The 61,880-nt window shown below is 41.6% G+C and overlaps 1 protein-coding gene across 1 annotated transcript; it reads right to left on the reverse strand.

The window, feature by feature from the left end:
- Nucleotides 1–31,277: 31,277 nt before the first annotated feature.
- On the reverse strand, nucleotides 31,278–60,668 carry KDR (kinase insert domain receptor). The gene is made up of 29 exons (XM_026846810.1): nucleotides 60,578–60,668; nucleotides 59,878–60,074; nucleotides 58,582–58,706; nucleotides 58,088–58,256; nucleotides 56,728–56,867; nucleotides 56,364–56,532; nucleotides 54,903–55,014; nucleotides 54,646–54,809; nucleotides 53,655–53,811; nucleotides 52,444–52,564; nucleotides 51,731–51,839; nucleotides 50,676–51,020; nucleotides 49,621–49,767; nucleotides 49,334–49,465; nucleotides 47,581–47,687; nucleotides 47,038–47,173; nucleotides 46,661–46,765; nucleotides 45,308–45,421; nucleotides 44,040–44,128; nucleotides 42,170–42,326; nucleotides 41,137–41,237; nucleotides 39,681–39,803; nucleotides 39,429–39,540; nucleotides 38,941–39,040; nucleotides 38,722–38,827; nucleotides 36,746–36,897; nucleotides 33,163–33,259; nucleotides 32,964–33,052; nucleotides 31,278–32,064 (listed from the first exon to the last, which is right to left on the reverse strand). Exons 4-29 carry the CDS (start codon nucleotides 58,155–58,157, stop codon nucleotides 31,845–31,847), a joined length of 3,474 nt encoding a protein of 1,157 aa, XP_026702611.1. The 5' UTR covers nucleotides 58,158–58,256; nucleotides 58,582–58,706; nucleotides 59,878–60,074; nucleotides 60,578–60,668; the 3' UTR covers nucleotides 31,278–31,844.
- Nucleotides 60,669–61,880: the final 1,212 nt, after the last annotated feature.

Consider the following 61,880-nt stretch of genomic DNA (forward strand, 5'->3'; position numbering starts at 1 on the left):
AACCCAGTAACTTCCTTTGACAAGACAGCTGATTTTCCCAACAGAATTGCTCTGGTTTGATTCCAGTGAAGCATCTGACATGGTGCCATCGAAGAAATAACAATTAAGAGAGGAGCTATACCAGAACTGTGAGCTGCCTAAGAAGCTTGCTAAAGGGGAGATGAAACACAGGCTGCTGAGAGGAGGGAAGAACAAAACCACAAGGCTAGCCACTAGAAGGGTTCATCAGTGATTAGTCTTTAACTAGTGGCTGCACATTCCAGCAGTGTGAGAAGGCCACTGCCAGTGCCATCGAGAGCACAGCACTGAGCTTTGATAAGATGGCAGGTAGTGGTTTGGGTCTGACCAGCAATGGATCCACCAAGGCACCTGCTCTTCCACCAGTTCCTGCACCACCCATGCTGGGAAAGTGTACAGTGAACATAATGCACGCTGTCAGACCATTGCAGACATTTCATATGCTGATTCATATACTTCTACTTTGGATACCACAAAATCTTCCAGCTTCACTGGCATGGGGGGACACCAGCAAGCCAAGAGCTGATGGTGCTGATGGTTGAGGAGGTCTACCAGCCACTGGCTTGCTCAGCAGGTGTGTCTAGGAAGACAGAGCAGGACCTGCTGTCATCTTTTTTGAAGGTTGAGAGAGCTCAGATGACACATCTGACATTACATGGTCCATTATAAATGCAGAGAACTCACCTATAAAGAAAGTCCAAAAGATTTACATGTGTGTATGCTATATACAATGTGCAGAAATGTAGATTTTTACATTGATAAATTACAATTCCCCTCAGATATGTCACAGCAGGAAGAATAAGGGGAGAAACACATTGGGTCTGCTTATATTCTTGTAATAATCTGTATACTTGTTCAGGAATTGCAAGTGACTGCTCACTAGGGTTTTAATTATAATAACCTTGTGGTTTAACATTTTCTAATCTTAAACTTTGCTTTCTGATCTATTTTCAGCCACAAGTTAAGCTTAGGTGTGTAGTCTGGAGGAGGCTGAGGGGAGACCTCATCACCCTCTACAGCTGCCTGAAAGGAGGGTGCAGAGAGCTGGGGATGAGTCTCTTTAACCAAGTAACAAGCAATAGAACAAGAGGTAATGGCCTCAAGTTGCACCAGGAAAAGTTTAGCCTAGATAGGAGGCATTTTTTTACAGAAGGGGTTGTTAGGGGTTGGAATGGGCTGCCCAGGGCAGTGGTGGAGTCCCCATTCCTGGAGGTGTTTATGAGTCGGGTCAACATAGCGCTGAGGGATATGGTGTAGTTGGGAACTGTCAGTGTTAGGTTAATGGTGGGACTGGATGATCTTCGGGGTCTTTTGCAACATAGATGATCCTGTGATTCTGTGAAAAAGTATGGGAGGATATAGCAATACCTTCTCTACCTCACTCTAGCCAGAAATCCGGAATCCACCAAAAAAAAGCTGTAAGGAAGGCAGAGACTTCTTATGTCCTAATAACCCAGTGAAGCTGCAGCCTCTAAAGGAAGGCCTGGAGCAAATGAATACTTTCATGTAGTGTCAGACGCTGCCAGGCAACTACGGGCACAGCCTTATATTGCCAAGGTCATTGGCACCTCTGCGGTACCTCCTTTCTCCCAAGCAGTGAACCTGCAGCAGCCGGGCAGCCTGTGCCCCTCAGCGCTCTGAGAGAGGGAGGCATTCAGTGGACAGATCTGCAAAACACTGCCTTATTTTTGTCATTTTCATGTTCTGCTAACGTATTCTGCCTGCAACGCAGTTGTCTGTCTGAAAGCACAGCCATTCCCATGGTACTAAAATGTCCTAAAAGTACTTACATGTCCTAAAGGCTATTGTGAGCCAAAGGTTTTTACAAACACCTTTTATTTTAAGATGAGGCAATGAGTGATTTTTTTCTCTCAAAATAGTAATCTCCAATTAATAAAATTGTTGATTGCTGGGTAGCTAACATAAACAAATGTTAAGACAAATCTAAGACTTTTTTTTTTTTTAGAACAAATTGTGTCTTTTGGTAAAATAATAGAGGAGGAAGCAGAAGCCCTATTTACCTTAGTGCAGAGGGCCCAGCATCTTCCACTCACCAGCAACACTAGCAGTAGTTCATACTCCTCTAGGTAAGTGCTCCCCTTTCCAGTGCCACCCTCCCTGTTTCATATTCCCCCTTTCCCCCTGGGACACCCCATTCCTGCCCAGCAGCTGGACACAATGCAGCCCCAAAAGGCAGCAGCCAGTGCTGTGCTGTGCTGGGGTCTGCAATCTGCATACATTTATTTGTTTACTGGCTGCCCAGTACCTACTTACTGCCCAGCAGGTAGACCAAACCATACCAAGAACAGCTGACTTCACTGAATGACTTGTCTCTCTATGGAGATACTCATATGGGTCTCTTTCCTCCATGCAATGATTGATTTTCATGGAACATACAGGAATTTCATATCTTTGAGTTTTCTAGCCTTCTATCAAACCTGGCCAGCAGGTTCAGAAGTTATTATTGGGAGACAGACAGTCTGATCACACACACTTTTTTTTCTCAGGAAACCATCCTCAAAATAAATGAAGTCTGGAAATCTGAAGTTACCCACCTTCTTCCAGAGTGCTTTTAAAATCCTGTTGGACGTGTTGTTTCCGGATACATAAGCCAAGGTGGGAGTGATAAATGCCTCTTTTTATCTAACATGGATACTCATATGTTTAGGCAACAATATCCCTTCTATCACTGAACCCTTTCAGCTCTCTATTTATGTTTGCTCCTGTTCTTGGATGGCAGCTTGTGTATATTATTTATTTCTTCGTCACTTCCAAAGTGGATCACTGAAATCTGCTTTAGCTGGAGTTAAGTATAAAAGACATCCCTTTGAGGTCCTGTCTTAGGAGGTCTCTATCCTTAGGACAGAACAGCTTATCTTTTGCAGGTTGTATCAAATAACATATACCACCATACATACAAATGAAACACATCACCAGTAGCCAAATGTCATGCAGCTGAACCTAGTTTTGAAATATGGAAGCTTTCTAGATCCAAACTTGTCATCTTTTTAAATTGTTGATTAATAGACCCAGAACAGACACAAATATAAATCCTTTCTGCTGCCTGAAACAAGCACTTTGATTACAAAATAAAACTGTACGTACATTTAGCTAACCTGTTCACCAGCTAGTGTGTCAAATGACACTGTTTTATTCCATCTCTAGAACAATTCAGCATTATCTTGTATAGAGTGACCTGAAACATTCAGTGTTTCAATGTATATGTGCATATACATGTTAAATGTATCACTCTTCTTGACCTAGGTGGCCACCAGTGTTTGTCAACTACCTGGAACTGCTCATAATATTTCCCATTTGACCTTGTAGTCCTGTTTTTCTAAGCACCCTGCACTCAGACCTCTCTTTACTTGCTGTATTCTGGGTTTTCTGCAGCCCATCGACTGTTTCTACTCGACCTAAGGTGGCCACCCACACTCAGAACCATCTATATCATTGGTAAGGTGCGGGCAGCCCCTGTGCTGCCTTCATGCTGCCCTAGCAAAGCCTTGGCTGAAGCAGTATCCAGCTGTGCCATGGCTCCTGGAGAAAGGGGTAGGCAAGGAGACAGCTCAGGGGAGAGTAGGAAGCATGGAAAATAGGTCCCACAAACCCTGCTGGCCAGGAAATTCTGAGGTCCATCTACCAATAGGCAAATGTTACAACAAATGCCTCTGTTTATTCCAAGGCAGGACAAAAAGAAGCCACCTAAATTTTCAAGAAACAGACTGAACCTAGACTCGAGAGCAAATTCCCCAAGTGAAAATGAGTAACCACAGGGGAAATGTTGGCCAGAGAGAATATCAAATTCCTACCTTTGAAATGGGGATGTTCTGGATGTTTTTAGGGACAGGATGGACCCACATCATTAAGGCTAGCCTAGGTATAATTGACCCCCCTAGGTATTTCAGAGGGTTGGATAAACAAAGGGATCTTTGCTCAGCTCCATCCCTGTATTTTTCTATCCTAAGGAGGAAACAAATACAGAAAGCTGGACCTACCATCATTTCTGTATGAGTATGGGGCAGTGAGTGTGGTCAGGCAGTTCTTTCATGCCTGAAGATTTCTAAAGACTGAAAAGAAAAGGAAAAAAAGAGAAAGTAATGCAGAGAGCAAAAACGAACCTGAGAAACGGTGATAAAATCTCTGAAGTATGGAATGGGGAGACGTCTGAGGAATTAAGAGCAAATAGAAATAAATTATGTCTGCGGTAACCCTGCCCTTCTGACACTAGATGGCTCTGCAACCCCGAGGAAAGTTTGTCTTGTTGGACAACCTTCTTTTTTCTTGGGAAAATAAAAGTAACAAACGGACACAAAGGTGATGAGAATGCTTCCAGTCTGTCTGTATTAAAGAGGAGCAACACTGCAACTGCAAATTCTCTCTTCTAGATTACCGAGTTTAATTACACTAATGTAGCTTGATTGCATGTGCTTTGTCCTTCATAATAGATATAATAGATATAAAATATAAAAATATTTTATAGGTTATTGCATGCATTGCATAAAAGTATGCATTGCATTGCTACATACACAATATAAACTGAAACTAGTTTAAATACAAGAGAAAATTAGTTTCAAATTCTGACTTAATAATTGGAACATTAAGTATTGTCAACTTTCAGGGTTTTTTTGTTTGTTTGTTTTTCCACATGTGATCTACTTCTCCTTCTTAGTTTTAACAGAGTTGAAGTGCACTGATGACTTAGATCTTACAGCACAGCCCATACAGAACTGGCAGAATGAAGCATTTTGATAAGAAGCACTAATGTAGTATCAGGTATGTTCACTTTTACAGAAGGAGCAATCAGTGAGCTGATATGGTACAAAAACACCAGGGGAACTGAACAGTTTGGGTTTGAGGAACTTTAATAATCTGGCTATGATACAAAATTTTTAAACAACTAACAGTGCAACTCCATAATGAAACATGTTCATTGCTGAAAATGTACGTTTTTTTAAAGTGTTTTTACTTATATCAAAGATGTAGGAGATCCACTGAAGTCGGAGTTATCTACTGTAAAACATCAGTTCTCAGAAAAACATTATCATGAAGGTAATTTAATTTTGGAAGAATTCAGAATCACTTGGCCCAGAGACCACCCTTCTTATCTCTAGTGTGTTATATAAAGCCACTAAAAACTTCCTCAGATTTTTGTCACTTTCCAGTTATCTTTCTGTATATTTATTGGTGTCTTGGTAGGGCACTACACCTTTATCCATCTATCCAAACCGCTGCTGCAAGACAAGGTCACCTTCCTTTGTCATCTCACTGTGGAAACTGTCACTGGCTTCCTGTCTTTTGGTACATCATATCAAATCTCTATTTTCTCATTTTCAGGGGCTTAGCTACTGTTACCTGTAATATCCAAGTTCTGTATTTTATGAAGAGAAATTACACAGGCTTGCATAAATGGCTTATTTTTTTAGAAGCTCATTAAAGCTCCTAATGCAAATATTTGACAATAACATGAATTATGTGCTTGAGTGATATCTGAATTTATTATTTACATTGTGATATATGAATAAAAGTTTTCTCGTTGCACTCTTTAGACATCTGGTTAAGAGAGAAACTTCCTTCAGAATGTGAAGTTTAAAATCTCTATGATTATCATATCCAGGTAGAGTTTCTCTTAGTTTTGTGCCCTTACCTGTTGCATTCTGCAATAATCTGTTAGAGATGACTTAATTAAAAAGAGTTTTGATTCTGTGTGCCAGAGTGAAGAAATGTGTAATAATAGTCCAGGAGCAATCTGAGTGAAGAAGGGGTTTCTGAGACAGTAGGACGCACTGGAGGCTGCACAAAGCCAGGCAGGAGATCAGTCTGTGTAATGGTATGAGACTGTCACAACTCCTCTGGAGTTTCCTTCATGTATATGAGTATGTATATTTGAGTATACATACTCAAATCTATTCCTGAGTGTTCAGTGTTGTACATGTGGATTTAAGCACAGCAGAGATTTAACTTCATTTGGTCCCCTCTCTTTGTGTCAGATGATTCCACTTTTGTAGCTACTTGCCCACATTTGCCACCTTCTATCCACCTTCCATCTTCTCTTTTTGCATTGCCAGCAGTGAAATCCCTGCTGAAAGCACCAGACTCTGATGTGCATGTAGGGCATGCTCTGCCGCAAGATGAGATTTGAACTAACAACCTTAACTTTGTTGTTACTCAGAGACTACATCAGTTAGTAAATAACCACTGTTTTCTTCCTAAAATCCCAATTAGAGTCTCATATACAGTACTAAGTACTTCTTCCTGGGCCAGGCAAGATTTCTGTATTTCAAGAAATAATATTTAGTTTTGTATTTCTTGGAGAGTGTTAGTTAGTTTCTTGAGCCCTCCTGTGAAACTGCAGTTTTGTCATTACAGCATCAAGCCCCAGTCTCGATGCTGTGGAATAAAAATGTAAAGCAGCTGATGAAGAGTTGTTGGTCCCATTAATTAGTCTCAACTTTATTATTTTGTGTGCATACCAGAGCACAGAAGCAGGGTAGGATCCCACAGCACTCAGCAAGCACTACGCCAAATGGGAAGTGAGACACAATCCCTACAACTAAAAGCTTTACACCAGCCTGTTTTCACATCAGCATCATCAGATTGAAGCTAGTGCTTTTCTTCCATGTGCTGAATGTGACCTAACTGATAAAATGAAGAAAAGACACTGCTTTACTACCTTGGACTCAGATGGTTCAGTACCCTGGAATACCATAGGAATTAATGTGCACAAAAAATTATCCCTGTCTGTAGCAGCCACAGAGGTTTAGTATGAACTCTGATTGCTTATACAAGGGAGAAGAAGCAGAGGATCATTTTTCTGTGTGTAAAGCAGAGGTAATGGAAGCCATGTATAGGTATGTGATCACATTTTAGGAGGGACATTGCAGTTCAGGAGAAAGTGCAGAAGAGGCCTGCAGTGAAAGAGGGAGAATGGAAAAATGAAAGGTGTTTTGGTTATGGTGAATTTACCTTCACAGTGAGAAATATCTAGGGGTCCAGACACATAGCAAGAACTGGCAGCTGGAAGCTAAAGTCATATATATCTGATCACAATATTTGATCAAGGGCAAATATCAGTGACAGCAGACTGCTGGGAAGTGATGAATTCTCCACCTCTTGCTGACTTCATATAAGCACTGGACCCCTTCTGAGAACTGCTGAGGCAGGAGCACCCTCAGGAGAAGAAATGGCCACACAGCAAGAGTGGAGGTGAACGTGCTGCATGACACATCCCTGCTCAACTGGGTTGTGTTGAGGGATGCCATGAGTGAGAGGGAGTGCCCCAGCAGCACCCAGAGTCAGAGGCATGCCACATCCCACCCACATAGGTCTATCACTCCTCATGTTTGGCTATACACTGAGCATCAGACTCCACGTTGATACGGCTCAGTGAAACTTGAGGTTCTCATACATGTATCAAATTATTATCATGAAGTAATGATCCTCTCTAGCTCACTAGTAGAGCCAGGCTGGTTACAAACTGAAGGTCCTTGAGTCATCACAGCCATTGCATCCTGCTGAGTAGCCAGGTGTGCTAGCTGGATAGAAGTTAAGGTAATGTTGCCAAATCTGTCAAAGAACCTGAGCTAGTTTTTGTGATGGTTCCTTGGCCATCTCCACCCAGGCTGTGTAGCACACAATGCTCCTCACTCCATGTGACAGAGAAGCATGCAGTCAAGTGGGGAAGGGAGTAGCGACCAAACCCGCATACCCCTTACTTTTGTTGCCATGCTTGTATCTGAAACATGGCCAAAATATCTTAGTTTAAAATTTTCTTTTGACTAAGTAACAGCTGTTACTTACTGTTTTTTATCCCCTTGGGCTTTTTTTTAAAATAACAAACTCTTCAGCAATTCTGTATTTGAGAGCTGACCCAGCTGCAGCCCCAAGTGAAGGCCAAACAGCTATGACAAACCTAACTCTGTGCTGCAATTTGAGGGGAAAGAAACACAGCAAGGTTGGTCTCAGTTAGGCTGTTCAAATAAAGCCGCTTGAACTTTCACACTTTATACTGTTTGTTATGATGTTTTCAAAATGAACCACAGATGTTTTACTTTGTTGGTTTTCTTCCCCCTGGTTGAGTCACCTATTATCCAGGCCAGATCTGGGCAGCTCAAACAGGAGTCACAGCGAAGTCTCCAGAAGGTCAATAGTTTATTTGATTTTTAGATAATCCTCTGAAAATACTTAAAAAGATAATGAAATAAACATAATCTCTACTAATGACGTGGTGTAAAATGTTGGCAATTAATGGATCCTATCGAAACTGCTTATGTTCCCCATCACTTGAATGGAGTCAATGAGGTTGAGTTAGGATTAAATTTTGCCCATAGCTTGCAGCCTTTATTTAAGTATTCTACTCTGGTTACAATGTAGGAGTAGAGGAGACCGAAAAGTTTCCAAGACAAACTTTGATCTTTATTATGCATCTTCAGTGCTCTTGAGCAAGTGGGATCCCATCAGGCAAATCAAGCTGGGGACATTACATAAATCATCCATGTGATGGCAAGTGACCAGAGATGTGCTCTGAAAAATGCCAAGTGTCACAACAGGGCATGGAGAAACCCTTTTTCTTTTGGGAAAAAATAGCCACATACTCTCTGACAAAACATGTCAACATGTTACTGCAGCATCCTTTGGGGATGATACTGATGTGCAGAAAAAAAGACAGTTCTCTGTCAAGAGTTAACCTGACTCTTGTTCAGTTGTCTGATGAGTCCTTCCTAGAAAGGAGAATGGAGATCTGGCTATAGAGTGTTGTTTGAGAGTAGAAGATGTCAGCCTATTTGAAACAGAAGTTCCCATCTAAACACATCCCCAGGTTTTTTACTGCGTGCTTCAGTTGTTTTTTGTTTTCAGAGTTGTTTAATAATACATCCAGATCCCCAGAATACATATTATAGTTTTAACAGAGCATTGTCCTTGGAAAGTTTTCAAAGTGTTTCTGTATATTTGCAGTATCTGTAGTTAGCACACTCAAAGCCAGAGTGATTCATTTCCTGCCCAGTGGCCATTTGTTGTTTCATACTTTTTTTTTTTTTTGGGCTACACCTTTACAAATATAATGGAAAAATCACTACTTGCAGATAATGAAAGTGAAGGAATTAAAAATTAATGCATACAGCAGAGAATGTCAGCCATAGAAACTTGCTTGCAATGCCAGTGCAGAGCAGTGTTTTGTATTAAACAGCTGTGGCCAGTGCCTACACCTTTGCAGCTAGGTAGTCAGTAATTTGGAATCAATGAGAGACATGGGTTACTTCTATCATGTAAATTCCTGAACAGTGAAAAGAAAAAAAAAAAAAAGTCCATATTATTGCTTAATAATTTCTATTTCAGTGTATTTTGTTTTGGAGTTAATCTGTGCTAATCATGAATGTTTTGTGTATCTAGTTGCTACTGATTTCTTGTTTGAAAGTGCAGTCTCTCTGGAGATTGTCAGATGCTCCACAAATAGGTGAGGTCTAGGGAATAGAGCATTGCTTGTGACATCTGGGTTTTACCAAGTCCAGAGTCTGTCAAACCCAGGTCCATGATAGTAAAGTACACCTTAATATATGATGGATAACTTCCCTAGATTTGGTCTATTTTTACTGAAGAAAAATAAAAAGAAGCTGTCAAACTCTTCTAGGCGGACAAGTCAAAGCAGCCACTAGTGAAACAGGAGGACACAGAGGGCTTTAACCAAAGCATTCACCTGTTTCTGTGGCTCACCTTGTATGTTTGTTTGTTCTAGGAAGTCACCTAGCAATGACAAGGGCCAGGAATTGTTTCTTTGAACAGGTATTGGGAGAAAGGCAAGAGCTACTACTAATAAAGATAGAGGGGCATTATACACTGAAGTTTCCTATCACTGCCCTCAGAAACAGATAAATTGACTGGATGAGTCATAGGTTTGAGGAATGACTTCTGGGTAAAAGATCTAATGTCTTTCTTATCTGAATTCAGGAAAATTCAGGAAAAGGGAGCAATGTATTTCTTAAGAGAAACCAAGGTTTTATCTGATACCTGTCTCCATCCCTTTGTTTTCTCTTCCTGGGGAACTGTGAGTTTTGTCTAATACTAGCTAGTGTCAAGAATTGTGACTGGTTTCTTGTGGAAAAATAACAGGACTTTGTGGTCCTCTTGAACCAAGAATGAACAAATAGTAGAGGTTCTCACATACCTTAAAATTGGTCCATGATGTATGAATTTAAAGAAGGGCCTGTTAGCAAATTTAGCAAAAAACAGAATCAGAAGGCTTCACAAAAATAGCACAGAAAAGTTATTTTGCCTGGGACGCTTTTTTTTTTTAACATGGGTAAAATCAACAAACTCTTGGAGAAATGGGAAGCCCCGTTGCAAAACTCCCAGTCTGGAAAAGCAAGGATAGCAGTCTGGCTGATACGGACTAAAAATGTGGAGGCACTAGGAAACCTTTACCCAGCTTGACTCTTGCTAGAAGAAATGAGCTCCTACAAGGATGTAAGAAACAAACAGAAATATTTCTCAAAGGAAGCCAGCAGTTTTGCAAGCTATGGTAGACATTATCCACAAGAATAAAGGACCAGATCAATGTTATGGCTAATATGACTGCTTTCCAATCTGTTTCTAACCATGGAAAGGAGACAGGCTGAATCACCCCACTACAGATACTGCAAAGATCACAGAATGGGGAAGGCTTGCAGGGACCTCTGGAGATCACCCAGTCTAACCCCTTTGCTCAGAGTAGGTTGCTCACAGCCATGCTTGTCAGATTTTTAATATCTCCAAGCATGGCAACTCCACAGCCTCTCTGGGCAACCTGGGCCAGTGGTCCAGTGCTTGGTCACCCTCCCAGTGGAAAAGTGTTTCTTGATGTTCAGAGGGAACCTCCTGTGTTTCAGCTTGTGTTCATTGCCTCTGGTCCTGCCACTGCACACCACTGAGAAAAGCCTGACTCCCTCTTCTTTACTCCTTCACATCAGGTATGTAAACACATAGCAAATATCTCCCTGAGACTTCTTTTCTCCAGGCTGAATGAAGAGTTTCAGCTCTCTCAGCCTTTACTCATATGAAAGGTGCTCCTGTTCCTTAATCATCTTCATGGCCCTTTTCCAGGCTCAGTCTAGTATGTCCCTGTGCTTTCTGTACTGGGGAAACCAGAACTGGACCTAGCACTCCAGATCAGTCTCACCAGCGATGAGTGGAGGGGAAAGATCTCCCTTAAAACATGCTGGAGACAGTCTTCCCAGTGCAGGCAGTCCAGGAGGCTGTTGAACTTGGGTGCAAGGGCACATTCCTGGGTCATATTCAACTTGGTGTCCACCAGGACATCCAGGGTCATCTCTGCAGAACTGTTTTCCATTCTTTTGGTCCCAGGTCTGTACTCATGTCTGGGGTTATTCTTCCCCAGGTGCAGGACTCTGCATTTCCCCTTGTTGAACTCCACAGGGCTCCTGCCAGCCCATTTCTCTGGCCTGTCCAGGTCCCACTGATGGCAGCACAATGATCTGGTGTATCAGCCACCCATCCTGATTTTGTACTGCCTGCAAACTTGCTAAGTGTACACTCTGTCACATCATCTAGGTCATTCCTGAAGACGAGAAATCTGCTAATCTCTGTTCATTGTAATCAGTTGGAAGATTAATAGAAATAGGAGTGCCTCTGTTCACGGTGTGGCAGAACAGTCCCCTGGAAGACAGACTGAATCACCTGGGTTGTGTACAGACCAGCATGTGGCTTGGAGACAGCCAGGAATATGAACAACCTGGGGAAACAGCTGAGGGTGAAGACAAAGGCATGGGGGCTTAGGGCTGGGAGAGAAACAGATGACTCTACCTGAGCTGCTGGAGGACCACCAAAGTCACGTATTCATAGCGGATAAGAAAGCTACCAAGGATTTCCAGGATAAACTGGCAAGGAACCAACTCACAGGCTTTCAGCTGGTCTACAGCTTGTGGACCAAGGTCAGTGGATGGATGCCAGATGACTCCAAATGGCTCTGGAATTTGCCACATTACTTACATTTTTTGTTGTAGTAGTGCATCAGGAAAGGAAGCAGGTGCTAGCAAGGAAGATGAGTGCAGATCATTATGAGCCTAGTAACTCCAGCTCTGCATCTTGCTGAGAATCAGCAGTTCTGGTATGACTCATGACAAAGCATGAAGAACCAGAAAACAATCAAATTCATTTTGTAACGGGCAACCATTCAGTTTCAAAAATAAAGAAATGGTAACAAAGCAGAAGAGGATGAAGCATCACAAACACAAGTCACTCTCTAGTGGACACTGAGCAGAAGGAGAAGCATCTCAGGATATGAAAATCAGCTTTATGGTTAAGTCTAGATGTGTAAAGAACAAATGTAGGCTTTTCTCTACTGAGTACACAATGCATAAGGACAGAAAACACTGTAGTCCTAAGACAAGACATGCATGATCGTCTGGATACTGAAGGATTCTGACAAAAATGGGCTGAAAACCAGACATCTTATTACTCAGTGCAGAGGTGAACTCAAAAATCCATTTGGACATCATTGCAGCTTCTGACTTTGCAATAAAGGCCATGAGTAGTATAATACACTAGTAAATCGAAACATGAGGACTATTTTTAAAGACTGGTTTGTGCGATGTTTGGCCAATTTTCAGCAAAACCAGTTAACCTGCTTTTGGAAACTGTTATAGCACCTGCTCACTGAGAGAGATTCTTGGCAAAGCAAAATCAGAGAATGATCAAGCTGCATCCTGACACCAGTATTGTGGCTGGCTTTACCAGCTGAACTTCTTGTGGAGCTGAAACAAGGAATGTGATTTTCTTACAGATATTCAATATCCAACAAAGGCAATCAACTCCATCACTGTATTTTCCTCCTGATCTGCAGGACCCCACACGCTGGGCAATCATGTGCATGAGAAGAGTACCTGCTGTACGTGCAGCCATGCATATCCATACTTCTCTTTGCTCCCTTGGAACCCTCAGACTGTGCTGCAGCTGCCATGGAGATTGCATAAAGCCTGGAGAAGTCTCTCTGAGTGCACTCTGCTCTCTATCGCAGCAGTCTGGACAAGAATTTGAAAAGGACGTTCTTGCTGTATTACTAGCATCGTTACCAGAGCAGACCTGGGCTGTGTTTACTTTGCTTTTTGTTGTGTGTAAAAACAACTGTTTATCACTGATCTCAGTTGGAGCCATTTGATGGTTTATTTCTGAGCTAGCTTTTCTTCCAATTCAATAAGAACTAAAAATAAAAACATGGATAATCTAATTGAAGATCAGTAGATATCCTGACCACTCTCAGTCTCAGAACATGTATCCCACGTACACTAGATGCACATGCAGTGCATGAGCTTTCCAGCAGTAGTAGCTTTTCACCTAGAACAAGGGTGACATTTGTGAACTATAAAGCCTATCAATGTTATCCTGCTCAGTTGATATAGTGCAGAGACTTTCTTAAAATAAATAACAAATGTTGATCTCTCTCCCTGATTGCATACCATGGCCAAGGGAAAAAAAAAATATTTAAACCCTTGAATTTCAAATGTACTGGAGAAAACTTGGAGAAAAGAAAACAGGAAAGCATTTGTAATATTAAAAATAGATTGCTTCCTGGAAGTAAGAACGCTGATGGTCTTGTTGACTTGTTTTTTTTGTGTTAAATGCCATATCATACAGAAGAACAGTTGGTCAGCTCCAGATTTTATTTATTTGCCTGAAATATAAAATTTATGTGATAAATTTTATGCTTTTTTGATTCTTTTGTATTTATTTTTATGTAATACATTTCTATGTGAAAGCTACCGTTATAGGATGTAATGTGAAAGATTGATTTCAAAACCCCAGAGAAGTATCTTAACCTTAAAAGTAATAAGTAAGTAGGAACAAGATAAATATTCCCCGGGATAATTACTGTCCAGGAAAATGTGTCTTTCTGAAAAGCTGGGTATTTCCAGGGGAACTCCCCACAAGTATTGCTGGAAATGGCAGAGATTTTCAAAAATGTTAAAAACCATTCAATACAGGCTACACTCCAATTTAAAATATGCATCAGGGGCATGTATGCAAATACATACCACCACCTCATTTGACATTATGATTTCAAGCATGGCTGAAGAGGCCGTGGAGTTTGGTATGTGGGAGTCATTTCACCCAGTCACCAAGATAGACCTAGCTCCAGAATAGGCGTGGACACAAGTGTGGGGCTCGGCTGCCAGAACAGCAGTGGGCTCAGCCTGTCATTTCTAATCTCTGCAGTTCATTTTCCCACCTGTAAAAGGGGAGAGGACCTTTTCAAACCTTCAAACGAACAGCTTCATGGGAGCCTGCACAAGTACAACTTCTTTCATTTTATCTTAATTTTTGCTGTTACCTCAGCTGTTGTTGGGTGTCATTACAGGTAAAAATTTATATCACAGCGGAAAAAGTACTACAAAGATAAATATTTGGAGTAACATTACATATTCTACTAAAACTTTTGCCATAGACATTTCTGTGTTTCAGTGGTAGCTTGAAGCACTTTGTACCTTGCTGCCCTGTTGATCCCTGAAATACAGACTAATTCCCCATGAAATTAACTGTTTATACACACCTAAGTTGTGTCCTCATGCTTTGTCTTGAATAAACATTGGCTAAAGTGGTGTATATGCTAAGGCTGTTTTCCTTCTGAAAGATGATCCCTAAAGTAACTTCAATCAAAGACGTGCAAAGATGAGTGATGATTTTCTTCTTCCAAGGGTCTTCTTTTAACAGATCAGTTTAAGATGCCATTCTTCAGTTATGCTCAGTTGTTCTATGTATGAATTACTTGTTTCTTCCCATTAATTATCAGGTTTTATTTTTCACATTTTTCCTGTGAAAACGTTACACCTCAAGATTAGGACATCGCCAGTCATTATATTAACAAGGTAAACACAATTTTTTATTTTAAAAACATGCAGCTTAATTCCAGGAGAGATGAGGTGAATGCTAATGACATCTAAATGGTGATGGTAAAATCAGTTTGTCCACAACCAAGTCTATGAACCCTTATCCTTGAAGTGCTTGGACATGGCTCAGTGTTAAAATCTTGTCTCTCCAAGAACATCTCATTTCATACCCCTCAGCCCCTGGGACTTGTCCCTTCTGCTTAGGACATAAAGCCCTGACCAGCCAGAGAGAGCTCCATCCTGGTCACGCTTTTTCAGTTAATTTGCTACTAGTGCTGTGTGGGAAAAGATAGTAAAGGAAAAAAAAAAAAAAAAATTTAGGCTTCCAACTACCCAAATTGGCTGAGTGAAAGGTAGTGAGAGGTCTCTGTCGTACACTTTATTATCTCTTACGAAGCCTCTTGAAGAGATTTTACTAAGTATAATGTTCATCTTGGCCAATGCAACAAGACAGCCTTCACTCCATTGTTATTTTTGTCTCCTTTTCACTGCACTCCTCCAGTCTCTTTGGGTAGTAGGGCCAGCCAGAAAGAAACATATCTGCTACCCTGCCTACTCATCTTTACCTGTCCTCACTTCATCCAGGAGGTGAAGGACATCATTTTTCCAGGGCAGTTGTCTCCTCCTCTGAGCCCATGGTTGTTGGCTTCTCAGCCTTACCTACCAGGGACAGAGAAGAGAATGTTCAAGCATGATTTCAAACTCCATTATGACATGTGAATTAGGTTATTGCAAAACTTGTCTCCTCTTATGCTCCGTTATAAAATCTCTAATCTAACTAAATCAAAAATACTGATAAGAGTAAAAACACAACAGGAACTTGACTTAGAAAAATGGAAGCAAAACCAGATGATCAGATAAATGGAAGCTAGCAGGAGCAGAAAGAGAAGAAATAATCTGTTTTACCGAATGAGGGATGCAGTGTTGGGAAGCACTTTCAACTGCTAGAGTGCCAATGCCGTGCACAAAACCTAGAGCTGTTCAAACTGCCCTGCAGGGATGAGGGCTAAGTTCATCATTCCCTTTAGGGATGCATTCCTGGGACTTCACTAGCTGATGCAAAAGAAGATCTTACTGTGTTGGAGAAATTCACCAAATGCTTTGAAAAGTGGATGTTGCGTATCTTCGGAATCATGAAGTACAAAAAGACTTCCTGCCTCAGTCTGGTGGTACATCCCTTTTACCAGTCAGATGATAAAGAGATCAGAATTGAAAGCAACTGGTAAGAACAGCAGATTTTCTCTCTGGAACAAAACCATGGGTGGCTTCTGTGCGAGGCAACATACAAGTAGGATGTATTTGGTGTGATACATTTTATCACTTCTGTGTGTTAGTATATGATTTATAGATGATAGAATTTCTATCTATCTGTCCCTTTGCAGGTAAGTCTGACTTTTTTTTTCTCAGAAAATAACTAAAAGTGTGTACATTTTTGCACAAAGTATTCCAAATGGTGTGAATTTGGAAACAACAGCCAGACCTTATCACAGACATTTGATAACGTAGAATCCTTTCCACAGTAGTTCAGTGTTACAATAGAAAATACACATATATATTTATAGTATGAATTTGTAAAAAATGCATACAGATAATGTAACAATAAATGATATGTAACAATGAAATAATATGTCTTATTTCATTTTGAAGTTGTTCAAAAGCATTTCTGAGATTTTTGAAAAGTTCCATGTCAAAATACACGTGATCCTATGAAATAGTTTCATTTTTACTAGAGCAGAAGTGTTCTATGGAAAGATTTTTGCTGAAACATTTTCCCAGTTCAACCTAACACTTTGAATCATAGAATAATTTTGGATTGGAGGGAGCTCTGGGGGTCATCTGGTCCATCATTCTGCCCAAACCAGGGCTAACTTCAAAGTTATATCAGATTATTCAGGGCCTTGTCTCCATCAGATTTGTAAAATCAGCAAGGTTGCTTCTCCAGGCAACCTGCTCCAGTGCTCATGGTGAAGAGCTTTTCTTTATACCCATCTGAAATTTCCTTTGCTCTTACCTGTGACCATTGCCTCTTGTCCTTTCATACTGTACCTCCAAGAAGAACCTAGCTCTAACTTCTCTCTATGCTACAGCTGAAGACAGCAGTTAGGTGTCCGTGAGCCTTTGCTTCCACAGGATAAACAAACTCAGCTCCCTCAGCATCTCCTCACTGCTGGCTTGTGTTCAGCTTCTCGTCCAGCAAGCCTCCCTTTTTCCCCTAAAACTGGACACAGCCTGTGCTACTGTGTGCGGTTACTGCACCAGGATGCAGAACATCATGGTTCTTTGAAGGTCTTTATTGAATTTTGTGAGGTTCCTGTTAGCCTGTGTTAGCTCATTCCCCCACCACCTCAGGATCTTGCTTGAGATGGCCTGGAATGATCTGGAATGGTATGACAGTCCCCAGTATTTCTGTTCAGCACATCACACTACTTATATATCAAATTATATATCAAATATATAATACAATACAATACAATACGATACAATACGATACAATACGATATAATACGATATAATATAATATAATACGATATAATATAATATAATACGATATAATATAATATAATATGATATAATATAATATAGATATGATATAATATAATATAGATATATGATATAATATTGATATATGATATTGATATAATATTTTAATTAAAATATAATATAAACTTATATATCAAATTCCCTACAACACAACCATATCTGAATGTATGTGCCTGTGACTGTTTTCAGGCATGTCTTCCCAAAGTTAAAGCAGAGAAAAGTGCTTATTGTTAGACCAGAAGGCAGGATTGCTCAAAGTCATGGTGCTGACAGATGCCCCCCCCTCCCTTATTCTTTTTGGGGGTTCTGGCTTTTAAGTTTTAGGACTAATTTAAGTGCATAATCCTTTTTTCCTTTTTTCTTTTCCTTTTTTTCTTTCATTATTTCTGTCTTAAACCAGGGAAATGCTGTAATATCTCTTTCAGCACTATTACCTTGATATTATGCTGGTGAAATGACAACACTTCCATTAATCTTCTCTCATCATTTATTATGATGGGAAAAAACCAGCTTAACTGATATCCACCTTATGGATGAGCAAGGAGGTTATAGAAAGGTGAGCAGTAGTAATAACTGTTGTAATGGTAGCAATCAGAAGCCAATAAAACACATCTGATGCTGACCTCAATTAACATCAACATGCACTCTCATTTTAGCAGTACTATCAAGTGACTGCTACAACATAGTTAAAGCCCAGAGCTCTGTTTTCAAGGGATGCTGGTGACAGTTCTGTTTTCAAAACAAACAATTAGAGCCCACAAATCAGGACACCAAGATGAAACATGGTCTCCTGAGGATCTCACGATCCTGAGCTTGAGCTCTCAGATAAACACAGTGCTGCAACAGAGAGTCACGTTGTTTTTCTCATTCCAGATGATAAACAGGTGTAACCTGCAATTTTAAAAACCTGCCAGGAGTGCAGCGAACATCTACAGCTGGGATGACACAGGCCCTCTTCCAGTTTATAAAGGCAGATAATGTAAGATACTCGCTGAGTAGCAGGCTTAACCTTTGAGGTTAGAAAGTTCAAACTAATTTGTTGAGAAAAGCTAAAGGCTTATATTAACAAGTCTTAGGAAGGGTCTGGGCAAGGAGAGAGACCTGGATTAACAGTGATATAGAAACTCCTACAGTCAAGAACAAAATTAACAGTGAGTGACTCAGGCTGCACTGACATTAGCATTTTTGTTCCTTTTTGAAGGAACATTTTGGAAGCAAATCTTCGACTCCCCCCATGGGTGAACCTTGGTCACATTGGGGCACTATCACAGAGTGTGAAAACTGGTGTCCCTTCAGATGACACTGGACAGAAAGGTGAGCTCTAGAAACACAACTGACATGTTCCAGCCACTGATGAGCATTCAAGCTACAAGACCAGTTTAGAAATTATTCAAAGAAAACTCCTCTCCCCACATACAAAGTGGTCATTCAGTCCCTGGCACCAATTGATTGACTCTACAGTGCTGCATTGATGCTAATGCAGACATAGCCTTACAGACAATTTCTGTTGGTTGACACAACCAAGAGTACTTACTTGCATGAAATTGCCCAGGTACAATGTCGAAAAACCAAGATATTCTCTGGGATGATGAAAGACTTACCCACCTTCCAACAGATCAAATTTGAGCCTGCATCTTTTTTATGCCTAAACAGCATTTGCATGGGAAGGTATCCATACCACTAAATGAGGTGAAAAAGCTTTTGGTTAAAATGTGGAGCCACAACAGATTTAGACCATTCTGAAGCCTTGGCAGAGGATTCATTCTTAATCTGAAGGAACAGATGATGAGATCAACCTTTGCTTTAGCTTGACTTCTCTGATGATAAAGAAAGCTATCCCCACTCACCTACTGTCAAAAAAAGAATTCTTTTGTGTATGTTTTTCCAATTCCAACACCCTATTTAGCGCTTTCTCAGTACTGTCACTGGTAATGCAGGTTGCTAGTACTATCAACCAATATATAGAGGATCTAAATGTTTGCCAGATAAAAGATCGTCATACCAAGAGACCAGATGGACTGTATCTCAAGGTGCTGAGAGAACTGGCTGCTGTCATTGCAAGGTCCCTCTCTACCGTCTTTGAAAAGTCACTGAAATTGGGAGAGGCCTCTCTAATGACTGGAGAAAAGCAAATTCTACACACATCTTCAAAAAAGGCCAAAAGGACAATCTAGGGAACTGCAGACTAGTCAGTCTCACTTTGATCCCTGGGAAAATCTTGAAGAAAGACCTCTTTGAAGATATTTCTGGTGATATAAGGGAATGAGGGTGATTAGGAACCGTTAGCATGAATTTATCAATGGTAAGTCATGTCTGACCAACTCGATTGTCTTCTATGTTAAAATAACTGGTTTTATGGGTGAGGAGAAAACAGTGAATGTCATTTACTTGGACTTTAGTGATGTTTTTGAGACTGTTGCTCACAATGTTCTTGAATCCCAAGTTAGTACATTACAGTGTGGATGGCTGGATAACTAGATGGCTAAAAAGTCGGTCAGATAATTAGGTTTAGAGGGTTAACGGGTCATCCTCCACCTAGAGGCTGATAATGAGGGGGATACTACAGAGGTCTATCTTGGAACCTCTTGTGTTTAACATCTTTATCAATGACCCGAAGGGGGTGGTGAAGTGTACTATCATCTGATCTCAGATCTGGTCCTACTTCAACAGAAGGCTGGCCTAGAGACCTTCTGCAGCCCCTTCCAACCTGAGTTACCCCATGATCCTGTGAGAAGGCATTAAATACAGCCCATGCTGTTCCTTCAGAGGCTATTAACATTTGAAATACAGTATGCATCAGCATTCTCTGCACTTCATCACAGTGCCTGCTGCAGGCAGTTTCCCTTTCTCTTTTCCTATGCCATGGGTCTGTTAATCACAGAAGTCCATGATGGATCAAATGACTCCATTGCTTACAGATCACATGCTGAAGCTGTGATTTATTTTTCTCTCTATTACCACCCAGGCAATGAATTTCAGTGCTCAGCTCTCACTTGATATTTTCTAGCTGTCAATACAGTTTCAAATCAGTCCAAGGTTTTCCACTCAAAGAGTTAAAAAGAGGAGCAATATTCCAACATGAATGTGTCAAATACTATAGCTGAAAAAGGGCTGCCTGTCCTGAAATAGACTGGAGGGGATCAGTGCTGTAACTAAGTTTCCGTGTGAACCTCTGACTTTTATAAATACCAGAGACTCTTTCCTTTCAGATCCCAAGTTTACCTTCCTCATCTGGCTTGTTGCTTCCTTTAGCTGCACTGGGAGGGGACTGCTGTTTTGTAGGGAGAAGCCTGGGTTATTGTTGTCTAATTTATCTTGTTTTTTTCCACAGATAGTGTCCCATGGGCTTCAGAAACTGTGAGAAAGGTGATTTTTCTATGCACAGTTTGTGAGATCTTGCAGAAATGGCAAGTAAAATCTTGGGTGGATTAAAATAAAAGGTGAAACACTCCTGGATTTCAATGAGGACAGAGTTTCACCCAGTTCCTTTTGCAGGATGATGTTCCTCACGGGGAGGAGGTTTGTATGATGGCAAAAATCCAGTGAACTTCAGAGAAAACTCTTAAGTTTTCCCTGACCTCTCTAAAAAAAAGTATTCAATGTTTTTGGCATGTTATGTATGGCATTTAACTTTTTGCCTAACATTGCTCTGATGGTTCTTGCAGACCCCAGGCAGGAAATCACTGTCATGTAACCACACTGTCTGCCTATCCTCCCTTCCTGCCCCCTGCAGTAACGTTTTAATCCTCTGACCATTTTAATCCATTAGTTTTCCATATTACTATTTTATGTATACTCCAGTGCTGGGCAAAGGCTTCAAATGGAGTTTGTGACTTATTATGCACTAAGAAATCTGACCACAAGACTGGGAGTCACAGCCAGTTCACCTTTGCTGGTTCCAGGCAGAGAGGGGCAGAAATGTCTGCTTTCCCCTTTCATTCCAATCTCAGGTAATAGTAACATATTCTTCCTCTAATGAGTTTTATTTTAAAACACCCTTATCTGGGGAGGACTGAGATTAGAGAAATCCAGCTGTAACCTGAGTTTCCTCTACTGCTTTCCTAGCAGAACAGTAAACATTTGTTCTCAGGGACTGATTAGCTCCTGCTTTGACAATGCCAGTCACAGCCTTACTTACATCTCCATCTATCCCCAGCAATAATTAAGGAAAGTCAGACCAAATTTATACAGCCTTGCTCTAAAGGCTGTATCTAAAGATAGTGCGAAGGATGACCGAAATGTTAAGGTGTCAGTGTGCATGTGAAGCAAGGGAGCAAGCAAGAAAAAAAAAAAATCAAATACTAACAACCTAAGGGCTGATCTTAAACTTTTTAAGGTAAAGTTTTTTTTAAAGGTGGAGCGAAGTAGGTTGTTTCTGAAATTTCCTGGGCCCCCACCCCAGACTTACAGCCATATTTGCAGAAGAAATATGTTTACAAGCTCATATATCTCTCACACAGGACGAGACTTCAAGTGAAACAGTGGCTTGCTGGAAAAGCACACAGATAATGAGGTGTAAACTGAAATAGGGAGCTGGATTTCCTGGAGTGCAGCTTTATCAGGCTGTCCGCTCAGTTTCTTAAGCCTTACAAGAAAGACTTGGAAGAAGTCATACAGGTTAACTGCTGTGTTACAGTTCTGTGAAGTTCTCTTACTCATATGCATCGCACACAATCCCTTGTACAATCCCTGGATCGTCTGACTGAGATGTAGCAATGCTGCCAGGTATTTGGTGCAGTTGAGCTCAAATACCAAGCACCAAATACCCCAAGCTTCAGATCTGATGGTGTTTTTCTGCTCAGTCTCATCTTCAGCGCAGTTATTTGTCTGCAGAGAAGCTGTGGATGTGCAAGTCCCACCAGCTTCAGGACTGAGCTCACTATATCTAGCTACATTTTGTATTATCAGTTAAAGGTTAATATGGCAAAGCAACATCCAGAGACACCGAAGTACATCTCACAGACTTTCAGGATTTGTTTAGCACTTCCATGCTTTAGTCTCCAGGAAATTTTTCCTTGTAAAATTACCAACTGCACATGATTCCCAATGATGGCAATGAGTTTTCCCTCTCTGTGCATTGCTTGAACACAGGTTGACATAGCGTTCAGCGAACTTCGAGCTAGAAGGTAAGAAAAATGTGATTTATTTTTTCCTTTATTAATTACCACTTTACATTCACCTTATGTTTTTTGCTTTTTTTTTTTTTTTTTTTAAAAAAAAAAAAAATTTTTTTTTTTTTTAAAAAAAAAAAAAAAAGAGTAAACAGCTTGACTTCTTTACCAAGATTATGTGGAAATACAGGATATATATATTTAGCACTAGTCAATGAGTAGGAAACCCATCAGTTCCTGAGGCTGTAGTAGATTTCCTCTGCACAACTTGTCAGCAGCCTGCTGGAGCTGAGGATATTCTGACTGTGTACTTGAAATGTCAGGAATGCATTGTTTATTTGCAATAAAAAGGCTGAAAATCAGGGCCTAAAGTCTCTCACCCAGAGGTAGCAAGACTCTTCAACAAGCTGCTGACACAAGGTATGAGCTGTGCAGCTGGTACACAGTGGCACTGAAGCATCACTGGAATCAGGCTGCAGGCTGCAGCCACACATGAGGTACTGTGTCTGATCACTGCCCCTTTGTTCTCTCTTTGGAGACAAACAACTTTCCAAGGACCACTTAGAGCAATTTTAGCAGAATTCCCTTAACTAACCTACATGATGCTCAGTGCAGAGCAGTTTATAAAAAACACACACATATGGTCATTTACCTGCAGCCTGAAAACTGTAACTCTTGCAGAGAGTTACTGTGTCAAGCCAATGTTTTAGTTAACTGTAAGAGCTTACAAGTTAACTTAAAAACTTCATGGGGGTCATACCACAGTATATGAAAGCACCCTTCTATGAGCTTTAGCCATTGATAGTGGTAGCCTAAGGAAGAGTAAAAGTGCAGGATAAGCACACAGAATACTTCTCCCAAATATCCTAAGTCAGTTTCCCACGATTTGCAGCTCAGACATTTCTTAAATTTGTGATGGTATCTTCATATTTAGTACCTCTGAATGCTTTTCCATTAATTTGCTTCACGGTTTTCTGAACTGATGTAAATATTAGCAGCCTTTGGAAAAGAATTTTGCATGTTCACTGAGTACAGATGAAAACTATATTCTTGTATTTGTTTTGAACTTGTCCCCTGTTATTCTCACAAAACCACATAATTCTTGTGCTGAGCGAGACAGAAATCAGCTTTTTCTTACAACTCTTCTCCTTCTGTGAGATACTTACAACTTATGCAATGAGCTAGCGTAGTGTTATCATTCTTTGTAACACAAATAAAATAAATTCAGAGAATTTTTTTGCTGAGGACTTTAAGTATCTGCAGGAATATGTCCAAGTTTATTTGAAATTCTTTCAGCCAGTGAAGAAGAAAGCAGTACATAGTGAACAGGGAAAGATACCGTTCTTGACATTTTGAAAAATACTCCAGACGGAGCAGCAGGTCACTTTCCACCTTTGCAGCTCTGCTGGTACCTGCTTGCAGCCACAAGACACACTGTGCTGTCTCTGGAAATGGAAAAGGCCACAACAGCTTTAGTTTCACAAGCAGTGTTAGCTGGAGAAAAGAATGAAGCCTCTCCACCACTGCCAGCACCCAATGCTTTCCCTACTGCGGCTGCTACGTCATTTTGTAGCTGCGGTGCTTAGCAAACTGCATCCCGGGACTGAAAATTGAGTTCAAAGTAATCTGAGAAAACCAACCAACCAACCAACCAACCAACCAACCAACCAACCAACCAGCCAACCAACCAACCAACCAGCCAACCAAACAACCGACAAGAACCCTATTTGTTTTCAGTCAGGTCTGTTTGGTTAGATTCACTCTGTGGTCATGCAGCTTCTTTACTGGTGCAAAAACCGTGCAGCACAGGGTAAGGGTTAAGCCTGAGGATCCTGAGGAAAGGTAGGGCAGTTTCTTCTGGTGACATCACCACCTAATGGCAGAGTAAGTGTCAGAAAAAAACTGGACTGAGCTATGCTGAAAGTATATATACTGCATATATACTTTTTACACAAAAGAAAGTCACGATATTTAAGCTCTGATTAACTGTCACATACCCAGACCTAATGAAATGCTCTTAAAAAAGAAAAAACACTACATAATGAAAAATAAAAATCACTTAATCAATTCAGATGAGAAATCTCTCACAGATGCTTCTGTGGCAGACAGTTCTCCACCTTAGATGACCTTAGATCAGTGAATTTTTGCAATGAGTAACAAAAATGACATGGTGATTTAAATATACATATTTATATTAATACATCGATTAGCTTGAAAGCTATGTAGTGGTCAGGATTTTTAATGATGTTTAGGAGTTGGAATGGTGGGAAAATGTTTAAACATACAGCAATTATTTTCTGTAGTCTGCTAGTAAAACTGTCACTTGAATGCAAAGATTCAATACTGAGGACAGATTTTGCAATCCTCTCTTCAATGTCTAAGGCATCTATCTCATCATGCAAAGCCCAATTCCAGCAGAATTATAAAGATTACTCCTTAAATTGAGTTCAAAGCTGGTCCCATAACAGACTCAACAAACTATATAGCCGTTAAGGGACTCCACATTATACAATATTGATTTCTTTAATATCCATACAATTATACTGAGATGCAAATTGCTAATAAAACTTAATAATCCTCCTGAAAAATTAGTGACATTAGCCTAAGAGCAGGCTTGAAATGCCTAAAGCCATTGTTTTGATAGCATTACTGAACCATACCTTAATAATTGTATCACTTTAGCTGCACACTCCCTGCTGTTTCAGTACTTAACTAAACTGTAATGTTAAATAGTTGTTGCCAGTTTAAGAAGTTTATCAGACAATATAAAGATGTCTTTGTGATTGTAATTTAAAACTACACATAAGTGCAGCCAAAAAGTTCCACTTGTGAAGTTATCTCCTAAGGGCTCCTTTTATGGGTATTACCCAGAGTTTAAAGAGAGTTTTTATACCCCCAAGTCTTGACTCAGTAAGTAACTGATAAGATAGGCCCTGCTTTCGTTCTGTTCTGCTAGTTTGTGGTGGTAAATGGTGCCCCTGTTTGTGCTGCGTTTGAACCATACAGCCTCTGCTTTCTGCATCTTATCCCTCCCCGCAGCCAGCCAGGAGCCAGCGCAAACAGCCTGGGAATGGGGCGACGCTGCACACACAGGAGACAAGTCCAGCCCAGCCCTTGGAAACATTTCACCAACCAAAAATAGCAATTCTGAGAAGATGCCAGCAAAGTCGGGTCTTGACATTGACTGATGTTTGCCGATGCCGTGGTACATCTGTCACGCAAATCAGTTGACATAACTCTGTCCTCTGCTGGCTGTCCCACACCCTCCTTCCTCTCGACGGAAGCTGGTTATCTTGTGGAGACCTGCTTGGGAATCATGCCAAGCAGATGTCACCTTCTCACCAAGGGACCCTATTTACAGGTTTTGGGAGATGCAAACAGATTTTACTATGGGCTGGGAATAGTCTGCCATGGAAGGGAATAACTGAGGGGATAGCTGTCCATAAAATCTTAAATAACATGGGGAAAATGAGTAGGGAATATTTGGTCAGTGTATTGGAAAATAGCTGGGGCCATCAAGTGAAAATCCTTATGCAAGAAGTCCTTGCAGGAGGATGTCGCAGATGCTAAGTGTTTTATGTGGGTTCAACAAAGCAAGTGGGAGATCCATCAAAGGATATTAAATGTAAGGGCCCATTGCTGGTTCAAATGTCTTGCCCTCAGCTCTTGAACTACAGCTTGAACACAGGGAACAGAGTAATAACCAGTGCACTCTGCAAGTCTGCAAGTGAGTCACTAGCAAACTTTAAGGGTAAAGGGCCCCTGTTTCTGCATGAAATACACGCTGCAAAGCAACCTCCAGATGACTAGCAGTAAGCAATGCTGGTCTTCCAGTCCTACGGTGCAACCTGATGGTCTCTAATGAGCAAAACCCCTTTCCTCTTGCTTAGGTTCCTGGTGCTAAAGTACAACTCTCTGGTATAAGGACATATGCTTATTTGTAAAGGACATATAAAATTATCAAAAATTTCAGCTCCTTTCTCCTGCTCCATGCTAACACAGCACTGCCGAGTCCAGGAAGAATGTCCGTCCCAAATCCAAAGCTGCTGCTACCCACTGGTTCCAAACAGTTGTGGGGTTAAACAAGGTTCTAGTACACCAGGAACAAATGGTAGAAAACAAACTGTGATCTACAGCCTCAGTCGAGTCTGGGAAGAGATTGTGGAAATGATATTCTGAAATCAAAGATGAAATGCCACAGATACTCTTTGCCACTGCGGTGCATGGCACAGGTATAATCACGGGTTAGTGTAGTACACCCAAAAGTGCAAGAAATTCCATTAACCACGTATGACTTGCATCTCTGCAGTAATTCCTAACCGTGGATGCACTGCAGGTGAAGGTGTGACTTTGCCTCGTACACAGGTGTACCCTGCAGCTGGCTTTCTGCTGGTGAGCTTGGTGTCAGCAGCATGGGCTTTGCTGTGTGCCCCACAGCCCAGGCGGATGAACCCTCACCGGTACTGCTGCTTAGCCTGGCAGCATGAAAACTATCTTATGTCTGTCTACAATGACTTGCAATCATGCTTTTGACTTTAGTACAAAACCAGACCAAGAGAAATAAAAGTAGCTACATTTCCACTCTTTAGTGAAACCATTGCTAGCATAATCACATCACTTAGCATGATTATACCAAAAGAGAGAGCAGCATGAAGCCCAGGGAAACAGCTCTGTGGGATGCTGAACAGCTTCAGCCACCCTTGGAAAATAGAATTAAACCTCAGTTCACATATTCCACCTTTTAAGAAAGCCTTTTTTGACCTAGACTCAGGAAACCACATTGCACTGCCATTTTTTTTTCTGGCACCAAAGCCTGTGTCTAATGCTAGAGCTGGACCTGGAAATCGAAATCATTTATCCCCCCCTTCCAAATTTACAGAATAGCCATCATTCACCATAACATGTCATCCTAACAAGCTGCAAGGCAGAGATACTTCACATTTGAACAAATTGGTGGCAGTCAGTGAATAACATCTCGGTAACCAGAAGACCCTTCATCATGAACCTGATAGATTTAACAGCTAATTAAATCTGTGTAGGGATTAGGCTTTACATTGTATAGTTTTTATGGTAACAAAACCTGAGCTTCCTAAGATTACATTGACCAGCTCCTTATCTCTGATGCCAAGATGTTTATCGGCACCATATGTTACAGACTCCCTGCTATGTTTCCCAATGACCTTCTGGGATTTAATCAGCCCAAATGTCAGGGGTTGAGGAGCTGAGGACATATATTATGACACAGAATGCAACGCTCAGCCAGGCAGAATGAAGATCCAGGGCTGAAGTCCAAAGAAAAGGTCTGTGTTGGTTAACTTCTATCCCTAATAAATTTGTCAATTAGGAAGAACAAACGTTAACTTTGTTTTCCTTGCCCTTGCTGTTGCTTTGTGAGGTCTCATACTGCGAGGTAACACAGGGTGTGTACTCAAGTATCAGTGATGAGGGGAAACCTCAGATGATTCATGGCTTGGGAATGTTTCACATAAAAATAGCAAATTCCAGCTTTATATCTGGAGGCTATCCATGCTACCCAACTATGTTTTCCAGCCTTAGAACCATCAAAAAGAGATGCAGTTAGCAAGAAATAGTTGTCCCTAATTTCAACAGCTGTGTGATTGTAGTCTTTTTTTAGTCACGTGCTGCTTTTAGAATTAACAAGCACTCCCTCCCAGAAGTTCCCAGGCGTGGTGCTTGGGGACAAATAACATCAGAAGATACGGAGGATCATCATAACTACTTTTATGCTTGTGTGAAATAACAGTTGCTTGTGATGGAGATGCATTAATAAGAAAAGCTTAGGCAAGGACTGGATTTGCAAAGACATTTCCATGCAAGGAATGAGATACATATTACAGTATATTTTGCAGGGAGAAGGACCTAGCTACCATGCTTGAACGACCCTGCATTCTTCAGATGGGCTGTGTTTACACTGATAAGAACTGAGCCATCTTCATGCCACAAAACTACCTATTTTAGAGATGGCTGTCCTTGATTCCCCACATCCAAACCCACCAGCAATTTGGGCAGTTCTTCTGAACAAGAGGAGTCAACCCTATCATTGCTTCTCCCCACTCCTACACAGCTGCTCACAGTGATATGTTTGGATCTCTAATCTCATGAGTGTCCCTTCTGTTTGCAGCTCATTGGGCTCAGATCTGGGCTGGAATCTCCCACACGTTTCACAGATAAGGATGCTGATACAAATGCCGACACTTCGCTGCATGGATGCAAAATGGAGATAAAGCCGGGACTGGTCTGCAAGGCATTTGAAAATCTGTGCACAATCTGTCTGTCATCTCACTGAAAATATCCTTTTTGGAATTTAAAGCATCTGCTAAAACAGACGTGGCCTGACTGGGGTTTAGCTGAACGAGCTGTATTCAGAATACAACAAAAAGCCCAGGTGTTTTAAAGGATGTAACGGCCATGGACTAAGAAAAGAATTGTGTTATTGGATGCCAAATATATGAACACATTTATAGAACCTTTGCATGCTCCTGAAACTGAATGTATATGGGGTTTTGGTGTTGTTTTGGTCTTTTGGTTTTTTTTTTAAGAAGTTAATTTCCTTTCCTACTGCAGGTGTGTGCTAGTTCCCACATTTTCCAGGCATATTTAACATGATTTAGACTTACAAGAGAGTTTCATTGGCTGAGAAGGATTATAAGTGAGAACTCATTAGCTGAAATGGCTATACTGCAACTTCATCAGTCAGTACAAACACACAGTGACACATGTGACTGCATGTTATCATGTGTTACACAAAGCTGGAGAGGAAACAAAACTACAGAATGAGATGTCTAAATTGAACATCCCAAATCTTGTGGGCTCCAGATCTAGGACAGATGGACATCAATGACAGATATCCATCTCCATCTCTTTGTCAGGACTCTCCAACATGTGACTCAGCAGGGTACTCATCAAGCTTCTGTCAGAGTCAGTATTTTATGTCCATCATAAAATAATAAATAGAAGAACATTTTCATAAAAGATATTGAAGAATATTGGGGAGGGGGGGTGTTAAAGACTGTAGCATTGTCTGTTGAGCATACTCTACTGGCTAGACTCTTGCCTGGGAAGCAAGATAAATGTCAAATACACACATGACAAGACAGGTCTTTCCTAGAAGCCCTTGCAGCTGATTTAGGAAGCCTCTCCCTTATCTTTCTACCTGGTCTCCCAGCTCGTGCTTTCTTGGCTGTAAAGTGCTTTAGATTCAGGAAGAGAAATGGAGAAACATTTGAAGCTTGACATCCTACAGCCTTGTAGCTGGGTCATGCATGTAGTGTGTAGAAGGTATTAGTTTCATATTCACCCTGAGAAGAGTTTAGCAGGGAGATCTCCCACTTCCTAGACAAGTGCTCTCACTACACAAATAGTCAAAAAGTGGACACCCGAGTGAAAAGGTGGGAGCTTTAAGTACAGATTTAAAATAAAGGAGAGGTGTTGCTACACAAGAGCAGGGACAACATTTCAGCTGTAAGTGAGATGGACGAAACACAAGTGGGAAAAGATGAATAAGGCTTTAAGGGAAATGCTACTCCCAAGGCAAAAGCCACAATACAATTAGATCAGCCATTCCATAACTGAACATAATAAAGACTTTCAGAGGAGATTCAGTCTGTACAAGCAGTCTATTCCTCTGACCATTTCTTTAAAGGCACTTACTGCCAACTGCTAAAAATCACTGAAGTTTCTTTACTATAAGTACCCACAGAAATGTTCATAGACCTGTACAATGGTATAAATAAATAGATTCATTAAATGGCACTTAAAATAAGTAGCCCTTGATAAACTTCCCTGTCAATAGAAAGGATATAAGAAAATATATGCAACAAAAGCAAACAGATCTACTCATAGCCCCACCTCTAAATTTCCAGTCCCTTTTTAATAAAGTGAAAAGTTTAGCTATTAAAAATGTTGTGACTCTTGTAATGCTACAGAACACCGATACAAATGTGAATATATAATATATATATTTATATTTTAATATATTACATTTATTTCTACATAAAGAGGCTATAAATACTGTATATGCCTTATATTCATGGTTCCCAACATTTGACATTATAGTAAGTACAAACAAAAATAATTATAAAAATACAAAAAAGAACTCAGTAGAAATAGCTTTACATTTTAAAATCTTGTAGCCCGCATTGTGTCTATCAATAGAGCTCTGGAACTACAAGAGCATAGGTAAGAAGTTGTCCAACAATTAGGCACAATCTCACCACTCAGAGAAAATCGGAGCTGCCATGAAACCAGTCACAGATTCCCAAGACTACATAAACTGAGATCTCTGCCATTGCAAACAGACTTTGAGTTTGCAAAGGGAAAGAGTTAGACCTACATCTGAGGGAGGGGGGAAGAGATGAGAAGGTAGGGTGCCCTTAGGATGCCCCACCAGGACCACAGGGCTCACTGTGGTCCTAAGGTAGATTACTCTGCCTTTTCTACCTGTTGTAGAGGCTGCCCCCGTGGTGATTCAGAGAGGAGGTATTTTCTACAACTGTTTCAGGCTAGCTCAGAAGCAGGTAGGCACCTGGCATGGGTCAAGGGTGCTGGAGAGGACAGGGGAGAGAGCCATCCCCAGAAGTGAGGCATGCCCCTGGCACCCATGTCCTGTCACTTGGCTCAGTGCTCTGCCTTCTCGCCACTAACCAACCTCACTGCACAAATCTTGCAAACAAATGCAACTCATGAGGTCTGGTACAGCAACTTTCTTTTCTCTGCCAACGACAGAGACCATTGCCTCCACCTATATTTAGCCCAGCCTATGTTTAGTCTCAGGCCGTCAGCAAGTGCCAGAGCTTTGAGCTGGAGGTTCCTTTTTTTGTTTGTGGAGGTGCAGGCAAGGGATAACTCTGAGAAACAAGAAGCCAGTGCTATGTTGCTTCCTTCCTGGAGTCCAGCAGCAAGGGAAAAAACAAAAAAAAAAAAAAAAAAAAAATACAACTAGAAACAGTTAAGCTGAACGCTGTGCCGCTGCCTGCATCAGGCTCAGCATGTCACCGGGGTCCCAAAGGCCACCATGCTGCCTCTGCCATCAGGTCAGCACAGCCCACACGCTGCAGCCAGGGCTTTCCACCCTCAGCCACCACCACCTCTTAAGGAAAGCGCCCTGCAGCCTAGCACGGCGCAGTTTTGCTGCCAGATGCTTCTGCATCTTCTTCAGGAAAAATAAACGTCTTTTCTTAGTCTCATGGATGTCATCTTTCTATACATCAAACCTGAATACCACCAGCCCAGGCAAGGAAGGCACATCCCGGGGGGACCCGGAGCTGCTGGCTTCGCCCTAGAGCGGCGGGGAGGCGACCTGCGTGGCACCGTCGTAGCTGAGCCCACGCACGCGGCAGAGCGGGGGCGAAGCCTCCCGGGCACACAAGAGTTCGGTCTCCTCACTGGAGTACACGGTGGTGTCCATGTCGTCCGAGTGGTACCCTGACTGGTACCCACTCGTCTGGTTGGAGGCTTCAGACATGACGGACTCGTTACTCTTGCTGGGCACCAGTGTGCTGCAAAAAACAAGCAGAAAGAGGACTGAGAGAGCTGTGGAGACTCTTCTGGAGGGCAGGTGGGCGATTCCTGCTGGCAGCTGCTTTCCATCACAGCAACAACCACAGCAAAATGGTGCACTTAGCAAAGCTGGATTCAAGCCTTTTTAAACATGCATTTGATTATAAGGAGAGACCGTTTTACACACCCTAACTTTAATAACACATGAAAAAGTTATTTACATTTATGATGATATAAGGAGAGACCTTTTTACACGCCCTAACTTCACTAACACATGAAAAAGTTATTTATGTTTATGAAGATATAAGGAGTTAGATTGTGACCACAGATGAAGTGGAGAGAAAACTTTGAGAGGCTTCACACACTTCAGCTGTGGTGCAATTGTAACTGCAATCTACCTTTGTTTGCACTGAAGTTGTTCAGGAAAAAATAATTCCTGAGAAGCTCTCAGAGAGAATATGTGAGGTTCCAGCTCTGTGAAGGCCACTGCGCTTCCTGTGAACTGCACAATGAAACCCCTGTACAATGCTCTGAAAATACACCCAGGTACATCCTGAAAACTCAAGAGTCAGCTTTAGAAAAAAAGAAAGAAAAAGGAAAAAGAAAAGCTCTTTGTCACTGCAGATAGGCCCTCACAAATACATTCAATTGTGTGCACCAGCTCGGTTCCTTCGAGAGGTGGTTGATCCTTTTTTAGCTGATAAACACAAGTCCTTTCTGTAGTGCTGGCTGATGCTTCCAACAGCTGCATTACCTCTCCTCTACTGGTACTAAATGCAGGTGACCAGACATACAGTGCACAATTTTTCTTTATATTTAAAAAAATTTTTGACAAACCAATCAGTTTTTTTTGCAAACAAAAGGTCACATTCAATCCTACATGCAACCTGAGACTTACCTAAAGGGTATTTTCACTTGTTTATTGCTCTCTTCCAATGTCTTCAGCTCTTCAGATGCAAGAACCATCCCACTATCTGTCTGGTTTTCCTGCAAAGGTGTTAGAAATGCATTAAATAGAAAAAGATTTTAAAAAACAACAAAACCAAGAAAAAGACATCAACAGAAGGAAAAGACATACAAGCAACAGACAAACTCACCTCCTGAACAACTTTTACAGTGGTCACCAATGGGACATCTTCAAATGTTTTCACACTCACAGGGCGGCTTTTTCTTTTGCTACCTTGTCGGTACTGACTGAAAAGAAAACAAAATAAAAAGAAAAGGTTTCAGTCCCCTATCCACAACTTGGCTGCAAACAACACAATGATATCAGAATCCTTTTATCTCTCTACAGAGAAGTTAATCCTTTTGTCAAAACATATTATGCAAACCTCAAAATATCCATTTATTGAAAAGGATGAACAGCCTAGAAAGTGACATGTTTCTGACCTTCTGCTCCTGACAACCTGATCTCTGAGCAAATTCTAAGAAATTGCTTTGAGAAAACAGCTCTTTTCCTCAGTTACACTGGAGGGCTTCACTTCCTGCAAGCTTCGCTTAGAAGTATAATAAACAGAGGAGCCTGGAACACAGACATGTGTCTCTTCCTTTGGACTGCACTTCTGAGACCCCTGGCTGGACCTAGGACAACAACAGCAGACTCAGCAGACTGCTGCCCTTAAACCATGGGGATCAGGACAGGGAGTGCTACATCTCTCTTGAAGGCTCTTCTCCAAAAGAAGCCCTCTGGTCAGGATGACATCCATAAAAAATATTGGACAAAAAAATAAATTGACTTTCATGGAGGTACTAATACAGCAAACAAAACAGTTACCCTCAGCTTTCTGTCTAAGTGGATATGGAATAAAATAGACATTGCCCCAGTTTAACAGGACAAATTTATGTTCCTAACAGCTCATGAAGAAAAAGTCATGAAGTTAGAAGAGGAACCTGCATCCACCCGAAATGCAAAGCTGGAGGCAATTAAGAGAATCATTCATCCCATTTTCTAGCCATGCTGAGTCCTGCCAATGTCCTGCCGACAGACATTTATTTAAACTGGTGGGGATTTTACAAGTTCCCTGTGTAGCCTGCTCAGGTGCTCAGTCACACTTTAGAATGTTTTTCAGATATTAAACCCAAGCATTTGCTGCAAGTAAAATCCGTGCTATTGCTGGGGACAGAGAATAATTACTTAGCATCCTCTTTCGAGCAGCTTTTCATACACTGAAAACTGTTACTATGTTCCCTCTCCATTTTCTCCTCCTAGACTTAACAAAATCAGCTCTTTCAAGATCTCTGCACTGACCACGTCTTCTACTTCTGTTACTCTGCAGTGGTATCTAATCCACTTCCCACCCAACCCTACAGGGACCAAAAACATCTAATGAACAATCTAGTCCACTTATCCTCCTGGACAACCTGACCTTGAATGATGAGAAGTTCATTCCACAGCTTTCCTTCTTAGTCTGAAAGCTCCCCATGTGCTTGCATTTAATTGTCCACACAGGCACAGAACTGCATGGCTGGGACTACAGTTACCAGGATGGTGAGGACTGGGAATTCCAGCTTCTTGATCTGAGTGACCTCCCGGGTATGGGAGTCCTGTCTCTGCTCAGCCCAGACAAGAGTCAGCCTACATGGGCTACAATGAATTAGCTCCTCCTGGTTAAGCCAAGCTACTGTGCAAACAGGACCACTCTCTGTGTGCAGGCAGAGACACCACACACAGAGTCTGACTCCTGCCTGGTGGCAGTGAGGGCTCAGCTGACGTCCTGACAGTATTTCCTGACATGTGTTTGCATTATGTAATAGGCTGTCCCAGTAAAAAAAGGGCCAAATATGCCCTACAGAAAATCAAAATCCATCTCCCCTGCTATCCACCAGACCAATTATTCTCCCTAAAAATGAAACTTAGATTGGTTTGACTTGATTTGTTCTTGACAAATCCATGCTGACCACTTGTAGTTACTTCATTTTCCTGTAGGCATTTATCATTATTTATATGATTATTTATATGATTTTTTATTTGGGGATCATACCTAGGATTCAAGCTAGCTTGATTTAAGGGTTACTTCTTTTCTGTTCTTTCTGAAAACATGCATTATCTTTAAAACATGCATTATCTTATCCTTAAATCTTCTTTACCTCACCTGACTGTTCTTAATGACAATCTTTCAAGGTTTGAAAATTGCATATCTATTTCCTAAGCCAAATACTACAGACATTAGGAGATCCTGCTGGTTTTAATTTAACTCAGCAACCTAAATATTCTTTAATATTTGCTGTGTTTTTCCTGTCCTTGCTTTTCCTCCCCCAGCTTTGATTTAGAGACTGATGTTATCAGCCTCTCCTCCTAGTTAATACTTTTGTGAAGACTGAAAAAGACATCACTGAACAGATCAATCTTTTCCACTACATGTATAGGAAGATCCATGCCTACAAAATAATTTTCAGTGACCAGAACAATAAAGCCCCTAAGCATGTCTTAAGCTCCCACTTTGCCTCTCCTAGCATGGTTTCCACAAGTGCTTTCACAACCTTCTCATACTGTAAGACAAGACAAAAATGTTCAAAGTTTCTTTAAAAGGTTGACAGAGAGATTTTACTACTGTTCATAACAGGAAGCGGGGTCCAGGAAAAGCCATATAGGAAATATTGGAAGTGGAAAATAAATATGGTGTTTTCAGTGTTATATCATGCTTTTCTGTCTTTTAAAATATTTATATTTTAGACTACCCCACTAGTAAAACATGGGGTTGAAAGTTCAGCTCTAGGACCGTAAGTTCAACTGAAGTGTGAAATGCACTGTGCCTACCTAGTCTTTCCCAAGATCACATAAAAATGTCATCCTGCAGTACCCAAAATCATTGGGAACGTTGTCTCTGGTGGATATAATACAAGCAGTGAAGGAGAGGGCTCCATTTTCTGGAAACCACATGGAACCTGCCAACAGAGTCTACCTCTGCCCTGCTGGTTGGATCCATCTCCTATCCTTCTCCTTCTTCTGAGATTGCAGCAAGCAACCCAGGGCTCCCAGCTTTTAAGTGGCTGAATTTGATCTCAGGCATCACTGGATGAGAAAATACCTTTCTCCCTTACATCCCATGCCTGAGGTCCTCACAACGTCCAACGTAAGCCCCGCTTAAGCACATTAGTACAAACTCCTTACTCCGAAAGTCACCTCTGCCACGATATCCAACAGCACCTACCACTACTGGTCCGTTGTGGATGCCCCAGCAGCCCTCCAGAAGCAAGTAGTGGACAACAAACAGTGACACTATTTAGGTCACATTCTCCTTAACATTCATGACCTATTTACCAACATTTCACCTTAGGAGAGGAAATGCCAGGGAGGGTATTAACGATATATCTATTACCATTAATATTTTAGGGAGCTGCAATACAAGAGTGTGAACACAAGTGAATTGGATCAGTAACACTTTGTATTTGTTCTTATTTTAAAAAAAACTAAATAACAAATACTCTTATGGTTCTTTTGAATTATAATACCAAATTTTGAAAGGGTAGCAAAAAAAATCCCCCACCAAACCCCACTACCATTTGGGGAGGTAAAAAACTAGTTTTTGCCTACAAAAACTCTACAGATTCCTTCTTATCCCTATGGAGGAGGTTAAATATGGACCAGGCAGCTGAAGTCTCTTCCTTTCATTTTCCCTGCCCCCAGCATGAATAAAACCTGCCCAGAGGCCCCAGTAGGATGTCCACCATATAAAATACCTAATTCCTGCTGTGTTGTCATAATGGAATTTAGGATCACAGACTTCCTCTTCCTCCCTACAGGAAGCAGGTGAAGTTGGGAGAGAGAGACCCGAATCCTCTTCCATATTCAGCGATACTGACAAAGGAAGGACAACGTAGTCTTTACCATCCTGTAGAATGCAGTGAAAAAACACAAAAATTAAATGGGCTACAGATATACATAGACCTAAACAGCTACACACATGTACATAGAGAACGCATCAGTCCAACGGTGCTACCTTGGCTGTTTGATTAAACCATAAACATTATACCACCTTCACAGGAGTGGCTACATTAAAAGATGGAAACTTAAGAAGCACTGACAAGTAGTTTTAGATTTAAAAATTGAGATTTTTATATGACATACTGTAACATCATGTATAAATGAAAATTTTTATTGACGTCTTTGAAATAAAAAATATAATTTTTAATAATGTTTGAAACCCAGTGACACAAAGAACATGAACCTGAGGAAAAAAATAACAAACAAATTGAGACTGAATTAGACTACTGTGTATTAATCAGAAAGACTAAATTAAGTCTAAGAAGTAAATGAAAAAAAATAATTAAATGGAGATAGCAAAAAAGGAAATCTATCAATACTTTCACATCTAATTTGATGTGAATAGCAAGGATACATTTAAAAAAAATTATTCCACTCGTTTACATCTCTTCTCTAAAGTATAAAGAGAAAAAAATTGATTATGCATCCTTTGGTACTGCATACCTATTTATAGTCCCATAAGAAATCCTTTAGTTGATTCTATCTTTTCTCCATTTCTTTTTCATCTATCCCTTTTGGATTACAATCTGAGACATGCATAATTAATTACTAGTTATCGGACAGTAAATCATGTTTGTCTTTTTTAGTCACAGTACACTACAGTTGATGACAAGAGGGTCTAAATCGTTAGCAATCCAACCATATAAGGTTATGGTCAAATATACACAAAGTGTGTTCTGAACATATAAGGAAACACTTTTTGACTGTGAGGGTGACAAGCACTGGCACAAGTTGCCCAGATTGTGGCATCTCCATCCTTGGAGATACTCAAAAGCTGTCTGGATATGGTTGTGGGCAACCAGCTCTAGGTGGCCCCGGTTGAGCAAGGGACATTGGACTAGATGACCTCCAGAAAGACCTTTCCAACCTCAGCCAGTCTGTGATTCTGTGATACATAAGATTCAAGCTGCTCTTTAGGAAAGTGAAGAAATGCTATCCTTTCTGAGTTTTCCTATGCACAGAAGACACAATAGTTTGGAAGGGCAGGTAATTCCCATCATTTCCAATAGGTCAGAAAGGGAGAGCATGTGGCCAAATCCAGCCTCTTTCATCCAGTGCACTCATATCTAATGTTCTGGCCTCGTCCACTTCCATAGTACATGAAGATGGATCCACAAGGTGGAGTACCTGGGAGGGTGGCCCATGTACCTCACCTGGACGCAGTGGGCTCTCTTACCACAATGCCTGCACACAGGACAAGTCTTAATACACTTATCTGCATGGAGATGCTGACAGGCAGAAAAATGCCTGTATCCTCATTTTCCAGAAGATGCACTGCAGCCCACATCCTCACGTATGCTAAGCTATCCATCTTTGGCATAAGATCAACAGGAGCTACCTGCTGAAATGCCTCTGCAGTATGCAGAGAAATCATCATCAGAGCAGGGAATTGAGCCTGTGCCAACAACTCCCCAGCAAGACAGCTAAGTAACCACAGAGGTGGTATTATGGCAAGGCAAGGTGGCTTTTCGTTACCACAATAGAACTCTGCGACCTTTCCCCCACAGGTCATTCTTCTCTGCAAGTTGCCCCAACGGTCGGTAACAGGAGTGGTGGAAAAAGCCCAGGCTCCCCCGACGACTCCAGTGGACAGTATGGATTTCATGGTGGCTGGCAGGACAGGAGGGGTTCACTTGGTGGTTTCACCAACCAGAGAATACAATTAATGTACCTGACGGACGTTGGCTTGTAGTAAATTCCCCAGGTGCTCCACCAGCTCTGAAAAAGTTGGTCTCTGCTTAGGATCTCCATGCCAGCAATCCAGCATTATTTGGTACCTAGAAGAACAAAGCCCATTAAAATATCAGCATAAAGAAAACAGCACCTATTGCTTGCTCTAGCATCTGCTGTTGTGATGTAAATGTAGGCATCTGGAAGAACAGTTTCTCACATTTCTGGTGTTGTATAGTCTGGTGCTCTCATTCGTGTTCCTTCTTTCAGTCTTCTGCAAAACTCCTCATCAATTTTCACTCCAGGGTATGGTGATGCGCCTAAAATGAGAGCAATGGTAATTTTAACGCATTAGATTCTTAAATTCTGGGATTCATTTTCAAACAAATAATTTGCTATGGCCTGAGTTAATAAGGTAATTCAGTACAGTTGGATGAACAAATAATTTATATTTATGATGGAAATAGCAACTGATTGAGTAAATGAGGCATATAATCACAAAGAAATTGTATGAAGAAGCATTTCAAGTCCATGTTCCTATGTTTGCATTTTTAAGGGAATTTATTTTATTTTGACAGAGGAAAAAAAACAGGAAATTTTCAAGAAGTAAAAAAAAATGCCAAAGAGGATCCAAGAACCCTTTAAGTGTTTTCTTCAGACTCTGTTGTTTAAAATATCAGATGGCTCAGTAAAATTAAAGTGACTCACCTAGTGAAAATATTTCCCATAGCAGAACTCCAAAGGACCATACATCACTCTGAATGGTATACACTCTATCAAAAATGGTTTCTGGTGCCATCCATTTTAGGGGTAGTCTGGCCTGAAAGCATTTCCATAAACAAAAAGGTATCACAGTTTAGCAAAACACTGCATTTCCACAAATGTATTTAAAGTGAAAAAAAAAAAAAGGAGTCCTGACTTCATATTAATTCTCTCTTGAATGGAGAATCTGAAACTTACATCTCCTTTCCTGACGTAATCTGGGTCTTTGTAGATGTCTCGAGCCAAGCCAAAATCACAGATTTTGACCACGTTATTGTCTGACAAGAGGATATTACGAGCAGCCAGGTCCCTGTGGATGCACTGCAAAGAGAAGTAAACAACTTCATATGCTGCCTGTCGTCACGGTTCTGTCCACAGGGCTGATCTCTTTCACATATGTGCTCTCTTACCCTCAAAGGCCAGATAATTCTTAAAACCTTTTAAGAAAAAGAAACCTCAGCATCAACAGTTACTGATTTTAAGTGCTTTTTTGATGGTCACAACTGATTTGGCTCAGGGAGACTTGTGTTCCCAAGTCCAAACATACATCTGTTTATCCACTATGCAGAGAGGGTCTTTGAAGTGAGCTAATTAATTATCCTAAGAAGCTGACACAAAACAGGTTCAGATCTGATTACCTTTAGATTTACTTAGGTTCACTCAAATCTGTGTACTGTGTACTCCACTCTGTCCTCTGAAAAACATACCACACTAAAACGCCAATTTGATTCCAACACAAACTAATCTTGACTACAGAGAGAAAAGTCCCTATCTTTACCTATGCAGAACAACATTTTAGTCAACAACCCAAAGACTTCGAACCTCAAGCCTCAATAGCTTGAAGTAAAAAAGGCCAGGCCCTGAAGATGGTTTCTAGAATGGACTAGAACTGCAGATCCTGGAAAAACATTGCATATACACACCAACCAGGATGTATGAAATGTAGACAAATGCATGTTTTTAGAAAAGACTCTGAAGTCTGATCTTGAACACCTAGCCTGCGCTCTAGACCAGTGTTATATTCCCCACTTCTATTTCCTTTTCCCATTTCTAAGTAATTTTTGTTTCTACACAATTGCAGGCAAGTCCTCGCTCTTGCTGGAATTTACATCCTTTGAAACATGTACTATATGTATTTAGAATCAAATCACAGAAAAGCACTTCTAGAAAGCCAAAATGCAGGTGAAGTGCTATTGACTGCTAGGGTGTCTTTGGCAACAGACTCTCCAAAGAGTCATCCATGAAGTTTCATAGGTGAGCATTGTCTCTCCTCACGCTGCCCTTCCAATCCCACTGCAGGCAACCTCCTCAGAGCAAACTCCTTTACTCTAGTTTACCTCTGGTTACCAGGGATTTGACCCTGATTCCTTTAATTGTCCTCATAAGTCAGCTTCCCTCCTCCCAACTATTTAATCATTCTTACATGAATCAGTGACCCATAAACCTTATACAGATCACTAACATTTGTGTCAATAAATACATGGGCTGTTTCACTCTGTAGTATCAATGATTCAGGTATGTCTTAGGGAAAAAAGAAAATGTTGCGGATGACTGCTAGTCCAAAGATGAACATGCTGTTTCCTTCTATAGACTTACAGCACTATTTCCTACAGACAAATAAATAACATGCCATTCTTCCTGAGAAGTTCCTTACTTTGCGTGAAGCCAAGAATTCCATTCCCCTCGCCACCTGGAAGCTGTAACAGATGAGGTCCTCCATGGTCAAAGGGTTCTTGCAAAGGTCTTCGGGACCAGCTGCAAAGAATCAGATGACAGTCAAACATGCCCTTTGTCACTGATTTCAGCCATAACTGCTTCTTAGGTAAAAGTCCATCTTAACCTTACGCCACATTGAACTGGAAGCGCAGAGCCCTTTTTGGGTTGTATAATTATCACTAACAACCCATTTTACACCAAACTAGTCCTGTGTAAAATAAATTTTGAGATGATGGGTTATACCCTAAAACTCCTTGCTTATTTCCAGAGTTTTCACCAGTGGAAAGATTTGCAAAACTATCCCAAAAGAAAAACAACCAAAACTCAGCTCATAAGTTCCTAACACAGGAAAGGCTTGCTGTGGTTTCAGCAGATGAATTTAGAAATGAGTGAGAGGGAGGTGCCACCTAGTCCTTATGGGGGAAGAATATGCCATGAGGAGAAAGACTTGAATTTGGCAAAAAGCCCTGCTAATTTAGGGTAGAAGAAGCCTAACCTCATCGTCCAGTGACCTGGAGGGATAATGTACTCATGTATCCAACAAAGATACCCAGGCATTTAGTTCCCGGTGAAATAAACAACTCAATGACTTTTATCAGATCTTAATTTTAAGAAGAAATCTCATAAGAACTACACACTGATGGCAAAAACCCTCATCTCAAGGCCTGAGTTTGGTCCACATACTTCTTAAAACATCCCAGCTCAGAAGGCCAGTGTTTACACCAGAGAGGTCTGAAAGGGACCAAAATTGTGTGGAAATGCGTAAAGTGCATGCCTGACATTACCTGGGATTGGGCTGAGCGGTTTGGGATGCTGAACTGGATAATCCATAGCTCGGGAGTTTTGGTCGTCTCTAGGAAATACCCTGCACACAGCTCTGAGGGATCTTTGGAAATCACACAGTCCCCAGTGTCCCTCATCAGCCCCCACCAATGACAGCTGTTCCAACACCAGAAGAAGACATATCCTACCATCCTCCTCTTCCACGTCACTCAGGGACCGCTCCTCCACAAAGCCAGAGCTTGCTGAGCTCTGGCTGCTTGTGATGCTATCCAACCGTCTCTTCAGGTCCGCAGAGACATCACCAACATAGTTTTCCTTCCCCTGCCGAAACCTGGCATTTTTATTCTAGAAATGTGAAGGAAGAGTGGGTGAAATCAGAAGCAGAAAGCATGCCAGAAGCTTCCTCGGGAGAGGCAATGACACTCCCTACAGTCTGTGCCATGGACACCACTGAAGGCAGAAAGGGCAGCCCAGTGCTGGCATGACCGGCCACTCTGCTTCAAGCCAGCTCTGGCTGGGGCACCAGGCTGGTGTGGTGACAGCACCAGCAAACCCCAACCCATGGCCGCACAGACTTATCAGCTAGAGCACTCTCTGACGCTCCACAACGTGGCTTTAGTCTTCTCCCACATCCTCCCAGCCACCTCCCAGCAACATCTCCACATGCTGGGGAATAAATGCACATTGAGGAGCTGGTTTTCTCAGCCCCCTGGTGCCCACCACTTCTAAAGCACAAGCTCCCACACCACCTCTTGTACAGTCGAGCCTCTCCATACTGCTATGGATTTACCTCCCACTGCTACAAAGGCCCTTTTACGAAACCTTTACCTTGTCCAAAACCCTCAAAATGTCACCTACTTCCTCCTTCCCCGAAGCCACTGAATGCTTCTAAGGAGGATACTGGCTCCACAGGCTTTCTCCACCACATTTCCATTTTTTCCTGCTTTGGTTTGGTGACTTTTCTCCCCTGGCAGGGTTGGATTTTTCCACTGCCTATTCCCATCCCCACCGCTTGTGTAAGCAAGGGTCATCACCCTCGTGAAACCCTGCCTCTTTCTTCAAGGCCTCTCGGATATTTGTTTATCCTTTTTACCTCACAAGAGGATGCAGTGAGTTGCCTTTGTCAATATAAAATAGTAAACAATGACTCCAAGGATGAAGAAAAATGACCCTTTGGAAAACTGACAAGCAGTTTGAAGCAGCTCTGATCTAAACACGGCAGCTGCAGGAAGACTTGGGTCTACCAGGATGGCAGAGCACAGCCCAGGGGCCTCCCTCTTGCCTGCAAGTGAAAAAGGGTAGGGTCCCGAGCATGATGCTCAGTGCTGGGTATACACAGCCATGGTCTTCATCCAGCAACCTGACTCTCGGAGGGGATGGATCCTCCCAACGAACCCTCTCCAGAAAGCAGACCCCCTCTCAGAGGCATCCAGAAATGAGTTTGCAAATGCCAGCCTCCATCCTCCCCCTCTTTTCAAACTGGAGTGCAAAGAGGGGTGCTGTGATGGAGCTCCCCTTAGCAAAGGACTTGGGAAGTGAAAAGCTGAACACAAACTCATGAGATACATCCATAATACAAAATGACTAATAGCAAAATAATGTATAGCCTGGTTCAGCAATGAGCCAAGGGGATAGTGGAAAGGATAATCACATGATAGAAGACACCTACGGATATCTGATGGATATATACACTAAGCAGGGAGTAAAATTATTTAAGGTGGTCTGGACCTTAACTAAGAAAGGAAAAAATTCAGGCTGATAATCAGAAAAAACTTCCTGACAGACACGGCCAAGTGTAGAATAATCTGCCAAAGGAAATAGTGGAAGCCCAGTTCCTTTGCACATTTTAAGCTAACAATAACAAAACAGCTACATTGCAGGGGCCAGGGGAAAGACTAGATGACCTCTGATGTCTTTGCCATCTCTTGTTCCCATGAGAAGTACTAGATATTCAGCATCCCCAAGGACTGCCACTTCAGTCTGCACTAGAAACAGAAACATTATGTGTGGAAAAACCCCACCAAATCAAACATTATACCGTTAACCTTGACTTCTTACCTTGTACGGGACAAATTCACTCCTCTTGCTCCGTAGGTAAGCTGACAGATTTCCAAACTTGCAATATTCCACGATCACCATGAGTGGGCCTATACAACACATAGAGCAATTCCTTATAAAGATCATGTATATCCCACCTTACCTCACAGCATAATTTTTGGCTAGAAACATATACATTTCAAAAAGCATCCTACTACCCTGAGGTTTTTAAAATACTGGTAAATAAAAAAGCTCTAATCAAAGTAGGGATATGATTCCTTTCTGCTGTATAAAGAAGGAAAAGCAAGAACATACTTCTGAAAATCACGAGCCTAATTTCATATGTGAAAATGTATAATGGTGTGCTCATACTTAAAAGTGCCAATCTCTGCTAATTGACATTGTAAGGACGTGACAAACATATCTGAATGAACTTCAGTGCAATTAACCACTGATCTGCAATAAAGTACACATGTGATTATCCATGCATTTTTGTGCAGGCATTTTAAGTCCTAAAAAATTAAGACAGGAATCTTGGTTTCAGACATAGATGCCTTAATGTACAGTCCAAATGTGGTATTTCATGCTCAGATTGCTTCATATAGGCATATGCTACAATAATAAATTTCCATCCTAGGTTCCAGATACTGGCCATCTATATTTTATTACGGAATAAACAAGGAAAGAAATATTTATGGATTATGTTTCCCTCAACTACTGCACTTCTGTCATGGAACTTTACAAATTAAATTCTGATCCCATAGTAAGACAACAAGTCAGCTTCCCTGAAAAATTATTACGAAGATACTTTACACTGAATTTCTTCCAAATTAAGAGTGCAGTGCTGGATTTGTCAAACAAAACATCTGTCCCCAATTATAAAGTAAAATAGGTTCATCCACCCAGAACTTGACTCCAAATTGCAGTCCCCCCTCCTACACACACACAGAGGCACCCACGGCCCATCCAAAGCAGGGAGGGAAGTAACAACACTGTAGACAGTGATAGGAACAAGATCAACTTGTTATGTGTGGAGTGCCCACTAGAAAAGTGGATCTGAAGTACAGAAAAGCAAAGTGTGAGAAAAACTGAAGGCTAGAGCTGGATGTAGAACTCAGGGCTTCTCAGCCCTTATTCCACCTCTGGTTCTACTCACTCTAATCAGAATTTTTTTTTTAAATAGACTATTTCTTCCAACCCTTAATTTTGAAACTCAATTTTCTATGCAGGAGAAATGGCAGAAATGGGGTTTTCATTAGCACCTTCCCACCCACTGAGAAGTTACTCACCTCCTGGCTTTGTGCAGGCTCCAAGTAAATTGACAACATTGAGGTGATGGCCAATATGAATGAGAATCTTCAGCTCTGACATAAGTGCTCTGTGCTCACTATGGGTTGCACCCTCTGCAGAGGTAAAACAACACAGATCAGGAGCATCACAGACAGAAAGGTTTTCCCCTCCTCTGCATTCTCTTCTGTTATTTTTCCAGCACATCTAGTGAGAAGTCTTGTTGGTTGGTAGCCTGGATTGCTTATGCTGCAGGACATTGATGAAAGCTAGGCACATGCATGACAGGGTTGGTTTTCCTCTGCTTTTAAACATTGTCCAAAGTTTGCCAAGGGCAGTACGTCAGAACAGGGACATAAACAATGCAGATTAGCAAACATCTTTTTTCCTACAGACCTTTTGAGCAGTTTGCACTCTGCCATTGACCCTCCCAGCCAAGAAGAGCTAGAAATATTGTCCCATAGTCATCGCTGGGGTCTATGCTAAGGGTTCAATGGGTCCACAGACTGGGGGGACATAGGGACAGGACCAAACATGCCTGACCCTGCAGCCTCACCAAAAGTCTGGAGACATGGCTGGTGTCCTCATCCCAAAGGGATAGAAGACAGAAAGAGCTGAAGCAGTGGGGAGAGAGGGGCAGAGAAGGCAGCTCTCTGAAGGCTGCCTGAGCACTGCAAAACTGGAGGGACAGGGCTTTCCAATTTTTAATGTCATTACTGCATGCTCGTCCCATTGCAACGAGCCTGCAACAGGTCTCGCCTGTGCTTGCAACTGCTCACACTGTACTGTCAGAAATCCCCGAGCTTTCCCACCCTTCCTCCAGTACAACACAGGGCTGGGATACCACCCCTGGCTGCTGGCAGCCCCAGTTTGCCACCCCAGCTACGCCCTCTTCAGGAACATTGTGTCTGGGAACCGCAGCTTTCAACTCTTAAGTGGCAAATACAAGGGACTATAATAGGATTTAAAGTGAGGAGAAAGCTGTTCAAAACTACGACTCATTTTGGAGCACGCCTAAGCCATTGTCTGAGACTTGCAGAAAGCTCCCTGCCAGGCTACATAAGGCAAAAATGGACACGTGAAAATTACTTGCAGGAGCAAGTTTATATTCTGAACCTGAGCAGATCTATAAAGCAATGTCTAAGAAACCACAGTAGTATTACTCCAGCTATTGATGAGGGCAAGGCATATACTTTCCCTAATCATTGCTTCATGACACCAACTGTTAAGCTACAGTTAAGTTGCATACACTGTTGGTACAAAAATTTTGATTTTTTTTTCTACCTACTGGTTATAGTATTGGCAATTATCTCTACATTCTGTGTTGAAGGTGAATTTTTGGTCATCATTTTTACCTTTAAGCATTTTGACAGCCACTGTTCTGCAGGTAGCAGTTTTGTCAATCCCAAATGCATCTGCTTCTATCACCTGGCCAAAAGCTCCACGCCCAAGAGGTTTACCTTGAAGTGAGAATATGAACATACTCCAATTTATATGCTTGGCACAGTGGACAAAAGATGAAGAAAAACCCAGAAACTCTAAACTGAGTGTATGTCTCAGAAAATAACAGAAGGCTGATAATGGGAAGAGGATGCATTATATCCTACAGGACCACAGAGCCCACCTGGGGGTCCTGCACCAGGGCAGCCCCATGGCAAGCCAGGACCTGAAACACCCCCCAGCACAGGGCTGGCTGCAGTATCACTAAACAGCTTGTGTAACGAAGGCACACCTAGCTTTAGCCGGTCTCTGGGAAACTCCCACTTGCTGGCATCATATGGGAGCCGTTCGCAGTGCTCATCTATAGGGACTTCATCGGGATCCATGATGATTGACAAGTAGCCAGTCTTCATGTCCCCTCCGTTGGCCTGGAAAATGGTATTAGTTGAAGTTGCACAGATTTTTTTGCTGGCAATGAGCAGGCAAAGTGCCATTTTCTCACCCTGTAGTGTTTCACCAGTTCCCAGAAATGCCAGGCTACCATTTCCCTCCAACATGTCACAGTGAGTGTGATCACCATTAATTACTTGCACTTTTTTTTTTTTTTTACTAAACAAAACCAGCCGAAACATTTTTTTCTCTTGCGAGGGCTTGTTCAATTAAAAACAAATTTCTGTGCCCCTGGTTCCAGGCAAGAATGTTATGGCATGGAGAGAAAAAATGTGTCTGTTGATTTAAGAACAATGGAAAGAAACAACAGAAAAGGCTTCAAGTCAGCTCTCATTTGTCATGCAAGACCAGTGCTAATAGGACAGTATGAGAAGTTTTTCATTACCCGCTTAACGGTCCGGAGGATGATTACAAGAAGCAACCAGAAGAACATGGCAATCACTGCAGTGCCAACGAGGATAATGAGCTCCAGATTTGTTTTCTCTTCAGCGCCTGGGAAGAAATAAATGAATATCTGAGTGATAGTTGGAAGCGTATTGGTTTTGTTCATTCATTAAAGTAGAGAATGGAGGTCCTTGTTCTGAAGGTTCGTTTTAAAAGTGCAACATGGAGCAAGGAAACGAAAGCAAAACAAAACTAAAATTTGGGGGTTTTATGTTGGAATATTACGCTTGGTTTTGTGCTGTTTTGCACATCACCCAATTTCTTAGCATCAGCTTTGTTCCAAGGACAGTATCTGGACCTTTGGCACATATAAAACCAGTAAAATCTCACATTTTAAAAGGAATCTTTGTTTTAGAATACTCAAAATGAATGACTTCCCAGAAACTGAAAAAAACCCCGTCATATAGTAAATAAAGTGCTGTGAGAATGACCCAGAGAACAATCTCTCTCTTGTCTCTTTACATGCTTCAGCAACGACATGAAAAAACACAGTCCTACAAGAACACATGAAAATAAGGACTGACTTACAACATCCCTTTTCCAGTAAAATAGTCTACAGCAGATAACACTCGAACATCTGTTAATGTGCAGGAGCAGCTCTCCAGCTCCCGTTCACCACATCATGCACCTGTATTTCATCCTTTGCACCATACAGATTTTCCTACACAGTAGCACACTTCATTGCATGACCCCAATGAGCTGTGCTATAAATTTATTGGAGTGAAACAGTGAGTCTTACACAGATTGTCAACTTTTACAGACATGCCCCAGCCATATTTACCATATCAGCTAAAATCTACATTGATGTCAGCGGCAGATAATTTCTACCCTATGTAAACATACTGCTCAACATCTTAATATCCTAATGAGACCTATAAGAATAACAGGATACTGCTTTAATTACCTTAACAGAACAGATCGGACAATCACTTTAACTTGTAAGGCAGAGGTTTGTGAAGGATTCAGTGACTAAATTTTGAAAATGTACTAATATCAAGGGCAAGGAGCTTTTAATTCAAGGTTTCTCATTGCAACTCTTGGTGGCAAGTTCATCATGGTTGCAGGTAATCAGGCTGCAGACTAACCTCTTGTTAGAATTTATCATTGTGAATTTCATTTCCGTGTGCCACAATAGGACTGGAACAAATGAGAGATGGGTCTCAAACACTACTTTCAGAGCTTGGTGGACTAAGACTGGAGGCCCCTAACCCAAAACTGCTACCTGATCCTATCATTGAAATGGGACAGCAATCACAACAGACTGCACAAAGTCTTCCCTCTGTTTCTTAGATGCTGTGACAGCAATGACATAGTTTAAAAAGTTACAACTGTTAACATAGCATGACAATTACGTTACCAAGACAACAGAGATGTCCCAGGATATCTGCAGGTTTAGGTAGGCTGTTGTATAGGTTTGCATGTATATAGACTGGCAGAGTTTTCTCTGCAACCACAAGTAAGACAGATAGATTCGACTTCTGTTGAAAAGCACTAAACAACATTGTGGAGAAGAAAGCATCAGACTCAACAGCTGGGATTACAATGGTTAGGACAGCACTGAATTTGAGCTTGACAGGAATGGTTAGGACTTTTCATAAATCTCATGGTGTATTTTTCAGATCTCCGATCAGGACAGCCAGTAGATTTTCCTTTTAGTGATTTCATGGATAATCTGGAGAGAAGCTAACACTAACCTTCCACTGAAAAAAAAGCCACTGCTTTTCTGCATCCGAGGACATTGCAGGCAAGGCAGGTGTATAGCCCTCCATCTTCTTTCCTCACTCGACGTATGGTTAGTGTTTTGTTTCCATCTTTCAAAACAATACCTGGAAAAAATTATGATACTTAGTTCTGCTATTTTTATTCCACTTTGTGTTACAAATTCAAAATGAAACTTTTCATGGTGAAAATCAGCAATGAGTCCCGTGAAAGAAAGCCCTTAAGTGATAGAATATTCAAAGGACAAAGGAGCAATCCTCACCTGAATCTTCAACAAGGGTTTCATTATTTTTAAACCACATGATGTTTGGAGGAGGAATGCCATTTGCTGTGCATGACACTTCTATGGTTTCACCAATGTTTGTTGTTTGATTTTCCAGATTTCCTACAAGTGTGGGTGCCATGGGCTCTGTTGGTTTGAAAATATGGCAAAATTACTGACCATTAAAGAAACATCTGTTTTTGCAGTACTAGCACTTGATTACACTCTACATCCTTGCCCGGTAACAAAGGCTCAAATCCCTTTAGAACAGCAACAGCCACAGCGTTCATGTTAAAATCATAGCAAAAATTCCACATGATATGAAAGAATTATAATAGCCAAGAAAATTTTAACAGTATTGATGTAACCTGCTTTAGGTGGTTTAATTTCTAACTGTTCAGGATGATGAGGGAAGAGAGAATAGGTGAGAAATTGCTTCGCTCACATTTCTATTTCCATTACAAGAAGTCTGATACTGCTGGTCCATCAAACATCCATTCAGGACACGAACATGCATAGGTATTTTCCTGAATCTGCCCAATCAGTCTAGACATCTAGGTCCCAAAGCACAGTCATCACTACTTGTGTGAAAAGCTTACTGATTATCAGCTTGCACTGCTTGCACCTGAATACCAGCATCACTTCATCACAGTTTTAAATTACAGACACTACTTCAAACTCAAGTCAGTGAGCCAAAGCAGTAGCATTAATACTATGAATACACACATGTATATACAGCTATAGGGAAAAACGTGTTTGAAAAATAAAATTGAGAAGTTATTGAGCTGAACACATACCATTATTTGTGCAAAAGCTGAACTCATCTCCTTGCACAGCACAGTGGCTCATTCCGTGTTTCCTCACTGGTACTAATGAAATAGTAAGTCCCTGCTGCCTGAACAAGCCCCAGACCTGCATGTTATAACTAATGGATGTCTAAATCTATTTAACAAACCGAGTACACCATTAACTCAACACATGTGAGGTCTGAAGATACCACTGCGTTTATTTTCATACACAACCACCCATTTTGGTTCCCAGTAAGAGATCTGTACCTTGAACAGTGAGGTGCTTCACCAGGCAATGCTGTGTTTTAGCCTTTTTGTCCTGAGCAATGCAAACATAGTCCCCTCCATCCTGAAGGGTGATGTTATGGAGGATGAGCTCTAAGGTGACATTTTCACCATTGGTATTTGAAACTGTCGCATTCAGCTTCTGGAGAGCATTGAGGTTCTTGCAAACGGGCATGGGCAGCCCTCCAAAGGGAGTCTGCGAAGTGTGAGCTCTGAGTTTGTACCATGATAGCTTCTCAAAGGTGAATTTGTCTGCCGTGCATTGCAAGGACATGTTATCTTTCTCTGTGAGTTGATTCCGAGGCTGGAGATTAATTTCAAGACCCCCTGCAAGTTAAAAAATTAAAATTCCTATTAGGTTGCACATTGTGTTGCCAACATTAACTTGAAAAAGCTATATTTTACAAATATAGCCTTATCTTCATCTTATCCAGTTGTAAATAAGGAAACAAAACACTGAAAAAAATCAATCAATCATCTAAAAAGTACAATCTCATTAAAAGCAATACATTTAAAACAGATCAAAGGAAGGCCCATATAACGAATACAGTTCTTTTTCCTGTAGAAACTTACAGCAACCTAAGATGATTCTTAACATTATCTTATAGCTAATTTTTAGATTTGGATTAAAATAATATTTCAGCATGTGAATACAGGGGACTGATTTTCAAGAAGACAGCAGCTCCTTGCCACTGTTTTCAAAATGTTAACCTTAGCTTTTACAGTACACCTTTGCTCATTTTGTAACACTAACATAATTTCTCTGTGGGTCTTTTAAGTGACTGCAAAAGCCCAATAGTAATCACTCCCCGAACAACAGTGCCCATTTTGCATCATTTTCAGAGGACCACTACTACCCTGATGCCAGTAGAATTAATCACTTGACTAAATTGAGGTGGTGACTGCAAAGGCTGCCTTAGGTAAATCTAAAATCCTAAAGGACAGGAATCAGACAATGGTGTTGAAAAGCCTATCATTAGCAAAACAGATGAAATAACATTAATTTAACATGGCTGTCGTTAACAGGGTATACTTACTGGTCACATGAAAGGAGATAACTCTCTCACTTGACCCAGCTCTGTTCGTAGCCATACATCTATACAAAGCAGATACATTTGCTGCTTGAATCACGAGGGTGCTCACAGTCTACAAAAGAACAACCAAGCAACTTCATACCACATCACTGCTAAAGTACGTACATGAGCCTGACCACCCCAACAGCTCAGCAAAGTGCTCTCAGGTATCTACACAATCAAAAACCCCTCCAAAGCACAAATTCGTGGCACAGCAAGAGCACAGTCCCCTCCTGACATTTACATTTTTGTCCTTAAATGTATAACATTCAGAGAAAACAAAACAAGAAAAAGAAGCCTGCCAGAAAGCAGACTTTGGTATATGTGTTAATACATGCTGCACCCACAACTTTTTCTGCTCTTCAGTCTCTTCACCTTGTCTCTATTACTTTTAATTGGCAAGATTAACCCCCCTAACTCCAGACGGCTAAAAGGTAAGCACTGAAATCTAAGTTATGTTCCTCAGTGGAGACTCACTCTGGTCAGTGCCTGAAAGACTTGAAAGTGTGTATCTCTTCCTATTGGCTTCAGTAGGAGCTTGCACGACTAGCTGAGTGTAGATCCCCAAGTTTAACGATAGGTGAAAATAGTCTCATCTCTAGTGATACATTTCCAGATAAGTGGACCGCTGAACGAGGCCAATCATTCCCAACCAAGAGAAAAGAAAATCTGCTCACCTTTGTTTTCCCAGCAATAGTAACGACTCGGTGCTTAATTTCAACCTGATTCCCACCCTTTCTCTCTGAGATCACTTTCCATTTCCTGCATGCATATGGATTGGTTCCTGAGCGAACTTTCCTGAGATATAAGTAAGAACATACGCATTACATAAGACAAATTTTTGCCCTTCAGGAGAGCAGATTTGTATTCTCTTTATAGTATGCAGATATTTATCTATAAACCAGATGCATCACCGGCTACAGCTTGCATCTAAAAGGGAAAAGTATGTTTCTGGAAACACTTCTATTAAATTGAACCCTATAACCTTTTGAGATCTTTGTGCTCTGTAAAATAAGGAACCCCCAAGCCTAAAGGTGAATCTCCTAATTAATCTGCTTGTGTCAGCTCAATCAGAATGCTTGGAGGGAAGCGGCTATTCTGGGAACAAACCCCCATTCATAAATGGATGATTCAAGTTAATTTAGTTCAAAGGAAGACAGAGAGACAGAGAAATCACTGAACTCCCTACAAGAATTTCTTGAGGACAGTAGCCATTGTGTAGGAAGCAACCAGGCACCAAAGGAAGAAACTAGTGGAAATCATTTTAAAAACAACAACAGGAAAGAAGAATGCTTTTTTTTTTTTTTCTCCAGCTTTTTTTTTTTTTTAGAGGAAATCTGGGCTTATGGCAGGCACAGATAAGGGAAGCTGCGTGAATCTCAGTCAGGCACTCTCTCTATCATGCCCCAACATCAATCAGTGCACTTCCTCCAAGATACACTTTCACACAGATAAAGAGCACCGTCACATTCAGCACTTAAGAGTAAGAAAAAAACCACAAGGATCTGTAATTAGCATAAACAGCAAATTTCCTCTGTTTGGGATGGAGTTTTGGGCCTGCAGCCCAGGGGGAGAACTGAGGGTAGGGCACGTAGATAGCCGCATTTGAAACCCCGCACAAGCCAAGACACCCTTCAAGAAAGCATGAAGGCAACACAGGCACTGCCAGCTCCTCGCTGTGGGTGGCCCTTGCCTCTGCCGACAATGATGACATTGGCAGAGCCTGCCTGCAACAATCTGCCTATGAAGTACAACAATCTTTTCTTCATTGGGTTTGCACTCGGTAATGAGCCTGGGCAAGGGATACACCCAAGAAAACCCCAACCCAATACAAACATCTCTCAAGAGCTACATAAGCTGCAGAAGATGGTAAGGGCTTAGCACTCACTGGGGGCTGAAAGTGCACTCCTCTTCCAGTTGCCAGTGCCACAGGACTACGGCGGGCGGCGGGACAGCGTAGACGGTGCAGGTGAGTGCCTGTGTCGAGCCGTATTTGTAGGAGTCAACAGGGGCCAGCAGCGCATTCTCGCCAATCTGGGGGGGGACTGGAGGAGAGAGCAGCAGGTTACACCTCCCACTAACAGCTCCCCAATGTCACTGTGTGCACACATCAGACCCACAGCGACTAATTCACACCGTGCTCCACATCTGAGTGCAATGCAGAGTATCTCCAAGGACATGTTGGGAAGAGGTCAACCTGCTCAACACCTTGAGGATCCAGGCCCTTAAGACACAATGTTTAGGAACTCCTGTAAAATCTCCCTTCGTTACCCACCAGTTTAAAATGCAGCCCACGGACTCCCACCACCACACCCAACCACTAAATGCATATTATTCCCCACCCCTGATCCCACAGCACGTAGCCTTGCTGCCCTTTCCAAGACCTGCTGTCTTCAAAGCATGTGGGCTAGGCTGTTTCCTAAGGGGCAGAGAGGAGGAGGAAGAGGGGAAGGGAGGAGGAATAGGGTTGCACAGGGCAGGGCAGAAGAGGAGGGACAGCCTGCGAGGGGCAGGAAGGATGGGTGAGGCGGGACAGGGCCAGGATGGAGCAGGGTGGAGGGGTCTCCAGCAGCACAGCCAGCAAGGAGGGCAGGAAAAGAGCAGGACACAGAGGCAAAGAAATAATATACAGAAAACAAAAATCCACACACAAAGTATCATCCCCACATCACCAGCAGCCTGCAGCCTCTGGACCAGCACGTCCTGGAGCCAGGACAGATGGGCTACCTCTGCCCTCCCAGGGCTGAGGTTCAAGTACTATCCTCCCAGACACCACACCCACTTAAATCTTCATAGCTCTGGGATGAATTTAATCCTAAGAGTGGTAATACACTACATCCACATGTGAAAGAAAGGTACTCCTTTGGTACACCACTTACCATTCACAAGCAGGGTAAACATGTGTCTCTTCTGTACCTTGTTAGTAGGGTTTGTAAGGACAACAGTGTAATTCCCAGCGTCCTTTTCAGTTGCTTCAGAGATCACTAGTGTGTAACCAAGTTTAACTGTATGATTTGCATTGATAGCTTTTCCATTTTTATACCTGAAGAAAATATAGAGTGCTTTGAATACTTTAGAGATTTACCTTGACTAAGAATAGCTCAGTCTTTCAAACACATTATGTCCTGATTCTTACCATTTCACCTCTGGTGGAGGATATCCTTTAAACTTGACGGGAATTTTGACTGTATCACCTAGCCTTGTCTCAAGTATATTCTCCATTCTCTCCAGATGAATAAAAGGACTTTCTGGAAAAAAAAAATAAATTAAAAAAAAACCCTAAATCGTCTTTCCACTTAACAGCAGATGACAAATAGGGGTCAGTGACAGAACACCACTGGTAAAGCACAGTTGGCTCCAAACTGAGCTCTGGAGAGATGGACCCACCATAAAAACCCAATCCTTTCCCTAGCACAGAGGAATGGACCAGCTCCCCCACTGAGAAGCTCTGGAAAGCTGAGACAAGACTCAGATCTCAGGAGGGTGTGTCAACTGTCAGACCTAGTGACATAAAACTGGCTCAATCTCCTCAATCCAGGAAATAATACTATTCAAAACTACAATGTTGTAAAGTTAGATACTTTCAGCCTCTTCTCAAGTATGTATTTGAACCATTTCAGTCACAGAATACTTTGAAATATTTTACATTACTTGTTATAAGTTATAAACTTGCATTCAGACTAAGACAGAGATTAGCCTTTTGACTAAGGTTTTGGATAGTATGGACTTAATATCTGGTACACTCACTATAGCACATGATCTTTTTTTGGCTCCTGAAGAGAAGTAGAAAGAACCCAGGAGAAAATTAGGTCTATTTGGAATCACTGTGCTACATAATAAGTTTGAATGTTAAAAAAAAGAAATTAAGAATGTTAAAAAAAAAAATAAAAATCCATTAATATTCTGGCCCCTGAAATCAGACCTTAGGAAAACCAGTCACTTTCAAAATATAAACCCCTTTGTCTGTCTGAGTGATTAAAAATGGGTCATTCTCATGCTGACAATTTTTTTTCTAAAGTAAGCCAGTGGAGCCGCTGGGGCTGTACCCAAGAGGGGCTTGAGAAAAGGCTGTAGGATGTGGCCTTGTACTTATCTATGCACTTAGACAAACTTGTTTCCTTTGCATCATTTCCTTACAACCAAAACTCCATTTGATTCATCTATTCATAATGTAAAAGCTGAAAGTTTTATTTTCCTAGCTTCATTCATGCCAACTCAGACTCTTGTCCCACAGAGCCACCAGAATCTAGCCTAAGTTCACCTGAAGTGAGAACAGGAAACCCTTATACAGTCATCTACACAAATTTAGTTTTACAGGACCTCAAGAAGGTCAATACAGAAGACTGACAAATTACCTCAATTCATTTTACTGCCCATTTTCCTATGGGATTCTACAGCTGTCAGTAACATCTAGCATCCTTTAAAACCTTATCATTTGCTAAGCTTGTGGTATAAAAGTAATCCTATAGTGAGTGCAAGAGAAACACTGTAGCTGCAGTTTGGTTCATTTCTGTCATTTGATTCATTGCCTTCTGCATCCCAGTAATCAATCCCAAATCTGAAGTAGTCAACAAAACTGAAGCGGAAGATGCCATACCATGGATAATGAAGTAACTGCTGTTTTTCATGTTCATACGACCACTGGAAGCTGCGCAAGTATATCGACCTTTGTCAGCTAAGGACACACTGTCGATAGTAAGAGTGCTTACAAACTTCTTTACTTCTCCTGCAGTGGTTTTTAAATCCCTTATGGTGGCACGTTTTTCCTGTAATAGATAGAAGACAGAGGTGTTTGGGAACTTTATTGTTATTTCTCCTGTCACTCTTTGCACACCTGTACATACTAGCAATTTCTTTCTGCATTATCATCTGCTTTGTCAATATTATAAAGGGGAGAGTGACACTGTATCTAAATCAAATGTCGTTGTGATGTTGGCACCTTTAAGTTATTACGGATTTACCTTGATGGAAGGGTAGTCCCATTTAAAATCAATTCCCACATTCAGCTCCGTCCTTACGGTGCAATTGAGAACAAGTTTTTCTCCCACTGCCAGCTCTACTTGGTAGTGTGGGTTCATTGTCAGGTCATAAATTCGGTATCCTAGAGGAAGAAAAAGGCGCACAAAAAACACGGGGTAAGAAGAAGTTTCTTTACAGCACTCCACCAAATTTTCCAGGTGAATTCACTGAGACTCCCATTGACACCTCAGCTACCACGAGGCCCCTCGATGCCCCAGTGCAGCATGATGACGGGCATAAAAAGGAGCCTGGAGGGAAGGGCTATGTCTGCCCTGAGCATTTCCCACCCGAGAGCTGCGTCAGACAGTGGCACAGCAGAATGTATGCACTTGATCAGAGCCCCTGCATTGGTGGGAGCCCACAGGAGATGGTGACCCACACAGTTCCTCTGCCTTACACCTTCTTACCCTTGTGAGACCTGAAACTAATGGGGATATATCCTCCACCTCAGCAGTAAGTGCAAACTTTGTTAAGAATAACTGTCTGGTATTGGCAAAATTATTCAAAGTTTACTCTGTGCAATAAAATATTTCCAAAACAGACTATTCTGAATGCAGAAATTCTGAATTTGGTCCAAATCAGAGAAAGGCCTCATGAATTTGATGAAGCAAAATCCTGCTGCAGAGAGTAAAGGGTGGAGGGCTGCTATGCCTTCCTGTCAAGCAAGGTGAGACTGCCTTGGTGTTATCTGGCCACTTGAAATGGTCACTGTGTCCTCAGCCAAAAGAGAAATAGCTGCAGTTTCAGGTCAGGCTTGAGCCTCCACAGAATCATCATGTTATTTCTGAGTATTGATGAACAACTGACAAAATATACCAGGAGAGCATTAAACCCCTTGGAGAGTCAGGACCTAGGTCTGAAGAAAACAAGACAATCTAGCTCCCAGTGTGACCTTCAGACCTCTCATTCCCTTGGTATCCCCTCAGAGCAATTCAATTCCATCTGCTGCTGATGATTGTCTGCCTCTAGTTCCCTTCAACTATGACTTAGATCCTGGATAAGTGAATAAAGTGCAGAATAGAGTGATTTCAGGAAAAAGGCTTGCATTGTCAGGAAAAAAAGAAATCCCTGGCATCTATGTAAAACACTAAAAATAGAAGCACTTATCCCAGTGATGTACCAGAAAGAACACAATGCATTGCATTTAAAAGAATAGTAATATATATATATATCACAACATACATTTTGCATTAGCTGCATTGTCAGTATAGAGTAACTGAGAGTCCAACCAAATGTAATTGGTTCAGTATGTTGTAGTGAGCAAAGTCACTGGATATAGAGAAAAGACAAATCTTGGCTTACCTACAACTGCAACTATGTATATCACAGACTGGTAGCTTTCATCATCTATTTTAGCTTCACAGAAGACCATGCCCGCATAGTTGATTAAATGACTGGGTATAGTGAAGCCTTTTTTATTATTCCATGAAATTGATTTACCATCAGGAACAAATATCTTTTCTGGATATTTCTGTTTGAAATATTGATAAAATACATAGTCAGATTTCAAAAATCAAATAACCTTGAATTTTCAAGTCCAACATTTTCCATAACCACAGGGTCCCAGTTTTAAAATCCTAGCTCAGGCAATCTCTACTTTATAGGCAATCACTCCACACTTTGAGAGCACAGGATCCTGGATGAGTACATTTACAGCATGCACCTCGTAATCACAGACTTTAAAATTCCCAAGGATGGAAAGAAGTTTTTAAGAAATGTATTTATACTTCAAGAAATGTGTTTCTATCACAGTGATTTCAAGTAACTCTTAAAATAATAACGGGCTTTTTCCTTACCGCATGTAGAGATACATTGAGATTTGATACAGTTCCAAGGCACGGCACTACCACAGTTTTATTCTTAGTAATGTATACAATGCCAAGCTGATCACTGACTGAAGTCACAAATGGAGATCTGTAATCTAGAAGAATATTCAATTGGTAAACATATTATTTGTCATGTGATTATGGAGAAAACTTTTGCAATTTTGTTCTCTCCCTGTCTATTTTTTCTCAAATCAGTTTTATTCTTTTCTATGTGGTAAAACACTTAAGCAATGAGACTAATGCGACTGGGGGTGCATATTTTGACAGAACCCTCCCCATCTTTACAATATCATTATTTGCAAAACAGTTAGCAATAGAAGTATGCACTCTGGAGAATAGCTTCCTGCCACTGTAGTCTTTGTGCTGACAAAAATCTGATTCACCCTAGTGTGACTTTCCTTGCATAAGTATTACCGGAAATATCAGTTAAAAGTAGTGACATGCTACATTGGCTCTGCCAATGGCAGCATCCTTTTCAAAGTCAGGCCAAAAAAAAAAAAGTAAGTTCCTGATCTTATTATATAAAACAAGCTAACCCATGTACATAATTACATCTCACTTTCCAAAATGGTAACTATAAGTTACCAAAAGAAAGGAAACGGGATGCGTAAGAAAATGGATATGAAGCCATCAGTGTAAAAAGGCAGATGCCTCAAAGAATGAGCTTACTTAAACTGAGTATATATAACTGGAGGCTTTGCAGTGTCTGTGATGCTCAGCTGCATTGCTACCAACACAGCTGACAGCCTGAGTTTGAAAACTTAGCTCTTACAGCCTAAACAGATTTTACCATCACTGTCAGAAAATGTATAGAAGTTTATGTTTTAGGGTCAGGGTTTTTTTTAATGGTATCAGGTAGTACAAATTGTAAAAGGGATCAGACCTGTCATTTTTAATAAAGATACAATCTCTGTAATCCTCCCTTGTATAAAACTCCTGCCGAGGTCAATAATAGCTCTGCATTCATGAGGACAGGCTCAGAGCACAGCGGAGGTATGTATGCTAAGTTCTGGGAGGAAGAGCATAGGAAATCAAGTACTGCATATGGCAGGACAGTTCAAAACTACAGGTACAAAGGCTTTTCTGTTGATGGCTACTAGTACACTGGCATGTAATTAACATGAAAACAAGAAAAATAACAGTTTCATGAGATAAAAATTCTAGGATTAGTAAATTCTAATGTCAAAACTGTTTTGAGATACTTGATATCCCTTTTTTCTCTTAAGGCTAAGGGAAGAGCCACCTAAGAGCTGTGTAAGCACTTACCTTGAACGTAGACATAAATGGTTGTAGCTGCCTGTTTGTCCCTGTAAAGGCACCTGTAGTCCCCTGTGTCATTGCCAATGACTTTGAGGAGAGTAAGCGTCTTGCAGTAGGGACCATCACTGCAGTCTGTCACAGAGATACGCTTCTCAACACTGCTCTGGTTGCTTGGCCAGGACCACTCCAGTGGTCTCTGACCGCTGGGAAAGCAAATGTTAGAGGAACATGAGCACGTGGTGAGCGTTAGTACCAACGTCAAGGTGGTGAATGCCAGCCCTGCTAGTCTCTACAGCTATGGAGAGAAATGGGCTTCATCCCATCACATGGAGCATCAAGACATGTAGGATAAATTCATGCAAATCGACCCATTGTTAATACCTATGAGGAAGCTACTCGACATTTATGTTCTGCTGAATCTAAGTGACACCGCACCCAAAAAGGAGCATCAAGAGCACAGCTCACCAGTGGGCTCCCCAAGGACCAGGCTGACGCTTCCTCCTCCCAGCCACCCCGTGCTCCCTTGCTGCAACCCTCTAAGACTATTCCTAAAGTTTGTCAGAGAAAAGTAAGGCAAGGGGCGCAAAGGGAGTGGGGAGAAACAGGAGCAATGACAGGAGAGAGACCAAATCACCTGCGGTTCTGTACAAAAATTCACTACATTAATTGCCACCATCAAAATCATGCTGGACAGATTTGCCCTTACCTGCATGTAATATTTAGAGTGTCATTTGCAGTTATTGTGAGGACATCTTTTTGGATACTAAGGGTTGGCTGATCCAGAGAAATAAATAAACCTGTAAAAACATGTATAAAACCCCTCAAATCAAGCCAATAAAACAGAGTAAATGCTACTCAGTCAGAAAAGCATTATATACAGGAATATGCAGCATGTTTTAAGCGGACATTTTCACATCACCTACTTAGCAGTGAAGGGTAAATAATGACTTTTTACACATCCCAGAAAGTTCAAAAACTCTGTCATAACAGGAAGTAAAGGCAGATGGTCAGGAGCTAGCTGCAGAGCACTACAATTCAGGCAGCCAGGGTGGAGTTCCTGTTTTCTTGCATTGCCAACTTCAAGGTCTAACAAGAGGATGTGGGACATTGAAACGAAGTGAACCTTCATCTGATGATCTCACTCCCTGGGGAAAGGGATTACCAACTTTTCTTATAATAAATTGAATATACTTAGATTCTCCAGGACTGCTGACCAATGAATTATGTGAAAAAACTGTTTCACAGTTTGTCACAAATTCCAGATCCCATGAACTTATTTTATCCCATGATTTTCTAAGGTTCTCTCTTTCCTCCTAAGCAGTTAGGCAAAAATCTATTACTACCAGACTTTATTTGTGCATTGTGCCCACCCCGAGACACCTGCACTTGAGAGGGCTGCGACCCGGGTGCCAGCACATGGTCTGAGGCAACGACCCGGGTTGCACAACATTTGCGAGTACCACAGGGAGAGATTTTCAGTCCGCCCTGGCTGCTCCCATCAGTGTGAGGAATCCCGCCTCACCGGAGCGAGCCAGCAGCCCCAACCGAGACAGCTCGGCCAGCTACGACGGGCAACAAGAAAGTGCCTCCAGACCGGGACCTCCCCTATTTTCCTAGCATCTCCCTGCGCTTTAATCACTGGCATCCCGAGCAGGTTCTTCACCAATGACTAGTTTCCCGCGTTTGGCTCCAGGGACATTTTGCTCTCGGAAACGATGATGCTGGAGCCAAGCGAGGAGGACACTATGCCACGGCAGGCAGCCCCCTCCGACGGGCCAGCACCGGCCGCCCAGACAGGGCAGGGCTGGGGTACGGGAGAGGAGAGGCCGGGGAGGCCAGCCAGCCCGCAGCGCCGGGCGTCCAGTCCCACCCCGGGGGTCGCAACGCCTCACCCGCTCTGCCAGCCCTGACACCCCCAAGGGAAACCCGCGCCGCTCCTGGTACCCCATCATCCCCGCGCCCCCTCTCCCCGGGGCCCCGTGGGGCTGCGGGACCCCAGCGGCTCCCCG

This window comes from Athene cunicularia (genome assembly GCF_003259725.1).
Source record: "Athene cunicularia isolate RWA chromosome 4 unlocalized genomic scaffold, athCun1 chr4_part1, whole genome shotgun sequence".
NCBI classification, from domain to species: domain Eukaryota; kingdom Metazoa; phylum Chordata; class Aves; order Strigiformes; family Strigidae; genus Athene; species Athene cunicularia.

Excerpts from the sequence above, each read along its gene's own strand:
- KDR (XM_026846810.1), bottom strand. The coding sequence starts at position 58,157 with ATGGTCTTCTGTGAAGCTAAAATAGATGATGAAAGCTACCAGTCTGTG. Across the intron at positions 56,533-56,727 it reads GGGACTACCCTTCCATCAAG|GAAAAACGTGCCACCATAAG; the intron begins GTAAATCCGTAA and ends TATCTATTACAG. Across the intron at positions 36,898-38,721 it reads TACAAGCCAACGTCCGTCAG|GATGGTAAAGACTACGTTGT; the intron begins GTACATTAATTG and ends TGCATTCTACAG.